Source organism: Pan paniscus, chromosome 6 (assembly GCF_029289425.2).
Source record: "Pan paniscus chromosome 6, NHGRI_mPanPan1-v2.0_pri, whole genome shotgun sequence".
Classification (NCBI taxonomy): Eukaryota; Metazoa; Chordata; class Mammalia; order Primates; family Hominidae; genus Pan; species Pan paniscus.
This window is the reverse complement of record NC_073255.2, coordinates 118,819,884-118,889,610: the sequence shown is the minus strand read 5'-3', so window position 1 is coordinate 118,889,610 and position 69,727 is coordinate 118,819,884. Positions and strand designations below refer to the sequence as shown.

General features: G+C 50.0%; 3 protein-coding genes and 1 long non-coding RNA gene across 4 annotated transcripts in view; 1 reads left to right on the top strand and 3 right to left on the bottom strand.

Moving 5' to 3' along the window:
* LOC103785161 (mucin-3B-like) overlaps positions 1–7,076 on the bottom strand; it is a 22,972-nt gene extending 15,896 nt beyond the window's left edge. Inside the window, exons 1-9 of the mRNA XM_063606256.1 lie at positions 6,947–7,076; positions 6,175–6,252; positions 4,365–4,817; positions 3,715–3,753; positions 2,877–3,020; positions 2,383–2,504; positions 1,581–1,792; positions 1,035–1,160; positions 1–38 (exon numbers count right to left, since the gene is read on the bottom strand). The exon at positions 1–38 is cut by the window's left edge and continues 67 nt beyond it. Coding sequence (XP_063462326.1) covers positions 1–38; positions 1,035–1,160; positions 1,581–1,792; positions 2,383–2,504; positions 2,877–3,020; positions 3,715–3,753; positions 4,365–4,817; positions 6,175–6,252; positions 6,947–7,076 — 1,342 coding nt within the window. The remainder of the gene's footprint in view (positions 39–1,034; positions 1,161–1,580; positions 1,793–2,382; positions 2,505–2,876; positions 3,021–3,714; positions 3,754–4,364; positions 4,818–6,174; positions 6,253–6,946) is intronic.
* A 9,986-nt stretch (positions 7,077–17,062) lies between these two features.
* MUC3A (mucin 3A, cell surface associated) lies at positions 17,063–39,169 on the bottom strand. Its single transcript, XM_055114732.1, is given in 15 exon segments — positions 17,063–17,284; positions 17,454–17,506; positions 17,662–17,753; positions 17,801–18,007; positions 18,552–18,714; positions 19,072–19,137; positions 19,575–19,723; positions 20,670–20,734; positions 21,152–21,267; positions 23,122–23,307; positions 23,414–25,477; positions 26,891–27,171; positions 27,313–27,988; positions 28,295–34,078; positions 36,234–39,169. Coding segments are annotated over 15 exon segments (10,005 nt in total). The 5' UTR covers positions 36,295–39,169; the 3' UTR covers positions 17,063–17,242.
* Positions 17,902–39,294, top strand: LOC134730810 (uncharacterized). The gene is made up of 3 exons (XR_010112777.1): positions 17,902–18,024; positions 21,935–22,052; positions 39,166–39,294. It is a non-coding gene; the product is annotated as an uncharacterized LOC134730810 (long non-coding RNA).
* Positions 39,295–57,263: 17,969 nt separating this feature from the next.
* Positions 57,264–57,958, bottom strand: LOC117981206 (small ribosomal subunit protein uS14-like). Its single transcript, XM_034965438.2, is given in 1 exon segment — positions 57,264–57,958. A coding segment is annotated over 1 exon segment (231 nt). The 5' UTR covers positions 57,634–57,958; the 3' UTR covers positions 57,264–57,402.
* Between the last annotated feature and the right edge of the window lie 11,769 nt (positions 57,959–69,727).

Sequence of the window (69,727 nt, the reverse complement as noted above, 5' to 3'; positions counted from 1 at the left end):
GATGGGAGGAGTAGAAGTCATGGCTGTTGTGAGAGATTCTGTGGAAATGTCAATTGTAGGAGTCAGTGTGGTGGTCTCAGGGAGTGTGGCTGTAGAGCTGGGGAAGGTGGTCTGCCCTGTGCCTGTAGTTGCTACAGATGTTGAAGGTGGTTCCCTAGTTGTGGATGTGGTGAATGAGGTGGTGATAGTGGGTGACAGTGTGGATTCAGCTGTTGTGTGGAGTGTACTGGTGGTGGCTGGAGGTGAGGAGATACTCTCTGTGTGAGTGGTCCCAGCACTGCTGGCAGAAATAGAAGAGAATGAATGTGTCATTAGAAAGCTTGTCAGGAGGGACCATGTTGGAGTGTTCTCAGTACTTGTGAAAGTTGGTCTCTCACTGGGAGTGGTGGCAGAGGTCATGCTGACAAAGGATGAGGTTTCTGTATTCTGGACAGTGGGAGATGAGGGAATGACAGTTGTTAGTCTTGCAGACATGCTGGAGACTGTGTACACTGAGGTGAGGTCCGTCATCATAGGTAATGAACCAGTGATGCCCACAGATGAGGGAGTGATGGTTGTTGGTTGTGAGGTAGGGATATCTGTACTGAGACTAGATGGGATCCTGGATGTAGAAGTCACCATGTTACCCAAGGTTGTGGGAACTGAGGTGATGGCAGTTGTGTATGTGCTGCCTGTGGAGTAGATGGTTGAAGAAGTGAAGCTGGTGGTACTATGTGAGGTGGTCTTGGTGGTGGTGGTTACCAAGATTGTGGTAGGAGTTTTGGCTGTTTCTGCAGTTGAGACCGAAGGAGAGATGAGTGGAAGAGAGGTGGCACTGGATGATGTCTCTGTCATAGTGATGGGATAGGTGATTTCGGTCATGGCGTTTGTACCAGGACCAGTCGGAGAATTAGGATAAGTGGTCTCAAATGTAGTCACAGACGAGACATTTGGAGTGGGGAGTGTGGTCACCAAGGTAGATGCAGGGATTGTGTTTGTAATGCCACTGGTGATTGCTTCTGTGCTTGGGACAGGTGTAGAAGACAGAGTCATACTGGTCAGTGAGGTAAAAGAATGAGTGGTTGTGTGAGGAGAGGTTGTAGTTGTCATAGAAGTCACTGTATTTGTGGAAGTGACTGATACAGTGTTGGGAGGAGAAGTCATGGCTGTTGTCAGAGATTCTGTAGAAATGTCAGTGGTAGGAGTCAGTGTGGTGCTCTCAGAGAATGTGGCTGTAGGGCTGGTGAAGGTGGTCTGACCTGTGCCTCTAGTTGCTACAGTGGATATAGGTAGTTCCATAGTTCTGGGAGTTGTGAATGAGGTGGTGGTAGTGGGCGCCAGGCTGTATTCAGCTGTTGTCTGGAGTGTACTGGTGCTGGCTGGAGGTGAGGAGATACTCTCTGTGTGAGTGGTCCTGTCATTCCTGGCAGACATGGAAGGGGAAAATGAATATGTTTCTGGGAAGGTCGTCAGGAGGGAACTTGTCAGAGTGCTGTGTGTACTTGCAAAATTTGGTCTCACACTGGGAGTGTTGGCAGAGGTCATGTTGACAAGGGATGAGGTTTCTGTATTCTGGATGCTGGGGGAAGATGGAATGACACTTGCGGACATTGCTGAGGAACTGGAAACAGTGAATGTTGAGGCAAGGTCTGTTGCTGTAGTCAGGAAAACAGTAGAGCCCACTGAAGGCTGGGTGATGGTTGTCAGTGTGGTGGTAGGGATGTCTGCAGTCAGAGAAGATGGGATCATGGTTGTGGAAGTCACTGTGGGACCTGAGGTAGTGGGAACTGAGGAGATGGCAGTTGTGGATGTGCTGATGGTGGAGTGGATGGTTAAAGTGAAGGTGGGAGTACTATGAGAGGTGGTCTCATTAGTGGTTGTTACCAAGTTTCTGGTAGAAGTCGTGGATGTTCCTTTGGTTATGAGAGAGGAAGTAGCGGCTGGGAGAGAAATCTCAGTAGACAATGTACCTGTTATACTTGTGGAGTAGGTGGTTTCAGTCGTGGAGTCTGTGACAGTGCTAGTGGGAGAAGTAGAATAGGTTGTCTCAGATGTAGGTGTGGACGTAGTGATGGTAGTTGGGAGTGTCGTCACCAAGGTAGATGGAGGTGTGGTGTTTGTGGTTTGACTGGTGATCACTTCTGTGCTCGGGACAGGTGTGGATGATAAGATGCTACTGGTGAGTGATGATAATGTATTAGTCGTTGTGGGCCGGGAGGCAGCAGTTGTCATAGAAGTCATTGTATTTCTGAGAGTGATTGAAGAAGTGATGGGGGTAGTAGAAATCATTGGTGTCATAAAAGATTCTGTGGACATGTCAGTTGTAGGAGTCAGTGTGGTGGTCTCAAGGAATGTGGCTGTAGAGCTGGTGAAGGTGCTCTGACCTGTGCCTGTAGTTGCTACAGCGGTTGAAGGTGGTTCCATGTTTGCGGATGTTGTGAATGAGTTGGTGGTAGTGGGTGCCAGGGTGGATTCAGCTGTGGTGTGGAGTGTACTGGTGATGGCTGGAGCTGAGGAGATGCTCTCTGTGTCAGTGGTCCAGTCACTGCTGGCAGACGTGGAAGGGGAAAATGAATATGTCACTGGACAGGTGGTCAGGATGTAACTTGTCGGGGTATTCTCTGTACTTGCGAGAGTCATTCTCTCAGTGGGACTGGTGGTAGTGGTTGTACTCACAAGTCTCGAGATTTCTTTATTCTGGATGCTGGGGGCAGATGGAATGACATTTGTGGACATTGATGAGGAACTGGAAACAGTGAATGTTGAGGTGAGGTCTGTAGCTGCAGTCAGGAAACCAGCAGAGCCCACAGAAGGCTGGGTGATATTTTTCAGTGTGGTGGTAGATATGTCTGTACTCAGAGAGGATGGGGTCATGGTTGTGAATGTCACCATGGTACCTGAGGAAGGGGGAAATGAGGAGATGGTAGTTGTGGATATGTTGATGGTGGAGTAGATGGCTGAAGAAGTGAAGCTGGGAGTACTGTGGGAGGTGGTCTCAGTGGTGGTGTTTCCCAAGTTTGTGGTAGGAGTCGTGGCTGTTTCTATGGTTGGGAGAGAGCAAGAGGTGAGTGGGAGAGTAGTGGCGGTGGACCATGTACCTGTCATACTTGTGGAATAGGTGATTTCAGTCATGGAGTCTGTGACAGTGCCAGTAAGAGAAATAGGGTAGGTGGTCTCAGATGTAGGTGTAGACCTGGTGATGGTAGTGGGGAGTGTGGTCACCAAGGTAGATGGTGGGGTGGTGGTTGTGGTATGACTGGTGATCACTTCTGTGTTCAGGGCAGGTGTGGAAGATAAAATGCTACTGGTGAGTGATAATAATGTATTAGTGGTTGTGGGCCCAGAGGCGATAGTTGTCATAGAAGTCACTGTAGTCTTGGGAGTGATTGTAGAAATGATGGGGGTAGTAGAAGTCATTGCTGTTGTGAGAGATTCTGTGGAGATGTCATTCATACGAGTCAGTGTGGTGGTCTCAGGAGATGTGGCTGTAGAGCTGGTGAAGGGGGTCTGAGAATATCGGGGGTTCTTTGCTTGAATCCTTTGGTCATGAACTTCGAGGAGTATAAGTTCTGGTTTTAAATCTGCTGTAGGGACTATATTTGTGGAAGTCACCATGGTACCTGAGGTAGGGGGAAGTGAGGAGATGGCAGTTGTGGATGTGCTGACGGTGGAGTAGATGGCTGAAGAAGAGAAGTTCAGACTACTCTGGGAGGTGGTCTCAGTGGTGGTGGTTACCAATTTTGTGGTAGGAGTCATAGGTGTTTCTGTGGTTCGCTGAGAGGAAGAAGTGGGTGGGAGAGTAGTGGTGGGGGACAATGTACCTGTCAAAACTGTGGAGTAGGTGATTTCAGTTGTGGAGTCTGTGACAGTGCTGGTGGGAGAAGTAGGGTAGGTGGTCTCAGATGTAGGTGTAGACCTGGTGATGGTAGTGGGGAGTGTGGTCACCAAGGTAGATAGAGGGTTGGTGTCTGTGGTATGACTGGTGGTCATTTCTGTGCTTGGGACAGGTGTAGAAGATAAAATGTTATTCATGAGTGATGACAACGTATTAGTGGCTGTGGGCCGGGAGGTGGTCGTTGTCATAGAAGTCACTGTATTTGTGGAAGTGATGGTAGAAGTGATGGGGGAAGTTGAAGTCACTGCTGTTTTGAGAGTAGTAAATACTGGGGTTGAGGACATGGTCGTATGGATGCTTCCAGTGGGCAGGGGAGTCCTTTCTGTGGTTCTAGTTGTAGACGAGATTGTAGTGTGGAAGGTTGTGTCTGTGGCTGACACAGAGGAGGAGGGTGTCACTGTCACTATGGGAGTTTCCCTTGCAGTGGTGGTAGAGGGAGAAGATGTCATGGCTGACGTTCCTTTCTCAGTAGTGGTCATAGGGTAAGTACTGGTGACGGTGGTCACTGGTTTCTGTGTCACGGGAGTCGAGGTGTAAGAACTGGTGAAGGCCACCTGCGTCGTGGTCACACAGATGGAGGTGGGGTGGGAGATGGTGATTATAAAGCTCGTTGGATACACGCACTCAGTGGTGGCCGAATAGACCAACACGGTGGGTGGAGTGGTTTCAACCTTGAAGGCAAACTTGGACGTCGGGGTGGTTGAGGTGTTGGAACTGACTGGAGAGCTGAGCAATGTTTCAGAGATCAGTGTGTCATGGGGGGAGGTAGTGAGCGTCATAGGTGCATTTTCCCTGTGGCCAGGAGCAGGAGAGGCGAGCTGGGGGACACCTTGTGGCCACTCAGCCAGGTATCTGGAGTGTGGAGAATTGCTGAGGGCAGTGCGGGTTGCTTCCGCCCTGGGGAAAGTCACATGAGAGGTGGATGTGGCCGTGGATAAAGTTCCTGCATTGGCGGCAGAGCAGAGGAATCCACTGGTAAATCCGTGGGTCATTTTGTCACAAGACTCAATTAAGCTACTCACTCACCCATTTTCCAGGCAGCATCACAGGGCAGGGCATGCTGCAGCTCACTCCTGCATCTGAGGCAGCTTGGAGCTGGGCGCTTTAGGGTACTGGAACCCACTGTCTGTCTGCTCCCAGGGGAGCAGTGGGGCATGGGAGCCCTCATCCCTCAGCCAGCCTTGGCCTTGTCATGGCGGGTCCCCCTGTCCTTGGATAGCTGAGCTCAGCAGCCCCTTCCCCTCCCTTCCCTCCTCTGGCCACACCCAGTCCCCTCCTCCCTCTGTCCCTTCCTCTCCTCCCCCTGCTGCTGCCTGGAGTCCTCCCCTCCCCACCCCCATTAACCTTCTGCTCCCACCTCTGCTTCTGCCCGAATTCTGCTGCTGTCTGGGCTGACTCCCACTTTCAAAGACAAAAAGAGAGAACCCAGCCATGTCCTGGCAGGGGGCGCATCACAAAAACCAGGAGACAGAGAAAGCTGCACAAAGAGGGCCAGGCATGGTGGCTCTCGCCTGTAATCCCAGCATTTTGGGAGCCCAAAGCAGGTGATCACTTGAGGTCAGGAGTTCGAGACCAGTCTGGCCAACATGGTGAAACCCCTGCTCTACTAAAAAAAAGGTAAAAAAAATTAACCAGGCATGGTGGCGTGTGCTTGTAGCTGAGGCAGGAGAATCGCTTGAACCCAGGAGGCAGAGGCTACAGGGAGCCAAGGTTGCACCACTGCACTCCAGCCTGGGCGACAGAGCAAGACTCCATCTCAAAACAAACAAACAACAAAAAACAAACAAACAAACAAACAAAACTGCACAGGGAACACCAAGGAGAAACAGAGGCTAAGCTCACACGCTAATGACTTCAAGGGGCATGGTGTGAGGACCACGCGGAGAGGCAGAGAGACAGGATCAAGAAGGAAACTTCCAGAAGGAGCTACCTCAGCCGTCAGGCATGATGAGTTCTGGAGACCTTAAGGCTTAGCAGTGAGTGTTCATCACACAAATAGACATATCTTTCTACACTATTCCCTTTTGGCCACGGGATTCATTAGTTTACAAGCATGAACCCCCGCATGTGGATTTCAACCCATTTCACAGATGGTGAGACTTAGGATCAGAGATCCAGCTGTCGGGGGGGTCACAGGCAAGGAAGACGGGCAGTCACACTAGACAGGAAGTGGGAAATACCGGACCTGCTGCCCCTCACCTCAGGCACAGCCCATCTTGTGGCTGAGAGCTGGGGTGTCACATCTCAGCCTAGCTCGTGGGTGTCAGGGAAGTGGGGTCAGAGATTATAAGAATCCCCACTTGACTCCAGGATGTGCCCCTGGAGGTGACTGAGAAGGGGACTCATGGGCCTCTGGGATCGGGGATCAGAAGCAGACACTGGAGAACAGGGACAAGGGAAGTATAGAGGAATTGTGGGGTGTTCCTGCAGGGTGGAAGAGAGAAGTCTGGACCCCATGCCGGGTAGTCTCAGATGCACCCCTGGAAGCAAAGTGGACTTCAGGAGCTCCCTGCCCCGGCCCTGGTACCAACAGCTGTGCCCAGACACATGGGCCCTGGCCAGGGTGAGAGAGTGACAGGCAGAGCTGGGGAGAAGTCGCTGGGGGACAAAAGTCAGAGAGGCTGAAACCAGATGACGGAAACCAGGGGCAGAGGTCAGAGGGCTGTCAGGGAGGGAGAGGCCAGTTTGGAGGGGACACTGGGGCTGGGAGCATGAGGCAGGTGACAAGAAGGAGCCAAGGCAGGAAGGGCACTGCTCTGGGAAGATGTAATTCCCACCCTCCACCCTCCAGCTGCAGATACACGTTGGGGCGCAGCCCCTGCAACCTGCTCAGTGCTTGGTGGAGAGTGGCAGTGGGGACCCAGCTCCCTTGCTCCTTCCCAACCTCGGTTTTCCCGCGCCAAACCCCTCCTCATCCCCCCGAGGCCATTTCTCCATTCTCCCTGCACCCAGAGCTGGGAGCAGCCCCTCCTCATCCCCTGGCCCCAGGCCTCAGAGCCACCTTCCCCTCCCCTCCCCTGGAACATCACATCAGGAGCTTCTCTCCAGCCCCCTCCCGCCTCTCCCTCTTACCTGTGGCCCCTGGGGAGGACTTGAGCATCCAGAGGATGCTGAGGAGCCCCAACAGCTGCATGGGCCCAGCGGGCAGGGGACTGGGGCAGAGCGGGCTCCAGGGCCAGGACAGCGGCAGGGACCTGGACATGCACGCAGTGAAAGTGCTGGTTATCTGTTCTACTGAGCACAGCCTCACCTTTGCACCGCCCCACCTCACCCCTTTTCCTCCCTTCTCCCTGCATCTGGACAGACGTCAGCGCTGTGGGAAGCAGGGAAACAAGGGAAAAGGACAAATCCAGGAGGTGTCAGGCAGGGAGTGCCACTGGTGGCCCAGCCCCACAGCCTGCCTGGCCCACATGGAGCTGCCTGGAAGCTGCCCTTCCTCCCACACCCCCATGGAGGGTACCCTTGACCAAGGGCTTGGACTCTGGAGTCTGGGCTGACTCCTGCAGCCTCTCCTTAGTTTCAATTCCTCCTGCTGGGTGCAACCTCACTCTCCTTCAAGCCTGCTCTTTCCCTCAGTCTGCCCCTACTCCAGCCTGCCCCTAACAGGACCCCACAGGCCAGACAAAACCGTGGGAGTAATTAACACAGAATTCCATCTGAAGTCATTTTATTATCTGAAGAGTTGGAACTAGATCCCAGAAAAAGAAACACAGACAACCAAAGGAAACACTCAAAAATACTAGTCTGGGCCAGGAGTGGAGGCTCACGCCTGTAATCTCAGCACTTTGGGAGGCTGAGGCAGGTGGATCACTTGAGGTCAGGAGTTCGAGACCAGCCTGGGCAACATGGCAAAACCCCATCTCTACTAGAAATACAAAAATTAGCCTGGCATGGTGGTGGGTGCCTGTCATCCCAGCTACTTGGGAGGCTGAGGCAGGACAATCGCTTGAACCCAGGAGGTGGAGGTTGCAGTGAGCCAAGATCACACCACTGCATTTCAGGCTGAGCAACAGAGCAAGACTCCATCTCAAAAAAAAAAAAAAAAAAAAAAAAAAATACAACCTAATTTGGACCTAGCACATTGTTTGACCTTCCTAGGTGGCAACAATTGGGAAGGTTGAGTCTATCCAGCTTGGGCAAAGGTGTGAAGAATAAATGTTCTTACCTAGCTGGTGGGTGTATAGGTGAGTTGGGTTGCTTTAAAAGGCTAATTTGAGGCTGGGCGCAGTGTCTCATGCCTGCAATCACTTTGGGAGGCCAAGGCGGGCAGACCACTTGAGGTTAGCAGTTTGAGACCAGCCTGGCCAAAATGGTGAAACACCGTCTCTACTAAAAATACAAAAATTAGCCAGGCTTGGTGGCACGCATCTGTAATCCCAGCTACTCGGGAGGCTAAAGCAGGAGAATTGATTTTTGAGACAGAGTCTCACTCTGTCATGCAGGCTGGAGTGCAGTGACACGATCTCGGCTCACTGCAACGTCTGTCCTAGTTCAAATGATTCTCCTGCCTCAGCCTCCCGAGTAGCTGGGATTACAGGTGTGTGCCGCCATGCTCGGCAATTTTTTTTTTTTTTTTTTTTTTTTTAGTAGAGACCAGGTTTTGCCATGTTGGCTAGGCTGGTCTTGAAATCCTGGCCTCAATGATCCACCTGCCTCGGCCTCCCAAAGTGCTGTGATAACAGGTGTGAGCCACCGCACCTGGCCCAGCATCTGCAACTTGATTTCCTTCCTACTCTCTGCTGGGTACCCTCTTCTGGGTTCTCCAGTGCACACTGAGAACTGGTGAGGTTTTGGAGAAGCAGACAGTAGAGTGAGGGAAGACTACCCTGAGAAGGCAGAAAACTCATTTCCACTGCTCTGCAGGGGAGCTAAGGTGCAGGAATGTCCTGAAAGATGAGGGGGCGTGTGCTGGATTAAGCGTGATGTTTGCTGGGGAGAGAGTGGTGATGCTGGTGCATCTGTAGGTGACAAGAGCAGTAAGACCAAGCTGCGATGTTTGTTTATTTATTTATTAATTTGAGACAGAGTCTTGCGCTGTCACCCAGGCTGGAGTGCCATGGTGTGATCACAGCTCACCGCAGCCTCTACCTCCCAGGTTGCAGCAATTTTCCTGCCTCAGCCTCCCAAATAGCTGGAATTACAGGTACACGCCACCATGCCCAGCTAATTTTTGTATTTTTAGTAGAGACGGGGTTTCACCATGTTGCCCAGGCTGGTCTCAAACTCCTGACCTCAGGTGATCCACCTCTCTTGGCCTTCCAAAGTGCTGGGATTACAGACATGAGCCAACGCATCCGGCCCCATAAGCTTGAGATGTTTAGACATCAGAGGAACCTACTCCAGGCTGAGTAGGCCTGGAAATGCCTCTGTAGGGCTGACCAGCATCAGAGAGGCCATTGAGAGGCATCCAAAGCCATCCTAGGAGGAGGACATGAAGGCCCAGCTGGGAACCCGACTCCCCTGGAAATGGAGGCTCTTGATGGCTTGCTGAATGGCACTGAGGTGGATGGTTCAGGAAGCTGTGTTGACTGGGAGGAGAGGAGCCTCTTTTTGCTGGATGACGAGGGTTTCCAGTTGAGCGTGTGGAGTTTGGGGTGATGATGAGGCTTCCGGGTGGAGCTGTCCTGGAGGCCTTGGGTCTCAGGGGAGGACTTCTGGGATGGGTCCACTGCCATTGCCCCAGCCCCTGCTGTGGGCCACGGTGTGAAAATGTGAGTGCTCACCATGCACTAAATCAGCCAGCACCTTGGTCTTGAACTTTGCAGCCTTCAGAGCTATGAAAAATAAATCTCTATTTTTTTTTTTTTTTTTAGATGGAAGTCTTGCTTTGTTGCCCAGGCTTGCCTCAAACTCCTGGGCTTAAGCTATCCTCCCACTTCAACCACCCCAAGTGCTGGGATTACAGGTATGACACACTGTGGCCGGCCAATTTCTATTATTTAATCCATTCAGTCTGTGGTATCTGCTATGGTAGCCCAAGCTGACTAAGACAGGCTGCCTTCAAGATTTTCTCTTCATCAGCTGGGTGCAGTGGTTCATGCCTGCAATCCCAGTACTTTGGGAGGCCCCAACCTGGGCAATGTAGTGAGACCCCATCTCTAGAAAAAAAAAACAATTAGGATGGGTGTGATGGCTCATGCCTGTAATCCCGGCACTTCGGGAGGCCAAGGCAGGAGGATCCCTTGAGCCCAGGAGTTCAAGACCAGCTCGGGCAACACAAGGAGACCTGGTCTCTTAAAAAAAAAATTAGCTGGTCAGAGTGGTGCATACTTATAGTCTTAGCTACTTGGGAGGCTGAGGGGAGGGGATCTCTTGAGTCTAGGAATTAGAGACTCAAGCAGAGAATCACAGCAGTGAGCTGTGATTGCACAATTGCACCCCAGCCTGGGTGACAGAGTGAGGCCCTGTCTCAAAATTTTTTTTTCTCCCTTTATCTTTGATTTTCAGCATTTTGACTCTGACTATAATGTCTGTAGTTTGTGGTCCTTGTTTTATTTTGGAGAAATTCTTAGTGATTATTGTCTTCAAATATTTCTCCTGCCCCGTTCTCTCTCTCTTCTCCTTCTGAGACTCCAATGAGACATATGTTAGGACACTCCATATAGAACTATAGCTCTTGGGTGCTCTGCTCTGCACAAATCCCCACCACTCCTTTCTGGGTTTCAGTTTGAGTAATTTTTATTGATGTATCTTCAGTTAATTGAGTGAAGATAAAAACTGACTTATCTTCATAATTCTTTCCTCTACTGTGTCTTATCTACTGAACATCCTGTTGAAAAGAAGTCTTGGCCAGGTGCAATGGCTTACACCTGTAATCCCAGCACTTTGGGATGCTGAGGTGGGAGGATAGCTTGAGCTCAGGAGTTTGAGGCCAGCCTGGGCAACATAGTGAGACCCCGTCTCTACAAAAAATATCAGAAAAAAATTAGCTGGATGTGGTGGTGTGTGCCTGTAGTCCCAGCTACTTGAGAGGCTGAGATAGGAGGAATGCTTGAGCCCAGGAGGTCAAGACTGCAGTGAGCTGTGATTGTGCCACTGCATTCCAGCCTGGGCAACAGAGAGAGACTTTGTCTCAAATAATAATAATAATTTTAAACAATTAGAAAAGAATCTTTCTCTCTGATATTATGGCTTGTATTTCTACCATCTTCGTTTGAAAGAGGCCTCTTGAGAGGCACTGAGAGCCACCCTGGAATAGGAGATGGACAGTTCAGGAGGCTGTATTGACCGGGAGGACAGGAGCCTCTCTTTGGTGGAAGACAAGGGTCTCCAGTTGGGCCTGTTGAGTGTGGGATGACCACGGGGTTTCTGGGAGGAGCTGTCCTGGAGTCCTGTGGCTCCCAGATGAGGGACACAGTCTAGAACTCTACCTTCTCCAAGTGCTGCAGAGGGCACAAAGGCCAGAAAATGCCAGCAAAATGCCAGGGACCCACATGGGGACTGGAACCGGCATCCTGTTTTGTGTACATGAAGTTGCACAGTGTTCCTAGTAAGGGTTGGGGAGGGGATGGGCTAGGGGACAGGAACCAAGTGTCTGCCCTGGAGGGGCAGGGCCAGGGGTCTGAAGGGGTCAGCGCTCTTTAGCTTAGAAAGGTGAAGCTGGGGGTGAAATGGTTAACATCTATAAAATTGGGAAGAGAGTGGTGGAGGTGAGAACAGATTTCTTCACAATAGACAAAGGGGCAACCTTTGAAACTCAAGTGATGTAAAAATTGAAGCAATTACAAGGAGTGCTATTTTATACAGAGTAATAAACTTATGCATTCAGCAAACACCAAAGGCTGGCTCTGCCTGGGCAGGTGCTCTGGATGAGGCAGGGTGAATAAACAGTTTATAGTAGAGTTAATGAGATGGGATTGGGGCAGAAATGGCCACAGCCCAATCTGCTGCTGGAGCTACGAGAGGGAGCCTAGGGCTGGAGGGGCACAGAGAGGGCCTCCGGGGCCCTTCCACCTGGGCTGATGAGGGTACGGGGAGAGGCAGCATTTGAGTTTGGTGGCAGTTGGGTAGTACAGGAAGGAAATATTATATTAACAGATGCTCAAAGGCCTTAGACAAATTCAGAACGGCATTGTCTGAACTTCCACAGAGCTAGGGAGAGAATTGGGATATTGGTAATCAGATTCCCTGGGGAAGATCAAATCTTGGGTGGCACTGGGATGAGCTGGGGTCACCCACAGCTTATTGGGGTGTGGGAAGCCCCAGAGACCCCCACACCCCAGTTGGAGAAGTCAACAAAGACCCGATAGTCTGGGTATCATATTAATATTAAAAATGGGCCAGGCATGGTGGCTCATTCATGCTTATAATCCCAGCACTTTGGGAGATCAAGGTGGGAGGGCCACTTGAGGGCAGGAGTTTGAGACTAGCCTGGGCAAAAATATTTTATTTTTTAATTAAAAAATTTTTAACAATTAGGACCGGGCATGGTGGCTCACGCCTGTAATCCCAGCCCTTTGGGAGGCCAAGGTGGGCAGAACACAAGATCAGGAGTTCAAGACCAGCCTGGCCTACATGGTGAAATCCCCTCTCTACTAAAATTACAAAAATTAGCTGGGCGTAGTGGCAGGTGCCTGTCATCCCCACTGCTTGGGAGGCTGAGGCAGGATTGCTTGACCCCGGGAGGTAGAGGTTGCAGTGAGCTGAGATCCCGCCACTGCACTCCAGCCTCCTGAGCAAAAGAGCAATACTCTGCCTCAAAAAAAAAAAAAAAAAAAAAAAAAAAAAAAAAAGCTACAGATGCCACTGGTAGTCACTGATCTGACATCTGAACTGCTCCCCAAGGACCCAGAATCCATTCCCAGAGCAGGGGATGGTTTTCAGAGAACTGGGGTCTGCTAGGGGAGGAGAGGCGCGGCTGCAGAAAACTGGGGTCCTCTAGAGGAGGAGAGGCGCGGGTGCAGAGCACTGGGGTCCTCTAGAGGGGAGGAGGGGCGTGGGGCACAAATCCCCTGTCAAGTGGTGGCCATGTTCATTATTTGCTGTGTTGCCCCAGACAAGTCACTCATCCTCTCTGAGCCTCCATATCCTCATCTGCCCTGACTTCCTTACACAGTCCGCCTGGTGACAATCATATGAGCTACCTGCTGGGAAATGGCTTTGTGAACAGCAGAGCCCTCTGCAAGAGGAAGGCAGGGGTCTCTGGATCTAATCAGACCTTCCAGAGCCCTCCGGAGTGGCCCTACTTGCCTGGCTTCACTCCTTCCTGCTCTCTGCACTGGCCATAGATAGATGCTTTTCTGACTGTTTTGCACACTAAGGGATTCACCTGTGTTATCTTTGACACACAATTATAAGCACCTGAGGGACGGGGGTTTTTGGTTGCTTGGGAGCCGTCTCTAACGCATGGCTGGGTACACAGAGGCAATGCCACCTGCTGACTCCTGGGGCCTTCATCATCCCTGTCATCACCTTCATCACCCTCTCCTTGAATAATCTGACTACAGAGATCTGCTGGGCCAGGCCTTGGGAGCAGGGATGGGGAGGACCCCTCCTAAGACCCATCCAGGCCCACAGCTTCCCACTCCTGTACGTGAACTTAAAGGGAATCTATGTGTTATTAATAAACTCTCATAATGTCCCCAAATCCACAGAGTTCATCACTCCAGCCCTTGAAACTCTCCCATCAGCTCCTCCCCACCTGTACCTCTCTCCCAACATGTCCAGATGGGGTAAAGGAGGTCTCATCTGTCAAGGCTTGGCTGGCAGAGGCAGCCTCGGAGGGCCTGAGTCCCTGGCTGTGAGGATGGTGGAACTTCCCTGGTGGGTTACCTCAAAGGTGTCCTGCAGGGCTCCAGGACCCCCGCCCCAGCTCCCCTGCCCCCTCACCACCCCTTCTGCCCACCCCCACAGCCTTCAACTCAAGGTCTCCCTCTCTCGCCTCTCCTCATCCCTGTCCACCCCTGCCAGAAAGGAATCAGAAAGTCTGTTCTGTATGAGGGAAATCAGCGGGTCAGAGGCATCTCTCAGACACAGCCACGACCAGGCTGAGCAAGGACCCCCGAGTTTCTGTCTCTTCCCACAGCCCCTCGGCCATTTTTTTTAAGAGGATGTTTTACTCTTGTCCTGAGACTGGAGTGCACTGGCGCCATCTTGCCTCACTGCAACCTCCCCCTCCCATGTTCTAGTGATTCTCCTGCCTCAGCTTCCCGAGTAGCTGGGATTACAGGGGCGCCACACCATGCCCAGCTAATTTTTGTATTTTTAGTAGAGACGGGGTTTCACCATGTTGGCCAGGCTGGTCTCGAACTCCCGACCTCAGGTGATCCACCCGCCTCGGCCTCCCAAAGTGCTGGGATTGCAGGCATGAGACACCGCGCCCAGCCCCATCAGCCATTTAACTGGTGGGGATTCCCCAGGTGCACCTGAGGCTCCCCCAAGTCAAGAGACGATACTGTCACACACCCCTCTGGACTCCCTCTCTCCGACCAGGGCTGGCACCATGTGCAGTGCCTCCATGAGGTTTGGAAAGACCCATCCCTCCAGCAGATAAAGCCCCCAGGATGAGGGCAGCCAGAGACCACTGTCTATGTGACAAAAGCCCCCTTGTCATCCCAGGGGGAGCCTGGAGAGCAGAAGCTGTGGATTTCAGCTGCCCCTCGGCCAGGGGCTGTGTGCAGACCATCCCCTGCACAACCGCAGGCACCCACAGGTCTCCACAGTGACCCCTTCGGCACCCCCAAGGCAAGATGAGGTCAGAGCATGGGTCTCCAGCCCTGTGGCAGCCCCTTGCCATGCAAAGGGGAGGCCACCTGCAGCCCTGCTGCCTGAGGCAGGGGCGTGTACTATGACCACCCGGGAGCACTGGACCCGGAGCATCAGCCCAGGAGCACTCACCCGGTGTCAGTGTAGCAGTAACGGACGCACAGAGCCGGAGAGCCAGCATCAGAATCCAGATCACCAGCATCTCCCGGGGAACGGGCCCCTGGCTACCCATCTTCCCTCATCAGGAGGGACCAAGAAATGAAGGCCTCCCAGGAAGGGATCAGCTATAAAAAGGACCCCAGAGAACTTTGCCTTGAAGAAGAGCAGTGCCTGTCCCGGGGTAGAGGTGAGGTGATGGCGTTGAGCAGGTAGCGCGTGGTGACCACGGGGAGTTAAACGAAGGGCAGCCTGTCCACCCTTCTTCCTTATAAGTCCTGGAGTAGTCACTGCCCTGAGCCGGGGTCCCTCTGTCAGCGGAAGTCAGAGGCACTTTGGGTGGGGCAGTGCAGGAGGGACGGAGGGAGGCTAGAGGTGTGAGCACACCACTGGTGACAAGAGGTGGGGGCCAAGAAGCACCGGGAAGCGGGTGACCACGGAGGGAGAAGTTCAGAACCGTGGAAGGGGCAGCTGGCAACAGGCCAGACCAAGTGAAGGACCCTCCACTCCCACCCCCGAGAAGCCCCTCTCTCTTCCAGCCATCCCTCCCCATCCCCTGCCTCAACATGGTCCTTGCCAAATGTCCAGGGCTTTCCCTGGGGTTCCCAGTTTCCAGCCCTTCTCCTGGGCAGAGGGCCCACTCACACCTGAGACTTTATGGTCCTTGTCCCCACCCCTGGCCAGACACAGAGGTGACAAAAGGCCATGGCCCATCCCTGCCCAGAGAAAGCATCAAAGGGGCCTCTCCCAAGCCAGCACCCAAAGACCCAAGGGGACACATTATTTCTGATCACTCTCGACTCCTCAGGCAGGCCTGACTGCCCACAACAGCAGGAACAGAAGGGCCTGGCGCCAGCATAGACAGGCTCTGCTGTGTGAGTTTGCTATCAGGGTTTGGGGGCCTTGTGGGGGATCAAGATCTTTGGGGAGGCTCAGCTTTACCCATCCTTGCAAAAGGTGGCTGGACCAGGCAGCCCTAGCCGCTGGGCCACCCAACTCACTGACCCAACACCAGGGGTCTAATTGCTCCCTAAGCCCCCAGTGTCAAGGTCAGGGCAGTGGTGGGGGTGGGGAGAGCACAGATGACAAAGCCCAAGGGGCCCCTGCCCAGAGTCACTCCCCAATAAAATGGGTCCCCCCAACCTCTGTGTTTTCTGTGAGGAACCTCATGGCCCCCAAGGGCTGCCCACAGACCCCCTCCTTCGTCCCCGGGAGACACAGGTGCTCCCAGGATTCTCCTACAGTGCCACCTCTGGAAATCCCTGTTCTCCAATCAAACGGAGACCACTGAGGGAGTGAAAAGGAGACAGACAGAGGGCTGCTGCTTTTTACAATAAACTCTATATTGTGCACATGAAGACCTGGAGATGTGCCGACTTCCTGTCCCCAAAGCCAATCTTCCCCGCCAAGGAGACTGAGGATTTCAAGGGCTCAGAGTTACCGCAGGAATCCAGGTGACACCAGGAAGAGAAGGGGGAGGAGGGGAATCAGAGGGGATGGGTTTAAAAGGCAGTGGTGAGGCAAGAAGGGAGGGGGATCGAAGGAAATGAGGAGGAGGGAGACTGAGCGGGCTGCCTTTCCTTGGGGACTGGGGAACTCATGCCCTGCCCCCACCCACAGGGCTCCAGGGGTGAGAGAAAGGGGTGGAGAATAAAGAATTGGGCAGCAGGGTGACGGGGGGAACAGCAGCTGGGGTATTTAGGTCAGGGGGAGTCGGGGGCAGAACCGATGATGGACGGGCTCAAAAGGGGAAAGGATACAAGGAATGAGAGCAAGAGAAACGGGGAACTGGGCAACAGGGTGACCGGGGGAACAGCACCTGGGGTATCCTAAGACACAGAGGCTATCTATACCTTGCTAGGGACCAGGATGTGAGGAGAGGAGGGAGGATTTAGGGCTGGGGGACTGGGGGGCAGGATGGATGAAGGAACGGGGTCAAAAGGGGAGGACGTCTAAGGAATGAGAGCAAGAGATGCAGCAGGGAGTTAGATCAGGAGAGGGCAGGAGATGGGATGGGGCTGCAGGCTGCCTCCAGGTTCAAAGTAAGAAACAGGCAGTAGGGAATTGAGAGAAAATAGGAACCAGGGCCAGAGACCAGGTGAAGGACGTGAGGATTGGAGGATCCGAGAGAGGCAATGGCAACACGAGGGCTGAGACGGGAGGGCAGAGTAGGATCGAGAATTGACCAAGTCTATGTGGTTTACACAACAACGGCGTGAGATATCATACAGGAATGCTGTACCCGTTTTGCAGGTGAGGAAACTGAGGCTCGTTACTGACTTGCCCAAGATTCCACAGTGGAAGAGCCTGGACGTGAACTGCGTCTCCAGGTGGGTTTCAGCCAAGTTGGAAGGAGAAGGATGGGATTTGGGGGAACAGTTTCATCTTGCCCAAGAACAGCAGGAGCCTGGGCTGCCCGCGTCCTGGGGCCACCTCTTGAAATGGACGCAGTGCAGACCCTTGTGTCCGGGGCAGGGCGGAGGGGGTGGTGAAGGGGCCCCGCAGGGCTCACACTGAGGAGGAGGTCATCTCGGGTCTCTTGATGTGCACCTGTCAGAGTCACAGTGAGGGACGGGAACGCGAAGCCACTGGTTTGGGCTGACAGGGAGGTCACTGCTGATCCGAGCCCAGCCCCCTCCCTGCCCTGGTGGGGGTCGGGGAGGGATTCTGGAATGGAGGCTGGGAGAGTTCCTTGGGGTCCCCCTCTTTAGCCCCTCACCTTCATAGTGGTGTCCACGTTCTCCAAGGCCACATGGAAATTTGTATACTTGTCTAGAGAGAGAGAGGAGCGTAGAAAGAGAAGGGGAGAGGGAGGGGACGGAAGGGAAAGGGGGACTGAGTAAATGCGAGGAAGGCAGGGAGGGCGTCTGTCCTCGCAGTGGTGCCCAGGAAAGCCTCTGCCTGCTTCCCCAGGAGGCAGGACTCACCTGTTCCGTCGTCCTCGAAACCCCAGTTTGAAAAAGTGCCCACGACTTCCTCATCGCAGGTATCGAACCATTTCCTGTCCTGGTCCCAGGACCTAGGTGGGGCCGCCGCGCGGTCAGACAGAGCCGGCCCGCCTGGGACCCCTTGGCTGCCCTCGCCCCCCGGCCCCGCCCCCGGCCCCGCCCCCCGCGCGCTCACCATCCGGAGCGCACCGCCCGGACGCCCAGCGCCAGCAGCAGCAGCACCAGCAGCGCGGCGCCGGCCGTCAGGCCCCCGACCAGCGCCCTCCAGTGGACGGCCACCTCACAGCGCGGGCCAGAGAACCAGTGCGTGTCGGTGGAGTAGCAGCTGCGGGAGATCGCAGGGTCAGACCCTCTTCACCTCCGGGCTCGGGGTCCACGCGTGCACCTGGGCCCCGCGGGGGCGGGTGAGGGGGCGGGGCTCCAGCCTAGGGCAGCGGGGGGTTCCACCCTAGGGCAGGCGGGGAGGTTCCACCCTAGACAAGGGGCTGGGAATCCACCCTAGAACGAGGGGCCGGGTCTCTACCCTAGGTAACGGGGTGGAATTCCACCTTAGATCAAGTGGGCAGGGCTCCACCCTAGAAGGAGGGGGCGGGGTTCAACCCTAGAACGAGGAGGCGGGGCCCCACCCTAGAATGAGTGGGCGGGGTTCTCTCCCAGAACTAGGGGACAGGACTCAACCCCATCAAGGGAGCAGAGCTCCAGGGCAGGGCTCCACTGTAGGGCAAGGGGGATGGGCTTGGAGCGGGACTCTGGGGACGAGGCTCCACTGTAGGCCCAGGGCGCGGAGCCGGGGCGGAGCATGGGGCGGGGCTTCATCCTAGAATGAGTGGGAGGGGCTCGGCTGATGCTGATGGTGAGCGGGGCCTTACCGGCACGCGGGACCGCTCGTCTCCAGAACGCACTGGCCCTGGTGACAGTCGATGGCGTTGTCCACGCCCGACGTGCATTTGGTGACACAGCGGAGCCGGGTGGCCTCCACCAAGGGGAAGTAGAACTCTTCATAGCCCGTGGGAGCGGCGCGGCGGCAGATGGCTGGGGGTTGGGGAGGGGGATGCACAGAGACAAGGACCTCATCCATTCTATTCAGGGGCCTGATAATGGTGCCTCTGAATATGCGCGAGGAGGATTCCATTTCCGAGGGGGGGGTGCTGTGGGGTAGACCCTGGGATTCGATGAGGGGAGGCCACCCCCAGCACCCTCACCCTCTCCTCGTGGCCCCTGCTGTCCTCAGGTGGAAGCCACTAACCAGTGCCAGGAAGGGCCGCCCTGGGCCACATGACTTGCCTCCCCCAAAGGTCTCTCCCTGCCCACAGGCTTCAATGGGCAAATGTCCCTGGTAGCCCGGATCATAGCCGCGGGAGACCACTCAGCCCTTTAGCCCACCCTCACCTTCCGGGGTCAGCTCTGTCTTGCTGTTGTTGTTCACCTTGACGGAGTCAGGCTTAAAACACAGGGCTGCGGAAACACAGGCACAGATGGAATAGGCGGGGCAGATCAAGGGGTTAAGGTCAAGGGGTTAGTGCCAGGAGGCAGGATAGGCACAGGGAGGGCAGTGAGGGCTCTCTCCGTCTGGGAGAGCCCTCTCCCAGAGGAGAGAGCCACAGGGGAAGACTCCTGTTGCCTGCCTCATCTCCCCTGAATAATCCGAGGTCTTCAGCCATCTGGGAAATGCTGAGCATGACAATCAGGGGGTCTCTTTCCCAGTACCGAGGTCACGGGGAGACCCTCCCTAGCCCCACCCTTGACACCGTTGTGTGTGGACTTATTCCCCTTCTCCCAACCTGCCAGAGGTACCACAGGGCTGGCACCTGAGCCCAGTGGCCCCCTGGCTGAGCTGGAGTGGGCTGGGGTGACACCTCAGGCCCTGGCCCCTCCCTCCAGCCCGGGCTCACTCTGGGAGTCCTGGCAGCTGTTCGCATCCTGGCTGGCGTTCTGCAGCCCCTCCTTCAGCGTGGTCTTCACCTGCTCGTACTGGCTCTCCAGCTGGGGGCTGAAGGGCATCTCCAGCAGGACCAGGTAGTCCACCACAATGCTGCCATTCCTGAGGGGTCCACGGCCTTAGAGAGTGCCCCAGCCAGGAACATATGGGTCCTTGGAGGGGCACCTCCAGAAGCAACCCAAAGTGCACCAGAAGGGGGAAGGGAGCAGAGGTCATGAGTTGGGATGCCACGTGCATCCTTTTCAGAAGGGGCTGCCAGCATTCCTGACTTGGTCTGCCTGGGAAGGCAGGACAAGGAATGACTGACATGATTGACTTCCTCTCTCTGTGTGTTTTATAGAGACAAAGTCTTGCTCTGTCACCCAGGCTGGAGTGCAGTGGTGTCATTAGAGCTCACTGCAGCCTCCAACTCCTGGGCTAAAGTGATCCTTTCTCCTCAGCCTCCCAAGTATGTGGGACTACAGGTGTGCACTACCACGCCTGGCTAATCATTTTATTATTATTATTATTATTACTATTTTTATTGTTGTAGGGATGGGTTCTCACTATGTTGCCCAGGCTAGTCTTGAACTGGTTTCAGGTGATCCACCCGCCTAGCCTTCCCAAAGTGCTAGGATTGCAAGTGTAAGCCACCACATCTGGCCTGACATTCTCTTCTTGTTGCATCAAGCCATCATCCACCGGGCACCCCTGGACGCGCCTTCTCTCCCTCTCTCTCTTTCTCTCTCTCTCTCTCTAATGCTGACCCACTCAGTAGAGGAGGGGCCAGCCAGAGGGGGACAAAGTCATCAATTCAGGCACCACCTTCCCACATGTCCCTGCAACTTCTCTCCTTCCAGTGTGCTGAAGAAGAGAGGTGCCACCCCTCCTCCAGATAAATGGCCCCAGAAAACGATCCGAAAAAATACCCAGGGAGTGATTCCTTATGTACCCCCTCCACCCCTCTCTTTATAAAATCCGATGATTACAAAAGAAAGGAATGGGTTTTTTGTGTGCACACATTTCCCCCACCCAACACTGCCTCCGCATCCCCAGATGGGTCTCCTACCTCAGGGACAGGATCTCCACACCCTTGAAGGTGAAGCCCTGCATGTCTGCAAAAATCTTCTGCATCTGAAACACCAAGGATCCCTGGGCTCACGTCCGAACCTGCAGATCTGAGGGGACCCAGACGCCCAACCCCAGCTCCAGGGAAGACCCTTCAATTCCCCTCCCCGGCCGGGTGCCGTGGCTCACGCCTGTAATCCCAACACTTTGGGAGGACGAGGCAGGTGGATCACAAAGTCAGTAGTTCGAGACCAGTCTGGCCAACATAGTGAAAACCCGTCTCTACTAAAAATACAAAACATTAGCCAGGTGTCATGGTGTGCACCTGTAATCCCAGCTACTTGGGAGGCTGAGGCAAGAGAATCATGTGAACCCGGGAGGCGGAGGTTGCAGTGACCCAAGATCGCACCATTGCACTCCAGCCAGGGTGAGAGTGCGAGACTCCACCTCAAAAAAAAAAAATCCCCTCTCTTTGCCCTTTACCTGATTCCAGAAGGTCTTGTTGAAATCCCTGTAGGCCTGGGAAGTGTTGTCATTGAGGTCTGGCGAGAACTGCTGATCCACAGACACTTCCATGCCCACCTCGGTCTCCACTACATCTGCACAGAGCATGCATGTCCCCAGTCACTTCTCTGTCTGCTTTTGTCTGAAGCCACCAACACCACCACCCCAACCCACAGGCTCCTCCTGCTGCTCCCCTCCAAGATCCCTGAGGACTAATGCCCAGAGGCAGGAACAGATGTAGGAATTCCAGGATGCATTATGCCTCAGGAGGCTGAGGCAGGAGAATCAATTGAACTCAGGAGGCGGAGGTTGTAGTGAGCCGAGATTGCATCACTGCACTCCAGCCTGGGCCACAGAGCGAGACTCTCTCTCAAGAAAATGAAAAAGAAAGATGGGGGGGGGAGAGAGAGAGAGAGAGAGAAAGCATTGTGTGAAGATGAGGGAAAGAAGAAAAGAAAGAGAAAGAAAGAAAAAGAGAGAAAGAAAAAAAGAAAAGAGAAAGAGACAAAAGAAAAGAAAGAAGAGAGAAAGAGGAAGGAAGGAATTGTGTGGAGATGAGTGAAAGCAGGCAGGAAGATAGCGGTCAGCCTGTGGTCCCTCCTGGCTGCCCCCATAGTGGGAAGATGTCCATGTCCTAATCCCCAGAACTGTGACTATGCTATACTACTGGGCAAGGGAGGATCAAGGGTGCAGATTGAATTAGATTGCTAATCAGCCTAACTTTTTTTTATTGTTGAGATAGGGTCTCATTCTGTCATCCAGGCTGAAGTGCAATAGGGTGATCATAGCTCACTGCAGCCTTGAACTCCCAGGCTCAAGTGATCCTCCCACCTCAGCCTTCCAAATAACTGGGACCACAGGCATGAGCCACCATGCCCAGGTAAGTTTTTAAAATTTTTTGTGCAGATGAGGGTCTCGCTGTGTTGCCCAGGCTGGTCCTGAACTCCTCGCCTCAAGCAATACTCCCTCCTCGGCCTTCCAAAGTGCAGGAATTATAAGACAATCAGCTGATTTTTTTTTTCTTTCTTCTGAGACAGTCTCGCTCTCCCTCTGTCATCTACGCTAGTGTGCAGTGGCTAAATCTCGCCTTACTGCAGTATCCACCTCCTGGATTCAAGCAATTTTCCTGCCTCAGCCTCCTGAATAGTGAGGATTATAGGCATCTGCCACCATGCCCAACTAATAGTAGAGACAGTTTCACCATGTTGGCCAGGCTAGTCTCCAACTACTGACCTCAGGTGATCCTACCCCCTCAGCCTCCCAAACTGCTGGGATTACAGGTGTGAGCCACCCCGCCCAGCGTAATCAGCTGATCTTGAGAAAATTAACATAGACTATTTGGGGAGGAGGCAAAGTCATCACAAGGGTCCTTAACAGTGGGAGAAGCAATCAAGGAGGCCAGAGTTCATCAGAGGGAGATGAGGCTATGGGAGAAAGACACAGAGAGATGCAGACTTGCTGGCTTGGAAGATGGAGCCAGGGGCCCTGGCACACGCAATGTGGGAGGCTCCAGAAGCTGCAAAGGGCAAAAAAATGGATTCTTCCCTGGAGCCGCTGAAAGACAACACAGCCCTGGTGACGCCTTGATTTCAGCCCAGTGACACCCACATCAGACTTCTAATCTACAGAATTCTAACATGATAATGTCGTGTTGTTCCAGCAGCCAGGTTTGTGTTTGTTGGCCCGGCAGCAGTTGGAAACTGATACAGCTCCAAGCAGCCCAAGTCAGGAGATGGGCCCAGGAGGGAGGGTGGTCCCAGCCACCTCCTAAGGGTGAGGACGGAGAGGAGCATGACACAGGGCAGCGGAGGGCATGGGAGAGATGGCAGGGAGGGAAGGACCGGGCAAAAAGGCATGGGTGCCTCCAGGCCCCACAGAGGGATAAGTCTGGGGAGAGTCAGTGACACCCTGTGGGAGGAAGTGCAGAAGGCATAGCTCTGGCAACTCACCTAGATCCACCTGTTCCACAGCAAACTCACAACTGGAACCATAGAAGGTGCTGGGGCACTGGCATTTGAGGCCATCCCACTGACCCCCGTTCTGGCATCTGGTCTGGAGCTGACAGCGGTCCCCAGAAAACCCTGGAAGGCAAGCACACTGGCCCGGTTTCCAGGTGCCACCATTGTCACAGGTGCCTGGAAAACACAGGAAGAAAGGGAAGCTCAGGATAAAGCCTGACCTCAGTGACACAGGAATTTTGCAGGGGAGGAAGGAGGGGAACAGAGAGGCAGAAGGTCCAACCTGCAGTGGTGGTCAACGTGGACTGTGTGGTCATCTGAGAAGTGATGCGAGTTGTCCTGCGTGATGTAAGGGTGGTAGGAGTCTGGGTAGTGGCCACTGGTGTCTCTGAAGTTCTAGTGGTGGGTGGGGAGGGGTGTGTTGACTTGCTTGAAGTCCTCAGGATGGTCGGGAGGCTACTGCTTGGTTTCATGGTGAGCGGGATGGTAGAGACGCCAGGAAGAGGTGGGGGGATCACAGAGCTGTTGCTCAGCCAGGTCTCACTGGTGGGCAGTCGAGTACTTGTGAAAACTGTGTTTGTGGGTACAGTCCCAGTGCCAGTGGAACTGGAAGCATTGGGTGTGATGCTGGACTCACTTTCTGGCGTCATGGAAGAAGTGTCCATATATGTAGTAAGAGTAGTTTGGATACTGATGGAGGTAGGACAGGTGACCATTTCGGTAGTAAAGGGAAAGACTGTTAATGGGGTGGTGGGAGGAGAAGTAGCTTCAGTGCTGGGATCCATTTCAACACATGGATCAGTGGGAGAGGCAGGGACTATGGTAATTGTTATAGTTCCTGGACAGGGTGTGGTGGAGGGAAGGGAAATATAAGAAAAGGGGGTTATTTCAGTGAGAGCTGTGGTCAGAGAGGAGCTGGTTGGAGAAGTGCTGGTAGTTGCAGAGGAAGAGAGACTAGGAAACGCTGTGATAGAAGTGGAGCCCACATTTTCTGTACTGAAAATGTATGGTGAAGAAGGAACAGAATGAATGGTAGTAGCGAACACTGGAGTTATGCTGGCAGAAGACGGAGAAGAGGACATGATAATAGTCGGTGTTGAGGACCAGATGATGGTACTAAAAGAAGTCAAGATTGCATTTGTAGACGTACTTCCCTTAGTGAAAGATTCTGAAGTGAACTCACTTGTAGATGTGAGTGAAGTTTGCAAAGAGGGGATTGAAGGAGTTGTTTGAAGGGTGGAGGAATGTGTGCTAGGAATAGGAACCTGTGATGTTGACACGATCGTGCTCAAGGCTGTTGATGGAGTAAGAGTATGAAGAGTGGACGTGGAGGAATCCGTACTTCCAAAGGTGACAGTAGTAGGTGCAGGAGATGTTTGGGTCCCAGTGGCTGATGTCAGTACAGGAGGGGTCTGTGTTGGGGTTTCAGGTGTAACAACAATACTTGTGCTAAAGGAACTGATTGGGGTGTTCTCAGTAATTCTGAGGGTCATTCTCACAGTGGACATGGTGGGAGAGGTGGTGACCACAAGGGATGAGGTTTCTGTACTTTGGATGGAGGGAGAAGATGAAATGATGTGTGTTCGAGTTGGTAAGGTACTGATATCAGTGGGTATAGAGGGAAAGTCTGTGGTTGTAGTCAATGAAGTGCTGGTGCCCACAGACGAAGGGGTGAGAGTTCGTAGGCTTGTGGTCGGGATGTCTGTACTCAGAGAAGATGAGGTTACAGGTGTGGGAGTCACCGCAGTCTCTGAGGTAGTAAAATGTGAGGTGATGGCAGTTGTGGATGTGCTGACTGTGGAGTAGATGGTTGAAGAACTGAGGCTGGGAGTACTCTGTGAGGTGGTCTCAGTGGTGGTGATTGAAGAAGTGAAGCCGGGAGTACTGTGTGAGGTAGTCTCAGTGGTGGTGATTGAAGAAGTGAGGCCAGGAGTAATGTGTGAGGTGGTCTCGGTGGTGGTGACCCACGAAGTGAGCCCAGGAGTACTGTGTAAGGGGGTCTCAGTGGTGGTGATCGAAGAACTGAAGCTGGGAGTACTGTGTGAGGTGGTCTCGGTGGTGGTGATCAAAGAAGTGAAGCTGGGAGTACTGTGAGAGTTGCTCTCGGTGGTGGTGATCGAAGAAGTGAAGCTGGGACTATTGTGTGAGGTGGTCTCGGTGGTGGTGATCGAAGAAGTGAAGCTGGGAGCACTGTGTGAGGTGGTCTCGGTGGTGGTGATCGAAGAAGTGAAGCTGAGAGTACTGTGTGAGGTGGTCTCCATGGTGGTGATTGAAGAAGTGAAGCTGGGAGTACTGTGTGATGGGGTCTCAGTGGTGGTGATTGAGGTAGTGTAGCTGGGAGTACTGTGTGAGGGGGTCTCGGTGGTGGTGATTGAGGTAGTGTAGCTGGGAGTACTGTGTGAGGTGGTCTCGGTGATGGTGATCAAAGAAGTGAAGCTGGGAGTACTGTGGGATGTGGTCTCGGTGGTGGTGATCAAAGAAGTGAAGCTGGGAGTACTGCTTGAGGGGGTCTCGGTGGTGGTAATCGAAGAGGTGAAGCTGGGAGTACTGTGTGACAGGGTCTGAGAGGTGGTTATCAAAGAAGTGAAGCTGGGAGTACTGTGTGAGGTGGTCTCCGTGGTGGTGATCAAAGAAGTGAAGCTGGGAGTACTGTGGGATGTGGTCTTGGTGGTGACGATCGACTCGGTGGTGGTGATCGAAGAAGTGAAGCTGGGAATACTGCTTGAGGGGGTCTCGGTGGTGGTGATCAAAGAAGTGAAGCTGGGAGTACTGTGTGAGGGGGTCTCAGAGGTGGTTATCAAAGAAGTGAAGCTGGGAGTACTGTGTGAGGTGGTTTCGGTGGCGATGATTGAAGAAGTGAAGCTGGGGGTACTATGAGAGGTGGTCTCAGTGGTCCTGATTGAAGAAGTGAAGCTGGGAGTACTATGAGAGGTGGTCTCAGTGGTCCTGATTGAAGAAGTGAAGCTGGGAGTACTGTGGGATGTGGTCTCGGTGGTGGTGATTGAAGAAGTGAAGCTGGGAGTACTGTGTGATGGGATCTCAGTGGTGGTGATTGAGGTAGTGTAGCTGGGAGTACTGTGTGAGGGGGTCTTGGTGCTGGTGATTGAGGTAGTGTAGCTGAGAGTACTGTGTGAGGTGGTCTCAGTGATGGTGATCGAAGAAGTGAAGCTGGGAGTACTGTGGGATGTGGTCTCGGTGGTGGTGATTGAAGAAGTGAAGCTGGGAGTACTGTGTGATGGGATCTCAGTGGTGGTGATTGAGGTAGTGTAGCTGGGAGTACTGTGTGAGGGGGTCTTGGTGCTGGTGATTGAGGTAGTGTAGCTGAGAGTACTGTGTGAGGTGGTCTCAGTGATGGTGATCGAAGAAGTGAAGCTGGGAGTACTGTGGGATGTGGTCTCAGTGGTGACGATCGAGTCGGTGGTGGTGATCGAAGAAGTGAAGCTGGGAGTACTGTGTGAGGGGGTCTCAGAGGTGGTTATCAAAGAAATGAAGCTGGGAGTACTGTGTGAGGTGGTCTCTGTGGTGGTGATCAAAGAAGTGAAGCTGGGAGTACTGTGGGATGTGGTCTCGGTGGTGGTGATCGAAGAAGTGAAGCTGGGAGTATTGTGTGAGGTGGTCTCGGTGGTGGTGATCGAAGCAGTGAAGCTGGGAGTACTGTGTGAAGTGCTCTCGGTTGTGGGGATCAAAGAAGTGTAGCTGGGAGTACTGTGTGAGGTGGTTTCAGTGGCAATGATTGAAGAAGTGAAGCTGGGAGTACTATGAGAGGTGGTCTCAGTGGTCCTGATTGAAGAAGTGAAGCTAGGAGTACTGTGGGATGTGGTCTTGGTGGTGGTGATTGAAGAAGTGAAGCTGGGAGTACTGTGTGATGGGATCTCAGTGGTGGTGATTGAGGCAGTGTAGCTGGGAGTACTGTGTGAGGGGGTCTCAGTGCTGGTGATTGAGGTAGTGTAGCTGGGAGTACTGTGTGAGGTGGTCTCCGTGATGGTGATCGAAGAAGTAAAGCTGGGAGTACTGTGGGATGTGGTCTCAGTGGTGCTGATTGAAGAAGTGAAGCTGGGAGTACTGTGGGATGTGGTCTCGGTGGTGACGATCGAGTCAGTGGTGGTGATCGAAGAAGTGAAGCTGGGAGTACTGCTTGAGGGGGTCTCGGTGGTGGTGATCGAAGAAGTGAAGCTGGGAGTACTGTGTGAGGGGGTCTCAGAGGTGGTTATCAAAGAAGTGAAGCTGGGAGTACTGTGTGAGGTGGTCTCCGTGGTGGTGATCAAAGAAGTGAAGCTGGGAGTACTGTGGGATGTGGTCTCGGTGGTGGTGATTGAAGAAGTGAAGCTGGGAGTACTGTGTGTGGCGTTCTCAGTGGTGGTGATCGAAGAAGTGGAGCTGGGACTACTGTGTGAGGGCGTCTCAGAGGTGGTGATTGAGGAAGTGAAGCTGGGAGTACTGTGTGAGGGGGTCTCGGTGGTGGTGATTGAGGTAGTGTAGCTGAGAGTACTGTGTGAGGTGGTCTCGGTGATGGTGATCAACGAAGTGAAGCTGGGAGTACTGTGGGATGTGGTCTCGGTGGTGATCAAAGAAGTGAAGCTGGGAGTACTGTGGGATGTGGTCTTGGTGGTTGTGATCGAAGAAGTCAAGCTGGGAGTATTGTGGGATGTGGTCTCAGTGGTGGTGATGGAAGAAGTGAAGCTGGGAGTACTGTGTGAGGTGGTGGTGGTTGTGGTGATCAAAGAAGTGTAGCTGGGAGTACTGTGTGAGGTGGTCTTGGTGGTGGTGATTGAAGAAGTGAGGCTGGGAGTATTGTGGGATGTGGTCTCGGTGGTGGTGATTGAAGAAGTGAAGCTGGGAGAGCTGTGTGAGGTGGTCTCGCTGGTGGTGATCGACGAAGTGAAGCTGGGAGTACTGTGTGAGGTGGTCTCGGTGGTGGTGAGCAAAGAAGTGTAGCTGGGTGTACTGTGTGGGGTGGTCTCTGTTGTGGTGATTGACGAAGTGAAGCTGGGAGTACTCTGTGAGGGGGTCTCGTTGGTAGTGATTGAAGAAGTGAAGCTGGGAGTACTGTGTGAAGTGGTCTCAGTGGTCGTGATTGAAGAAGTGAAGCTGGGAGTACTGTGTGAGGGGGTCTCAGTGGTCGTGATTGAAGAAGTGAAGCTGGGAGTACTGTGTGAGGTGGTCTTGGTATTGGTGATTGAAGAAGTGAATCTGGGAGTACTGTGTGAGGGGGTCTCGGTAGTGGTGATTGAAGAAGTGAATCTGGGAGTACTGTGTGAGGGGGTCTCGGTGGTTGCGATTGAAGAAGTGAGGCTCGGAGTACTGTGTGAGGCGATCTTGGTGGTCGTGGTTACCAAGTTTGTTGTTGGAACTGTGGCTGTTACTGTGGTGGGGAGAGAGGAAGAGGTGGGTCGAAGAGAGGTCACAGTGGACAATGTACCTGTCATATTGGTGGAATAGGTGGTTCTGGTCGTGGAATCTGTGAGAGCACTAGTAAGAGAAGTAGGGTAGGTGGTCTCAGATGTAGGTGTAGAACTGGTGCCGGAATTGGAGAATGTGGTCACCAAGGTAGATAGAGGGGTGGTGTTTGTGGTACCACTGGTGATCGCTTCTGTACTTGGGACAGGCGTAGAAGATGAAACGCTACTGGTAAATGATGGTAATGTATTAGTGGCTGTGGGCCCTAGAGGGGTGGTAGTTGTCATCGAAGTCACCGTATATGTGGAGGTGATTGAAGAAGTGATGGGGGGAGTAGAACTCATGGCTGTTTTGAAAGATCCTGTGGAAATGTCAGGGGTAGGAGTCAGTGTGGTGGTCTTAGGGGATGTGGCTGTTGAACTGGTGAATGTAGTCTGACCTGTGCCTGTAGTTGCTACAGTGTATGAAGGTGTTTCCATCTTTGTAAATGTTGTGAATGACATGGTGGTTGTAGGTGACGGGGTGGATTCAGCTGTTGTGTGGAGTGTACTGGTGATGGCTGGGGGTGAGGAGATACTGTGGGTGTGAGTGGTCCCTACACTGCTGGCAGACATGGAAGAGGAAAATGAATGTGTCACTGGAAAGCTTGTCAGGAGGGACCTTGCTGGAGTGTTCTCAGTACTTGTGAAAGTTGGTCCTCCACTGGGAGTGGTAGCAGACATCATGCTAACAAAGATTGAGGTTTCTGTATTCTGGACAGTGGGAGATGAAGGAATGACACTTGTTGGCCTTGCAGACATGCTGGAGACTGTGTACACTGAGGTGAGGTCTGTCATCATAGGTAATGAACCACTGATGCCCACAGATGAGGGAGTAATAGTTGTTGGTTGTGAGGTAGGGATACCTGTACTCACAGTAGATGGGATCATGGATGTAGAAGTCACCATGGTACCCAAGGTAGTGGGAACTGAGGTGATGGCAGTGGTGGGTGTGCTGGCTGTGGAGTAGATGGTTGAAGAAGTGAAGCTGGTGGTACTATGTGAGGTGGTCTTGGTGGTGGTGGTTACCAAGTTTGTGGTAGGAGTTTTGGCTGTTTCTGCGGTTGAGACCAAGGAAGAGGTGGGTGGAAGAGAGGTGGCAGTAGATGATGTCTCTGTCATAGTGGTGGGATAGGTGATTTCAGTTGTGGACTCTGTGACAGTGCTTGTGGGAGAACTAGGGTAGGCGGTCTCAGATGTAAGTGTAGACCTGGTGATGGTAATGGGGAGTGTAGTCACCAACGTGGATACAGGATTGGTGTTTGTGGTATGACTGGTGGTCACCTCTGTGCTTGGGACAGGTGTAGAAGATAAAATGCTACTGGTGAGTGGTGATAACGTATTAGTGGCTGTGGGCCAAGAGGTCGTAGTTCTCATAGAAGTCATTGTATTGGTGGGAGTGATTGAAGAAGTGATGGGGGGAGTAGAAGTCATGGCTGTTGTGAGAGATTCTGTAGAAAAGTCAGTTGTAGGAGTCAGTGTGGTGGTCTCAAGGAATGTGGCTGTAGAGCTGGGGAAGGTGGTCTGACCTGTGCCTGTAGTCGCTACAGTGGTTGAAGGTGGTTCCATCGTTGTGGATGTGGTGAATGAGGTGGTGGTAGTGGGTGCCAGGGTGGATTCAGTTGTTGTGTGGATTGTATTGGTGCTGGCTGGAAGTGAGGAAATAGTCTCTGTGTGAGTGGTCCCTGCACTGCTGGCAGACATGGAAGATGAAAATGAATATGTACTTGGGAAGGTCGTCAGGAGGGAACTTGTTGGAGTGCTGTCAGTACTTGTGATAGTTGGTCTCAAACTGGGAGTGGTGGCAGAGGTCATGCTGACAAGGGATGAGGTTTCTGTATTCTGGATGCTGGGGGAAGATGGAATGACACTTGTGGACATTGCTGAGGAACTGGAAACAGTGAATGTTGATGTGAGGTCTGTTGCTGTAGTCAGGAAACCGGTAGAGCCCACAGAAGGGTAGGTGATAGTTGTTGGTGTTGTGGAAGGGATGTCTGTACTCAGAGAAGATGGGGTCATGGTTGTGGAAGTTACCATGGTACCTGAGGTAGGGGAAGCTGAGGAGATGGCAGTTGTGGATGTGCTGACTGTGGAGTAGATGGTTGAAGAAGTGAAGCTGGGGGTACTATGAGAGGTGGTATTAGGGGTGGTGGTTATCAAGGTTGTGGTAGGAATCATCGTGGCTGTTTCTGTGGTTGGGAGAGAGGAAGAGGTGGGTGGGAGAGTAGTGGCGGTGGACAATGTACCTGTTATACTTGTGGAATAGGTGATTTCGGTCGTGGAGTCTGAGACAGTGCTGGTGGGAGAAGTAGGGTAGGTGGTCTCAGATGTAGGTGTAGATCTGGTGATGGTAGTGAGGAGTGTAGTCACCAAGGTGGATAGAGGGGTGGTGTTTGTGGTATGACTGGTGATCATTTCTGTGCTTGGGACAGGTGTAGAAGATAAAATGCTACTGGTGAGTGGTGATAATGTATTAGTGGCTGTGGGCCAATAGGTCGTAGTTCTCATAGAAGTCATTGTATTTGTGGGAGTGATTGAAGAACTGATGGAGGGAGGAGAAGTCATGGCTGTTGTGAGAGATACTGTAGAAATGTCAGTTGTAGGAGTCAGTGTAGTGGTCTCAGGGAATGTGGCTGTAGAGCTGGGAAAGGTGGTCTGACCTCTGCCTGTAGTTGATACAGTGGATGAAGGTGGTTCCATCACTGTGGATGTGGTGAATGAGGTGGTGGTAGTGAGTGATGAGGTGGATTCAACTGTTGTGTGGAGTGTACTGGTGGTGCCTCGAGGTGAGGAGATACTCTCTGTGTGAGTGGTCCCAGCACTACTTTCAGACATAGAAGAAGAGAATGAATGTGTCATTGGAAAGCTTGTCAGGAGGGACCTTGTTGGAGTGTTCTCAGTACTTGTGAAAGTTGGTCCTCCACTGGGAGTGGTAGCAGACGTCATGCTAACAGAGATTGAGGTTTCTGTATTCTGGACAGTGGGAGATGAGGGAATGACAGTTGTTGGCCTTGCAGACATGCTGGAGACTGTGTACACTGAGGTGAGGTCTGTCATCATAGGTAATGAACCACTGATGCCCACGGATGAGGGAGTGATGGTTGTTGGTTGTGAGGTAGGGATACCTGTACTCACAGTAGATGGGATCATGGATGTAGAAGTTACCATGGTACCCAACGTAGTGGGAACTGAGGTGATGGCAGTTGTGTATGTGCTGGCTGTGGAGTAGACGGTTGAAGAAGTGAAGCTGGTGGTACTATGTGAGGTGGTCTTGGTGGTGGTGGTTACCAAGTTTGTGGTAGGAGTTTTGGCTGTTTTTGCAGTTGAGACCAAGGGAGAGGTGGGTGGAAGAGAGGTAGCAGTGGATGATGTCTCTGTCACAGCGGTGGGATAGGTGATTTCCATCGTGGAGTTTGTACCAGGACCAGTCGGAGAATTAGGATAGGTGGTCTCAGATGTAGTCATAGATGAAGCATTTGGAGTGGGGAGTGTGGTCACCAAGATAGATGGAGGGATTGTGTTTATGGTGCCACTGGTGACTACTTCTGTGCTTGGGACAGGTGTAGAAGACAGAGTCATACTGGTCAGTGATGTAAAAGAATTGGTGGTTGTGGGAGGAGAGGTCGTAGTTGTCATAGAAGTCACTGTATTTGTGGAAGTGACTGATGAAGTGATGGGAGGAGAAGTCATGGCTGTTGTGAGAGATTCTGTGGACATGTCAGTTGTAGGAGTCGGTGTGGTGGTCTCAGGAAATGTGGCTGTAGAGCTGGTGAAGGTGGTCTGACCTGTTCCTGTAGTTGCTGCAGTGGTTGAAGGTGGTTCCATAGTTGTGGAAGCTGTGAATGAGGTGGTGGTAGTGGGTGCCAGGGTGGATTCAGCTGTTGTGTGGAGTGTACTGGTGCCGGCTGGAGGTGAGGAGATACTCTCTGTGTGAGTGGTCCCAGCACTGCTGGCAGACATGGAAGATGAAAATGAAAATGTTGCTGGGAAGGTCGTCAGGAGGGAACTTGTAGGAGTGCTGAGTGTACTTACAAAAGTTGGTCTCACACTGGGAGTAGTGGCAGAGGTCATGCTGACAAGGGATGAGGTTTCTGTATTCTGAATGCTGGGGGAAGATGGAATGACACTCGTGGACATTGCTGAGGAACTGGAAACCGTGAATGTTGATGTGAGGTCTGTTGCTGTAGTCAGGAAACCGGTAGAGCCCACAGAATGGTGGGTGATAGTTGTTGGTGTTGTGAAAGGGATGTCTGTACTCAGAGAAGATGGGGTCATGGTTGTGGAAGTCACTATAGTACCTGAGGTAGGGGGAAGTGAGGAGATGGCAGTTGTGGATGTGCTGACTGTGGAGTAGATGGTTGATGAAGAGAAGCTGGGAGTACTGTGGGAGGAGATCTCAGTGGTGGTGGTTACCAAGTTTGTCATAGGAGTCGTGGCTGTTTCTGTGGTTGGGAGAGAGGAAGAGGTGGGTGGGAGAGAAGTCTCTGTGGACAATGTACCTGTCATACTTGTGGAGTAGGCGATTTTGGTAGTGGAGTCTGTGACAGTGCTGGTGGGAGAAGTAGGGTAGGTGGTCTCAGATGTAGGTGTAGACCTGCTGATGGTAGTGGGGAGTGTGGTCACCAAGGTGGATAGGGGGGTGGTGTTTGTGATACCACTGGTGATTGTTTCTGTGCTCAGGACAAGTGTGGAAGATAAAATGGTCCTAGTGGGTGATGACAATGTATTAGTGGCTGTGGGCTGGGAGGCGGTCGTTGTCATAGAAGTCACTGTATTTGTGGAAGTGATTGAAGAAGTGATGGGGGAAGTGGAAGTCACTGCTGTTTTGAGAGTAGTAAATACTGGGGTTGGGGACGTGGTTGTATGGATGCTTCCAGTGGGCAGGGGAGTCCTTTCTGTGGTTCTAGTTGTAGACGAGATTGTAGTGTGGAAGGTTGTGTCTGTGGCTGACACAGAGGAGGGTGTCACTGTCACTATGGGAGTTTCCCTTGCAGTGGTGGTAGAGGGAGAAGATGTCATGGCTGACGTTCCTTTCTCAGTAGTGGTCATAGGGTAAGTGCTGGTGACGGTGGTCACTGGCTTCTGTGTCACGGGAGTCGAGGTGTAAGAGCTGGTGAAGGCCACTTGCGTCGTGGTCACACAGATGGAGGTGGGGTGGGAGATGGTGATTATAAAGCTCGTTGGATACACGCACTCAGTGGTGGCCGAATAGACCAACACGGTGGGTGGAGTGGTTTCAACCTTGAAGGCAAACTTGGACGTCGGGGTGGTTGAGGTGTTGGAACTGACTGGAGAGTTGAGCAATGTTTCAGAGATGAGTGTGTCATGGGGGGAGGTAGTGAGTGTCATAGGTGCATTTTCCCTGTGGCCAGGAGCAGGAGAGGCGAGCTGGGGGACACCAAGTGGCCACCCAGCCAGGTCTCTGGAGTGTGGAGAATTGCTGAGCACAGCGCTGGCTGCTTCTGCCCTGGGGAAAGGCACTTGAGAGATGGATGTGGCCGTGAATAAAGTTCCTGCATTGGCGGCAGAGCAGAGGAATCCACTGGTAAATCCGTGGGTCATTTTGTTACATCACTCATGTAAGCTACTCACTCACCCATTTTCCAGGCAGCATCACAGAGGGCAAGGCATACTGCAGCTGACTCCTGCATCAGAGGCAGCTTGGAGCTGGGTGCTTTGTGGTGCTGGAGACCACTGCCTGTCTGCTCCTAGGGGAGCAGTGGGGCATGGGAGCCCTCATTCCTCACCGGGCCTTGGCCTTGTCATGGCAGGTCCTCCTGTCCTGATATAGCCGAGCTGGGCAGAGCCTCCCTCCCCTCCCTTCCCTCCTCTGGTCACACCCAGGCTCCTCCTCCCTCTGCCCCTTCCTCTCCTCCCCCTGCTACTGCCTGGAGTGCTCCCATCCCCCCATTAACCTTCTGCTCCCACCACTGCTTCTCCCGGCACCCTGCTGCTGTCTGGGCTGACTCCGCTTTCAAAGAGAAAAAGAGAGAACCCAGCCATGTCCTGGCAGGGGGCGCATCACAAAAACCAGGAGACAGGGAAAGCTGAACAAAGAGGGCCAGGCACGGTGGCTCATGCCTGTAATCCCAGCACTTTGAAAGGCCAAGGCAGGAGATCACTTGAGGTCAGGAGTTCGAGACCAGTCTGACCAACATGGTGAAACCCTTTCTCTACTAAAACAAAATACAAAAATTAGCCAGGCGTAGTGGCGTGTACCTGTAGCTGAGGCAGGAGAATCGCTTGAACCCAGGAAGCAGAGGCTGCAGTGAGCTGAGGTGGTGCCACTGCACTCCAGCCTGGGTGACAGAGCAAGACTCCATCAAAAACAAAAACAAAAACAAAAACAAAAAACTGCCCAGAGAACACCAAAGAGAAACAGGCTAAGCTCACACACTAATGACTTCAAAGGGCATGGAGTGAGGACTAGGTGAAGAGGCAGACAGACAGCATAGAAAAAGAAACTTCCAGAAGGAGCTACCTCAGCAGTCAGGCGTGATGAGTTCTGGAGACCTTAAGGCTTAGCAGTGAGTGTTCATCACACAAATAGACATATTTTTCTATACTATTCCCTTTTGGCCGTGGGATTCATTAGTTTACAAGCATGAACCCCAGCATGTGGATTTCAACCCATTTCACAATTGGTCAGAGTTAGGATCAGAGATCCGGCTGTCGGGGGTGTCGGGGACGAGGAAGACAGGCAGCCACAGCAGATGGGAAGTGGGAAGTACCCGACCTGCTACCCCTCACCTCGGGCACAGCCCATCTTGTGGCTGAGAGCTGGGGTGTCACGTCTCAACCTAGCTTGTGGGTGCCAGGGAAGTGGGGTCAGGGATTATGAGAATCCCCAGGCTACAGCCCTTGGCTACAGGATGTGGCCCTGGAGGTGACTGAGAAGGGGACTCATGGGCCTGTAGGCTGGGTGGCCTGGGATCGGGGATCAGAAGCAGACACTGAAGTACAGAGAAAAGAGAAGTATAGAGGAATTGCGGGGTGTTCCTGCAGGGCAGAAGAGAGAAGCCTGGGACCCCACGCCGGGTAGTCTCAGACGCACCCTTGGAAGCGAAGTGGACATCAGGAGCTCCCTGCCCCGGCCCTGGTACCAACAGCTGTACCCAGACACATGGGCCCTGGCCGGGGTAAGAGAGTGACGGCAGAGCTGGGGAGGAGCCGCGGGGGGACAAAAGGCAGAGAGGCTGAAACCAGAGGACCGAGACCAGGGGTAGAAGTTAGAGGGCTGTCAGGGAGGGAGAGGCCAGTGTGAAGGGGACACTCAAGCTGGGGGCGTGAGGCAGGTGACAGAAGGAGTCAAGACAGGAAGGGCACTGCTCTGGGAAGACGTAAATCCCACCCTCTACCCTCCAGCTGCAGATACAGATTGGGGCTCAGCCGCTGCAACCTGCTCAGTGCTTGGTGGAGAGTGGCAGAGACCCAACTCCCTCACTCTTTCCCAACCTCGGTTTTCCCTGCACCTGGAGCTCTGGAAGAAACCTCTCCTCATCGCCCCCTCCCCCAATCAGGCCGTGCCTCGGTTCTCCCTGCACCCAGAGCCCCAAGCGGTGCCTTCTTATCCCCCCTCCCCAGGCCTTACAGCCACTTTTCCCTCCCCTTTCCTGGAACATCACATCAGGAGCTTTTCTCCAACCCCCTCCCGCCTCTCCCCCTTACCTGTGGCCCACGGGGAGGCCTTGAGCATCCAGAGGAGGCCGAGGAGCCCCAACAGCTGCATGGGCCCAGCGGGCAGGGGGCTGGGGCAGAACAGGCTTCAGGACCAGGACAGCGGCAGGGACGTGGCCCTGGGGCGTGCACGTAATGAAAGTGCTGGTTATCGGTTGTGCTGAGCGTCAGGGCTGAGCACAGCCTCACCTTTGCACCGCCCCACCTCTCCCCTCTTCCTCCCTTCTCCCTGCACCCGGACAGACAGACGTCAGCGCTGTGGGAAGCGGGACACGGGGAAAAAGATAGGACAAGTCCAGGAAGTGTCAGGCAGGAAGAGCTGCTATTGGCTCAGCCCCACAGCCTGCCTGGCCCACATGGAACTGCCTGGAAGCTGCCCTTCCTCCCCGACACCCGTGGAGGGTACCCTTGACCGAGGGCTTGGACTCTGGAGTCTGGTCCTACTCCTGCAGCCTCTCCTGAGTTTCAATTCCTCCTGCTGGGGAGACAGTGGCACCTCGCTCTCCTTCAAGCCCCTTCTGTCCCTCAGTCTGCCCATGCTCCATCCTGTCCCCCGCAGGACCCCATAGGCCAGAAAAAAACCGTGGGAGTAATTAACACAGAATTCCATCTGAAGTCATTTTATTATCTGAAGAGTTGGGGCTAGGTCCCAGAAAAGGAAACATGGATGACCAAAGGAAACACTCAAAAATACTAGTCTGGGCCCGGCGCGGTGGCTCACGCCTGTATTCCCAGCACTTTGCGAGGCTGAGGGGTGTGGATCACTTGAGGTCACGAGTTCGAGACCAGCCTGGGCAAAATGGCAAAACCCCATCTCTACTAATAGGCTGAGGCAGAAAAATCGCTTGAACCCAGAAGGTGGAGGTTGCAGTGAGCCAAGAGCACACCACTACACTCCAGCCTGAGCAACAGAGCGAGACTCCATCTCAAAAAAAAAAAAAAAAAAACACTGGTTTGGACCCAGCACATTGTTTGACCTATCCAGTTTGGGCAAAGGTGTGAAGAATAAACATTCTTACCCAGCTGGTGGGTGTGTAGGTGGGTTGGGTTGTTTTAAAAGAGTAATTTGAGGATCACTTGAGGTCAGGGGTTCGAGAGTAGACTGGCCAACATAGTGAAACCCCGTCTCTACTAAAAATACAAAAATTAGCCTGGCGTGGGGTGGGCACCTGTAATCCCACCTACTTGGGAGGCTGAGGCAGGAGAATTGCTTGAACCCCGGAGGCAGAGGTTGCAATGAGCTGAGATCGTGCCTCTGCACTCCAGCCTGGGCAACAGAGCGACACTTCATTTCAAAAACAAGATAAAGTAAAACAAATGTTCTTATCCAGCTGGTGGGTGTGTAGGTGGGTTGGGTTGCTTTAAAGGGGTAATTTGGTGGCATCTATTAAAATTTTAAATGAGTGCCTTAGGACCCAGCAATTTCACCCTCCATCTCTGTGTCCAAGAAACCCTTCAAGGAAGCATTCATGAGGATGTTTATTGACTCTCGATTATGGCAATTTTGATGGAAATTGGAAACAGCCCAAACGATTATTTCAACCCAGAAAGAAGATGGAATAGTCACCCTACAGAACACTGTGCTCAGGCCAGATTCAGTGGCTTACGCCTGTAATTCCAGCACTTTGGGAGGCCGGGGCAGGAGGATCTCTTGAGCCCAAATGTTCCAGGCCAGCCTGGGCAACATGCCAAGACCCCATCTCTACCAAAAAAAAAAAAAATACACAAAAAATTAGCCAGGCATAGTGGTGTGCCCCTGTGGTCTCAGCTACTTGGTAGGCCAAGATGGGAGGATCACCTGAGCCCAGGAAGTCAAGGCTCCAAAGAGTCATGATCGAGCCACTGCACTCCAGCCTAGGTGACAAAGCGAAAACCTGTCTCAAAAAAAAAAAAATTATGAATATAAAATTAGGTCAGGGCCAGGCACAGTGGCTCACATCTGTCATCCCAGCACTTTGGGAGGCCGAGGTGGGCGGATCACTTGATGTCAGGAGTTTGAGACAAGCCTGACCAACATGGCGAAACCCCATCTCTACTAAAAATACAAAGATTAGCCAGGCATGATAGTGCACTCCTGTAATCCCAGCTACTCAGGAGGCTGAGGCAGGAGAATTGCTTGAACCCAGGGGGTGAGGGTTGTACTAAGCCAAGATCCCGCCACTGCACTCTGGCCTAGGTGACAGAGTGAGACTCCGTCTCAAAAAAAAATTATAAAATAAAATTAGGTCAGACCAGGCACAGTAGCTCACACCTGTAATCCCAACACTTTGGGAGATCAAGAAGGGATAATCACTTGAGGCTAGGAGCTCAAGACCACCCTGGGCAATATAGCGAGACCCATCTCTACAAAAAAAAAAAAAAAAGATAAAAAGTAAAATAGATCTAAATAGGTCTGACCATCCCTAAGGGAAGAAGCTTTGCGGAGAGAAACTGCAGCTCTTCCTCTTCCCAGCAGGCCCAAGGCACAGGATTGCAAAGGCAGCCAGCGAACTCTCTGAGGCCAGGCCCGCTGGGAGATCTTCGTGAGGGGCTGTGCCTCTCATGTCTCCTGGGGGACCTTGTCCTTATCAAGAGTCACTGAAGGGACCCTAAATAAGAGGCGCTGTGCATACCCACCAAGTGACACTGCCTGCGCATCGGTTGTGCAAATGGCTGCACCAAAATCCAGGGGACACATTGTATAGCCCTGGCCTCAGTGTGTGTGGTCAAGTTGAGGAAGTGAGCAAAGAAATGAAAAGCTAAAGAGTCCAAATGAGGTGGAGCTCAGAGCCCGACAATGACACCACTGGGGGTAACTCAGGGGAGGGGCCAACAGGGAGCAGGGCTACTCTTGGGGTCTTCCACTTCAATTTCTTAATACATTTGATCAAGTTGCCCAGCATGAAGATACTCCTTTGCAAAAAGTTTTGTTGTTGTTTTTCAGAGCAGTCTCTGTGGAAACTGCTGAGCCACATGGTCAAGCACCACAGCCAGCCAAGACGCTGCAAACCAAGCTGGAGGTTTCGGAGGTTTCCAGTCTTTTTTTTTTTTTTTAAGTATCAAACACCATAAAATTCCCATCACTGTTCTGGAGACACAGACATAAATGGAAAATGGATTCCTGTTGTAAGTAAAGATCACCAGGCTCCTGGGGAGATGGATCCCAGATCTACCCCCATCCACCACCCCTTCTGTCCACCACCTCTCTAATACCCACACCCCCTTCTGCTCCAGCCACCAGACCCCCAACCTCAGCCTCTGCTCCACTCCAGGCCCTTGCCTGAGCCATTCCTACACCTGCAGTGCCCTCCTGCTCCTCCGCTTTCTCTCACCTGTGAAAATCCCACCTTTCCTTTACAGTTCTACACCTTCCTCACCTCCTCCAGGAAGTCATGTGCAATCAGGAAGTGACCTTTTCCAGTCCTGGAATTTTTTTTGTTTTTTGTTTTTTTTGAGGTGGAGTCTCGCTCCGTCGTCCAGGCTGAAGTGCAATGGAGCGATCCCGGCTCACTGCAACCTCTGCCTATGGGTTCAGGAGAGTCTCCTGCCTCAACCTCCCAAGTAGCAGGGGTTACAGGCATATGTGCCACCATACCTGGCTAATTTTTTTGTGTATTTTTAGTAAAGATGGGGTTTCACCATATTGGCCAGGCTGGTCTCAAACTCCTGCCCTCCAGTAATCCTCCCACCTTGGCCTCCCAAAGTGCTGTGATTACAGGTGTGAGCCACCACATCTGGCCCACTCCTGAAATTAATGGTGCTCATTACTGAAATCTCTCCCATGATGCAAACTTACTATCTCCTAGCTGGGAGCACAGTCATTTGAACGTCTGCCCAGAAGGGAGAGGGAAAGGTGACATCTTTGCATTCTGAATGGGGACAAGTGGCCACTTTCCCTGCAGAGCCTGGGTAGGAGCCCCGCCCCACTCAGGGAGGTGATGGATGAGCTAAGACTGCAGGAATCCTCTGTCTGCGGTTTGAGAATGCCCCATGCCCACATTGGGGTCCAGCTTTCGTGGGGAAGCTGGAGAAGATGGAAGAGAAAAGAGTGTTCTATTGGGGTTGGGAGACATGGCTGTAATGTCAGATGCTGCTGACTGTAGGCTGCCCACACACAACTGAGACTGGGAGCTGGCTCCAGAAATTAATAAGGTTCCAGCCAGAGCTCAAGACAGGCAAGAGGATTGCTGGGGAGAAGGAAGGAGCAGAGCTGTGGGAAGACTATGCTGACGATGGCAGTGTCGGCCCAATCGTCAGTGACACTCGCCATCGGGCCCCTTCCTAGTGACACTGAATTGGAATGCACAGGAAGTCAGTGGGGGGCACTGGTCTCCCTCCAAGGTCACTTTTGTCACAGGTACCTGGGGGAAGACGTGAATCCAGAAACGTACAGGCCGGGACCAGCCCCCAAATATCAAGGATTAAGGAGGGACATGTTGAAACTAGGGCTATGGGCTGGACACAGTAGCTCACGCCTGTAATTCCAGTACTTTGGGAGGTCTAGCTGGACAGATCACCTGAGGTCAGGAGTGTGAGACCAGCCTGGCCAACATAGAGAAACCCCGTCTCTACTAAAAATACAAAAATTAGCTGAACAGGGTGACGCACCTGTGTAGTCCCAGTTACTAGGGAGGCTCTGGCACAAGAATCGCTTGAACCCAGGAGGTGGAGGCTGCAGTGAGCCAAGATCATGCCACTGCACTCCAGCCTGGGCAACAGAATGAGACTGTCTCAAAAAAAAAAAAAAAAAAAAAAGGAAACTAGGGCTGGGGAATAGGTCAGTCTTTCTCCCAGGAGGAGTGAGTGAGGAAGGAGGAGGTTGGGAAGGTTGGCCACTGTGTGATTATGTGAATTGCAGCTACAGTTGTCCCGATAATATCAGCTGATGGGAGTCCAGGGACCCACAAGAGTTGTCTCTGAAGTCATGGTGGCTAGGGTAGGGGGAATCAGCTTGCTTGATGGGTAGATGACAAGCTGATACTTGGCTTTAAGAGTAAAGTTCCTCGGCTGGGAGAAGTGGCTTACGCCTATAATCCCAGCACTTTGGGAGGCCGAGGTGGGTAGATCACCTGAGGTCAGGAGTTCGAGACCAGCCTGACCAACATGGTGAACCCTATCTCTACTAAAATATAAAAATTAGCCAGGCGTGGTGGCAGGTGCCTGTAATCTCAGCTACTCAGGAGGCTGAGGCAGGAGAATCACTTGAACCCAGGAGGTAGAGGTTGCATTGAGCCAAGATCATGCCACTGTGCTCCAACCTGTACAAGACGGAGCAAAACTCCATCTCAAAAAAAAAAAAAGCAAAAAAGGATAAAGTCTCTCAAAGCCAGCGAGTTTGGTGTAGCAGTCAGAAAGTGTCAGGTTATGCTGCAGTAACAAACAGTCCTAAAGGCTATATGGCTTACAACAGCAAAGGTGTATTTCTTGCTCATGCCGCTTGCCCATTTCAATGTCTGTGCTCTCATCCATGCCATGTTCACTCTGGGACCTGGGCTGGCCAAACCACCCCCGTCTGGGACATTGCCAGTCTCATGGTGGTAGAAGGTGACAGATGGCAAAACCACCAGCTGGCTCTTGAAGCTTCTTTCCAGAGACGATGTGCGTCCCTTCCACCCAAATTTTATTGGCCAAAGCAAGTCACAAGGTCACCCTGGATATAAAATACCATCAGAGAGAGGCACTGCCAGTCAGACATCAAGCGCGATATCAGTGAGACAGGGAGGTATGATCTACCCAAGGGAGAGAAAGCAAATATTTTCAACAATAACACAATCTACCACAGCTGGGATCCCAGCAGGGGTATGGTTTATGCAAATCAAGATCCCATCAAGCAGGATCAGACCCCTGGTGGGGCCTTGTGTGCCACACAAAGAGATCTCGCCACTGCACTCCAGCCCAGGTGGGCGACAGAGTGAGACTGTGCCTCAAAAAATAAAAATAAATAAAATTTAAAAACCACCTAAAAATTCCAAAGGAAAATTTAGGAGACTATATGTATAATTTGGGAGCTGAGGAGACTATTTTAATCAAAACAAGAAAGCCGAAAGCTGTAAAAATAAAATTACACATATCCTACTACATTAAAAAGTAACATTTTGTGGGGGAAAGTTATCAAAACAATACAAAGTAGTGGCAGAATTGTTTGCAATCTGAATGACAGACAAAGGGTTAATATATGTAATATACAAGCAGCATTTACAAATGTATATTTTAAAAACACACTGTTCAACCTGATATTCATGGACATTGTATATTAAATGCCTCTTAAGATACTTTCAGGATCACAGTATAATTTTGTTGGGTTTTGGAGTCCTATAGTATGTTTATGATACTGGAATCATAGGCAAAATGTCTTTCAATAAATTTTTTCAAACTTCTGTTTTCGGCCAAGCATGGTGGCTCACATCTGTAATCCCAGCACTTTGGGAGGCCGAGATGGGTGGATCACTTGAAGTCAGGAGTTCAAGACCAGCCTGGTCAATATGGTGAAACCCCCGTCTCTACTAAAAATACAAGAATTAGCCAGGTATGGGGGTGCACGCCTGTAATCCCAGCTACTTGGTAGGCTAAGGCAGGATAATCCCTTGAACCCTGGAGGCAGAAGCTGCAGTGAGCCCAGATCGTGCCACTGCACTCCAGCCTGGGCAACAGAGTGAGACTCCATCCCAAAAAAAGAAAAAATCTCATGTTTTCGTGTGAAGTTTGTTCCACGTGAAGTTTATTTTTCTTCAATCAGTTTCTCTCTTTCCTTCTCTTTCTGTTCTTCCTTGCTTGTTTCATGTGAGCATCATTATTCCTAAGATAAAATCAAATGCTTAATTTACACTTGCACAAAATCTCCAGAAACCTAAGGTCACACAGGGACATTTCAGAAAGCAGCCAGTACTATTTTTCACGTTCTTTTTGGCAGTTTCATTTATGGCCGCTGCTTTAATGAAGTTTCAAAGAATTCATCACACCCTTTATGATTGAATGCAAACACCCAAGCTTGAGAAGAGAAGGAAGAGAGGGAGAGAGCAAGAGCCTGCCAGTTTCTGTTTGCAATATGCTATCGTTTCTGATTCTAAGGAGGAAAAATAACCTCATAAATTTAAATATGGAACATATCCTCTTAGAAAGAATGCTCACATTAAGAGTAATAAATGTCAACATTTATGGATTTATGGGGTTTTAAAAAAAACTCAAAGCTTGTGCAAACATTTCTCATATGGTCATTGTTTTCCGAGGATTGCGTAAACGGAAGCCCAGGTCAGCTTGAGGATTTTTCTGGAGGTTCAGCGAAGTCATATCAAATCAGGGAAATGGGATCTTGCCTTTCTCTGATTCATTTAATTTCTTCTGTCTCCTCTTGTCTTCTTCCTAGAGTCTGGTGCATCTGAAAGTTCTGTGAACACTAGCCTGCCACATTCAGTGGATCTGGAGGCAACTATCGCCCTCCTATAAATACCAAGGGTGCCACTGGCCTGCTCCTTACACCAGACAGTAAACAGTCACCAAGAGCTTGATTGAAGCTTTGGGACAAAACAATGAAACCAAAGATGGATTTGCTGAGTAGCGGAGACCGTAAACTGCTACTCTCAGTTTATTTATTTATTTATTTTTATTTTATTTTTTTTTTTTTTTTGAGATGGAGTCTCACTCTGCCGCCCAGGCTGGAGTGCAGTGGTGTAATCTCAGCTCACTGCAGCCTCCGCTTCCCAGGTTCCATCAATTCTCCTGCCTCAGCCTCCTGAGTAGCTGAGATTACAGGCCCATGCCACCACCACCAGCTAATTTTTGTATTTTAAACCATGTTGGCCTGGCTGGTCTTGAACTGCTGACCTCAGGTGACCCAACTGCCTCAGCCTCCCAAAGTGCTGGGATTACAGGAGTGAGCCACTGCACCCAGCCGTCTCTGTGTTTTAAAAAATAAAATAATAATAAATACATTATTTTTAGGCCAGGTGCAGTGACTCATGCCTGTAATCCCAGCACTTTAGGAGGCCGAGGTGAGTGGATCACTTGAAGTCAGGAGTTCAAGACCAGCCTGGCCAACATGGCGAAACGTGGTCTCTACTAAAAATACAAAAAAAAAATTAGCTAGGTGTAGTGGCTCACACCTGTAATCCCAGCTACTTGGGAGGCTGAGGCAGAAGAATTGCTTGAACCCAGGAGGCAGAGGTTGCAGTGAGCTGAGATTGTGCCATTGCACTTCAGCCTGGGCAATGGAGGAAGACTCTATCTCAAAAAATAAATAAATAAAATAAAAAATAAATATATTATTGTTAAAACTGGTTTTCCACCATTGGTGATCTTAAAGTGTGTGCTTAAAACTTTTATTTTAATGATATTATTCTTGAATTGCAAGCCCAGATAGCTATAGCATGATTGGTCTTAGTGAATTTATTGAGGTGTACATTTTATTTAAAAGTATGTGGTGGCTCACGCCTGTCATCCCAGCACTTTGGGAAGCTGAAGAGGGTGGATCACAAGGTCAGGAGATCGAGACCATCCTGGCTAACGTGGTGAAACCCCATCTCTACTAAAAATACAAAAAATTAGCCAGACGTGATGGCAGGCGCCTGTAGTCCCAGCTACTCAGGAGACTGAGGCAGGAGAATGGCATGAGCCCGGGAGGCAGAGCTGGCAGTGAGCCGAGATTGCACCACTGCACTCTAGCCTGGGTGACAGAGCAAGACTCCATCTCAAAAAAAGAAAATAAATAAAAAGACAAGAAAATGTGGCACATATATACCATGGAATACTATGCAGCCATAAAAAAGGATGAGTTCATGTCCTTTGCAGGGACATGGATGAAGCTGGAAACCATCATTCTTAGCAAACTATCGCAAGGACAGAAAGCCAAACACTGCATGTTCCCACTCATAGGTGGGAATTGAACAATGAGAACACTTGGTCACAGGGCAGGAACATCGCACACTGGGCTTTGTTGGGGGGTGGCGGGCTGGGGGAGGGATGGCATTAGGAGAAATACCTAATGTAAATGACGAGTTGATGGGTGCAGCAAACCAGCATGGCACATGTTTACCTATGTAACAAACCTTCATGTTGTGCACATGTATCCTAGAATTTAAAGTATAATAAAAAAAAATCATACCACAGTCTTTCCTATAGAAAGATCTAAGCTTGCTAATATGACTGAATTGCTTTACTATTGAATTCCAGCAAACACTTAAGGAAGAAATCATACCAACTGTACACAAACTCTTTCAGAAAATGGAACACTTCCCAACTTTGTTTATGAGCCCAGCATTATTCTGATACCAAACCAAGACAAATACATTACAAGAAAACTAGACCAATATCCCTAATGAATATAGACAAAAAAATCCTCAAGGAAATATTATGAAATAAAACATAGCAATACATAAAAATAATGCATCATGACCAAGTGGGGTTAATCCCAGGGATACAAAGCTGGTTAAACATTTGAAAATGAATCAATGTAATTTCTTATGTCAACAGTCTAAAGATGAGAAACCACATGATCATTTCCATAGATGCAGGAAAAGCATTTGACAAAATCTGACGTCCATTACTGATAAAAGCTCTCCAAAAACTAGTAAATAGAAGGAACTTCCTCAACCTATTAAAGGACAGCTACAAAAAAGAAAAAAAAAATCAGCAAAGTAGCTTAGTCTGTTCAGGCTGCTGCAACAAAATACTGTAAACTGGGTAGTTTATAAACAACAGACATTTATTCTCATAGTTCTAGAGGCTGGGAAGCCCAAGATCAAGGCAGATTTTGTGTCTAGTGAGATCCTGCTTTCTGGCTTATAGACAGTTCCTTCTTTCTGTGTCTTCACATGGTAGAAGGGCAAGGGTCTTTCTAGGTCTCCTTTTTTTTTTTTTTTTTTTTTTTTTCCTGAGACAGAGTCTCACTGTGTCACCCAGGCAGGCTTGGGGCTCTCTGCGACCTCTTCCTCCCAGGATCAATGATTCTCCTGCCTCAGCCTCCCAAGTAGCTGGGACTACAGTCATGTGCCACCATGCCCTGCTAGTTTTTGTACTTTTAGTAGAGATGTATTTCACCATGTTGGCCAGGCTGGTCTCGAACTCCTGACCTCAAGTGATCCACCTGCCTCAGCCTCCCGAAGTGCTGGGATTATGGGTATGACCTTACCTGGCCTCTGGGTCTCTTTCATAAGGGCACTAATCCCATTCATGAGGGCTCCACCACCATGGCCTAATCACCTCCTGATATGGTTTGGGTCTGTGTCCCCACCCAAATCTCATGTTAAAATGTAATCCCCAGTGCTGGAGGTGGGGCCTGGTGAGAGGTGATTGGATCATGGAGGTGAATCCTTCATAAATGGTTTAACACCATCCCCTTGGTGCTATTCTTGTGGTAGAGTTTTCATGAGCTCTGGTTGTTTAAAAGTGTGTGGCACCTCCCCACTCTCTTCCTCCTGCTCTGGCTGTGTGAAGACACCTGCTCAGGCTTTGCCTTCTGCCATGAGTAAAAGCTCCCTGAGGCCTCCCCAGCCATGCTTCCTGCATGGCCTGCAGAACCCTAAGCCAATTAAACATATATATGACCCAGTCTCAGTTCCTTCTTTTTTTTTTTTCTTTTTTTTTTTTTTTTTTTTGAGACGGAGTCTTGCTCTGTCATCCAGGCTGGAGTGCAGTGGTGCGATCTTGGCTCACTGCAACCTCCACCTCCCGGGTTCAAGTGATTCTCCTGCCTCAGCCTCCCGAGTAGCTGGGATTACAGGTGTGTGCCACCACTGCCAGCTAATTTTTGCATTTTTTAGTAGAGAGGGGTTTCACCATGTTTGCCAGGCTGGTCTCGAACTTCTGGCCTCAAGTGATTCACCCACCTCGGACTCCCGAAGTGTCAGTTATTTCTTTATAACAATGTGAGAACAGACTAAAACACCTCCCAAAGGCCCCACCTCCTGATATCATCACCTTGGGGGTTAAGATGGCAACATATATGGATTTTGGGGAGCCACAAACATTCAGACCATGGCACTAAGTACATCTATAAAGCTAAGGTCATTAATAGGTTTTTTTTATATGTTTGTTTGTTTATTTTGAAACGGAGTCTCGCTCTGTCACCAGCCTGCAGTGCAGTAGCACAATCTCAGCTCACTGCAACCTCTGCCTCCCAGATTCAAGTGATTCTCCTTCCTCAGCCTCCCAAGTAGCTGGGATTACAGGTACATGCCACCACACCCAGCTAATTTTGGTATTTTTAGTAGAGATGGGGTTTCACCATGTTGTCCAGGATGGTCTCGATCTCCTGACCTGGTGATCTGCCCACCTCGGCCTCCGAAAGTGCTGGGATTACAGGTGTGAGCCACCACACCCGGCCAGTCATTAATAGGTTTTGGAGGGCGATTCTTTGTTATGTCAAGACGAATCTTTCAGCTGGGCACGGTGGCTCACACCTGTAATCCTAACACTTTGGGAGACGGGAGGATCACTTGAGCCCAGGAGTTCAAGACCAGCCTGGGCAACATAGTGAGACACTGTTTTAAAAAAAAAAAATCACTGTGATTAAATGCAGCAGTGCAGAATTGCTTTTGGTTTACTATTTTGACAAGAGCCATCCACTGGTCTCATCCTAACATTTCTTATTCTATAGGTTAGGAAGTCAGTGTGAGAATTCTGCAGGGTGGTGAGGATATTAATCTCAATTTTACACTTAGATATTAGGAAAGTGACCATAGGAAGTTTGTGGGCACAGGGGCCTATAATGAGGCAAAGTCAGGGTATAACTACATTTATCAGGGCTTTTGTTAAAAAGTCAAGAAAGGTCGGGCATGGTGGCTGACACCCGTAATCCCAGCACTTTGGGAGGCTGACGCTGGCAGATCACTCGAGGTCAGGAGTTTGAGACCAGCCTGGCCCCTGTCTCTACTAAAAACACAAAAAAATTAGTCGGGCATGGTGGCACACACCTGTAATCCTGGCTACCCGGAAGGCTGAGTCAGGAGAATCACTTGAACCTGGGAAGCAGAGGTTGCAGTGAGCTGAGATGGCCCCACTGCACTCCAGCCTGGGTGACAGAGTGCGACTCCACCTCAAAAAAAAAAAAAAAAAAGTCAAAAAAAAAGACCAGGTATAGTGGCTCATGCCTGAAATCTCAGCACTTTGGGAGGCAGAGGCTAGAGGATCCCTTGAGGTCAGAAGTTGGAGACCGGCCTGGGCAACATAGTGAGACCTCATCTCTACAAAAAAAAAAAAAATTTAAATTATCTGTGTGTGTTGGTGTAGTGTGTGCCTATAGTCACAGCTACTAAGGAAGCTGAGGCAGGAGGATTGCTTGAGCCCAGGAGTCTGAGACTGCAGTGAGCCATGATCATGCCACTCCACTCCAGCCTGGGTGGCAGAGCAAGACTTTCCTCATATATTTAAAAAAAAAAAAACAGATGGCAGCAAGGCTGTGGAGAAAAGGGAACACTCATTCACTGTTGGTCAGAATGTAAATTGTTCAGCCATTACGAAGAGCAGTTCGGATATTTCTCAAAGAACTATGAGTCGAAGTACCAACCAACCCAGCAACCCCACTACTGGGTAACTATCCCCCCAAAAAATAAATTGTCCTACCAAAAGGACACCTGCACCCATGGCACAACAGTATTCACAATAGAAAAGACATGGAATCAACCTAGATACCCATCTATGGTGAAAAATACAGTATACATACACCATGGATTACTACACAGCCATAAAAAAGAACAAAATCATGTCCATTGCAGCAACAGGGACACAGCTGGAAACCACTAGTCTGAGCTAACTAACGCAGAAACAAAAAACCAAATAACGCTTATTCTCACTTATAAGTGGGAGCTAAATATTGGGTGCACATGGACATAAAGATAAAAACAATAGACACAGGGACTATTAGAGGTAGAAGAGAAGGAGCAGGGCAAGGGCTGAAAAAATGATCTACTGGATACTATGCTCACTACCTTGGTGACATATTCATTCATACCCCAAAACTCAGCATCACATCGTATACCTTTGTAACAAACCTGCACTTGCATCCCCTTTTTCTAAAATATTAATAGAAGTTGGCTGGCCAGGCGTGGTGGCTCACGCCTGTAATCCCAGCACTTTGGGAGGCCAAGGTGGGCGGAGGTCAGGAGTTCGAGACCAGCCTGGCCATTGTGGTGAAACCCTGTCTCTACTAAAAATACAAAAATTAGCCTCGTGTGGTGGCAGGCGCCTGTAATCCCAGCTGCTCGGGAGGCTGAGGCAGGAGAATCACTTGAACCCGGGAGGTGGAGGTTGCAGTAAGCCCGGATCGTGCCACTGCACTTTAGCCTGGGTGACAGAGTGAGACCCTGTCTTGAAAGAAAGAAAAAAAGAGAGAAAGAAAGAGAGAAAGAGAGAGAGAAAGAAAGAGAGAAAGAACAGAAAAAAAGAAAGAAAGAAAGAAAGAAGAAAGAGAAAAAGAAAATTAGTTCTTCGGTTGCATTATCCATATTTTAAGAGTACAATGCCACATATGGCTGCTGTCTGCCATATTGGATCATTAGAGATAGAACATTGTCTTCATCGGAAAAGGGTCTATGGCCAGAGCTGGGTTATAGCATGTCACACACATTCTAAACACCTTCTTTGGCTCTCTGGTAAACAACCTCTGAAGTTTACAAGCACCTCTCGGCCTGTTACAGTAACAGCTTACAAACAAATTAAAAATTGTGAAGCCCAGGTTGTCCAGACCAGCAGTCCCCAAACTTTTTGGCACCAGGGACTGGTTTCATGGAAGACAATTGTTCCATGGACCAGGAGGGTCGAGGGGGACGGGTTTGGGATGGTTCAAGCACATTACATTCATTGTGCACTTTATTTCTATTATTATTATTATTGTTATTTGAGATGGAGTGTCACTCTGTCACCCAGGCTAGAGTGCAGTGGCACGATCTCGGCTCACTGCAACCTCCATCTCCCGGGTTCAAGAGATTCTCCTGCCTCAACCTCCCAAGTAGCTGGAATTGTAGGTGCCCACCACCACCCCCAGCTAATTTTTGTAATTTTTGTAGAGACAGTGTTTCACCATGTTGGCCAGGGCAGTCTTGAACTCCTGACCTCAGGTGATCTGCCCACCTCCACCTCCCAAAGTGCTGGGATTACAGTCGTGAGCCACCACACCCAGCCTATTTCTATTATTATGTCGTAATATATAATGAAATAATTATGCAACTTACCATAATGTAGAATCAGTGGGAGCCCTGAGTTTGCTTTCCTGTAATTAGATGGTCACAACAGGGGAGTGATGAGAGACAGTGACAGATCATCAGGCATTAGATTTTTCATAAGGAGCACACAACCTAGGTCACTCATGCACAGTTCACAATAGAGTTGGCACTCCTATGAGAATCTAATGCCACAGATGATCTGACAGGAGGCGGAGCTCAGGCAGTAATAATAGTGTTGAGGAGCCACTGTAAATATAGATGAAGCTTCGCTCGCTCACCCATCGTTCACCTCCTGCTCTGAAACCTGGTTTCTAACAGACCACAGACCCGGTCTCCTGAATATTCTTCCATTCTGAGAGAACAAGTAGCTTCTCAATCAGCAACCCAAAGCGATCACTTCACCAATGCTGACAGCCTAGACTCAAGGGAAACATGCTAGACACCCCCATATTTCTCATGTAAAATTCTATTATTGTCAAGTTTTAAACAACCTATTTCTTTTTTTTTTCTTTTTTCTGAGATGGAGTTTCGCTATGTCTCCCAAGCCGGCATGCAGTGGCGTGACCTTGGCTCACTGCAACATCCACCTCCTAGGTTCAAGCAATTTCCCTGCCTCAGCCTCCCGAGTAGCTGGGAATACACGCATGCACCACCATGCCCAGCTAATTTTTATGTTTTCAGTAGAGACAGGGTTTTGCCATGTTGGCCAGGCTGGTCTCAAACTGCTGACCTCAAGTGATCCACCTGCCTCAGCCTCCCAAAGTGCTGGGATTACAGGGGTGTGCCACCACACCTAGCAACCCATTTCTTTGGACTCCAAATTTGCTGATTTAATTTCTAGAAACTGAAAAATCCAGCGTGAGGTCACGGGACTGCATGTGTTTCCATGGGCATTCTGGTGCAAAAAATAGAATAGTAAAATAAAATAAAATAAATGATCAAACAAGAAAAACCTCAGATTGTGAAAATGCAGAGAGAGAGAGGAGTACAGTATTCTAAACTAAAGCATCATTTGGGAGAAACTTTCTAGATAATGTTGAAGATTGGACAATTCCTAGGTGCCATCCTGTTTGAATCTAATCATCATGAAATTGCCTTTGGAGATTGTCTATAAAAAGAAACCCTGTTTGTTTTTTTTTTTGTTTTTGTGAGACAGGGTCTCACTCTGTCACCCAGGCTGGAGTGCAGTGGCTTCATCTTGGCTCACTGCAACCTCAGTCTCCCAGGTTCAAGCCATTCTCCTGCCTCAGCCTCCTGAGTAGCTGGGATCAGAGGCCCATGCCACCATGCCGAGCTAATTTTGTATTTTTAGTAGAGGTGGGGTTTCACCATGTTGGTCAGGCTGGTCTAGAACTCCCGAGGTTTCCCCATGTTGGCCAGGTTAGTCTTATTCTCCTGACCTCAAATGATCCACCCGCCTCAGCCTCCCAAAGTGCTGGGATTACAGGAGTAAGCCCCCCAGCCAGGAAACCCTGTTTTGACAGCAAGGTTAATGGAGTTCTGTGGACTGGCTCCTGATGGGCAGGCCGAATAGCAGCAGGGCTGTGAATACCTCGGCAGTGGCTTTCATGGGTGAGTGGGACCATCTGATGGGCTGGGCAGGGCTCCCTGGATGGGTGGGGTTCCTTGGATGGCTGTGGCTTGCTGGCAGGTGGGGCTTCTTGGGTGGGCAGGGCTTCTTGAGTGGGTGTGGTTTCCTGGATGGGGCGTGGCTTCACGGGTGGGTGCAGTCTTACCACAGGGCCGGACCCCTAGGTAGGGGGAGGTAGAAATCCTCCTAGCCAGGTAGCTGGTACAGAAGCAGATGGTTGGCGGGGAAAGGAGTGGGGAAGGGACAGTTAATCTGGTAACTAAGAGCCTCTGGCCACAGTAACTCCAGAGTTGGACCACAGACACTATATTTGCTGCAAGGAGGCAGGATGGTACCAGAAGACATTGGAATTGGGAGGACCAACCCCCAGGACCCTAACCCACTGTGCCCAGGTGGGAAACTGGTAACCTGGCCAAGGAGAGTGGTTTGGAGACCCCACTGAAACTGCCTTTGCAAAAATTATGACAGAGGCCGGGCACAGTGGCTCACACCTGTAATCCCAGCACTTTGGGAGGCCAAGGTAGGTGGAGTGCTTGAGGTCAGGAGTTCGAGACCAGCCTGGCCAACATGGCAAAACCCGTCTCTACTAAAACTTAGCCAGACACGGTGGCAGGCGCCTGTAATCCCAGCTACTCAGGAGGCTGAGACAGGAGAATCACTCGAATCTGGGAGGTAGAGGTTGCAGTGAGCCGAGATCACCCCACTGTACTCCAGCCTGGGTGACAGAGTAGGACTCTGTCTTTAAAAAAAAAAAAAAGAAATTATGACAGTGAGTAAGACCTGACATAGGAAAATGATGGCAGTAAAATAATGTAATCTAGCTGACTTCATCTTGCTTCTAGCCTCTAAACTGTCCTTGTTCATTCCTGGGCATAGGCTAGGTTAACTTGGGGAGGAATTTAATTTATGGTTTAAACTTAAAGCAAGGATGATAATAGCCCTTCCCAAAACTACCACCTGTTTGTTCTGGGACCAAACTGCCTTTGTAAAACTAATGACAACTCACAAGATTAGGATTATGGGGGTGTCTGAACTCTGCTAAAATGAAGCTAAAAGTTCAGCCATTGAGCTGGGTATGGTGGCTCATGCCTGTAATCCCAGCACTTTGGAAGGCCGCGGGGGGAGGGGGGGTGCGGATCATGAGGTCAGGAGTTCGTGACCAGCCTGGCCAACGTGGTGAAACCCCGTCTCTACTAAAAATACAAAAAAATTAGCCGGGTAGATGGTGAGCCTCTACCTCCCAGATTCAAGTGATTCTCCTGCCTCAGTCTCCCAAGTAGCTGGGACTACAGGCATGCACCACCAACCCCGGCTAATTTTTTTGTATTTTAGTAGAGACGGGGTTTCACCACGTTGGCCAGGCTGGTCTCAAACTCCTGAACTCATGATCTGCCCGCCTCGGCCTCCCAAAGTGCTGGGATTACAGGTGTGAATCACTGCACCCGGCCTCTTGAAAGTATTTTTACTAGGTATAGAATTCTAAGTTGACAGTTTTTTTTTTTTTTTTCAGCACATGAATAAGATTCCATTGTCTTCTGGCTTCAAGGTTGCTATACAGAAGACTGAGCTTAATCTGTCAGGCCTTTAATTTTTTTTCTCTTGCTGCTTTAAGACTTTCTGTTTCGTTAATATTCTGAAGCTTCACCAGGATGTTTCTGGGCGTGGATTTCTTTGTATTTATCATGCTTGGGATTCCTCGGCTTCTCAAAGCTGATAAGGTCTCTTCTCAGTTTGGGAAACTTGCCAGCCATTCTCTCTTCACATATTTTCTCTTCCCCCGTTAACTCTTTTCTCCAGGAACTGCAATTAAATAGAGGCTAACCCTTCCCTTTCTATTCTTCATGTGTTTTTAACTACTCTTCCGTATTTTCTGTCTCATAGCTGCTCATGAAGCATGTGGTGAGTTTCTTCTGTTCTCTCAGTTTACAGATTCTCTCTTCAGCTCTGTCTAATCTGCCACTAAAACCTCCTAATAAGTTTTTTGTCTTTTTGTTTTGTTTTGTTTTGTTTTTTTGAGATGGAGTCTCTCTCTGTCACCCAGGCTGGAGTGCAGTGGCACGATCTCGGCTCACTGCAACCTCCGCCTCCCGGGTTCACACCATTCTCCTGCCTCAGCCTCCTGAGTAGCTCGGACTACAGGCGCCTACCACTGCCACCACACCCAGCTAATTTTCCTTCGTACTTTCTTAGCAGAGATGGGGTTTCACTGTGTCAACCAGGATGGTCTCGATCTCCTGACCTCATGCTAATAAGTTTTTCAATAAACAAATCTACATTTTAATAAGTTATTGGATACACACATGTATTTATTACTGAAAATGGAAATAACATATCAAAATATCCTCCTTTCGCTATTCAAGTTTGTTGGGTTCTTTTGTTTGTTTTTTGAGACTGAGTGTCATTCTTTTGCCCAGGCTGGAGTGCAGTGGTGCCATCTCAGCTAACTGCAACCTCCACCTCCCAGGTTTAAGCGATTGTCCTGCCTCAGCCTCCCGAGTAGCTGGGATTACAGGCATGCACCACCATGCCTGGCCAATTTTTGTATTTTTAGTAGAGACTAAAAATAGTTTCACCATGTTGGCCAGGCTGGTCTCAAACTCCTGACCTCAAGTGATCCGCCCGTCTTGGCCTCCAAAAGTGCTAAGATTGCAAGCATGAGCCACTGCACCCAGCCTCACTATTCAAGTTTTTTTAAAGGTAAAGACACATCTAGCTACATGTACCCTTCTCTAATGTTATGCTTTATCCAAACTACCCAATGTAAATTCATTTTATATATTCCTTCCACATAAATTTCTTTACTTCAAGTGTTTGATGTTAGGTCTGCTCTCATCTCATTGACTTCAGGATTCTAAACCATACATGTAATCCATGAGAACTTGTACTACCTGGAGCCAAATCAAAAACTAGAACTGAGATACCAAAGCATCAAATTACAAAGAGGGACAAAGGGAAAAAAAAAAATTTAGGTAGTCAAAATCATATTTTGAGTTATTAAAAATTATTGGATTTTTGCTGGGCACAATGGCTCACGCCTGTAATCCCAGCACTTTGGGAGGTCGAGGTGGGCAGATCCTGAGGTCGGGAGTTTGAGACTAGCCTGGCTAACATGGTGAAACTCCATCTCTACTAAAAATACAAAATTAGCCAGGCGTGGTGGCATGTGCGTAATCCCAGCTGGTCAGGAGGCTGAGGCAGAAGAATCACTTGAACCTGGAAGGCAGAGGTTGCAGTGAGCCGGGATTGTACCACTGCACTCCAGCCTGCGTGGCAGAGTGAGACTCATCTCCAAACAATAACAATAAAAATAAAAATTATTGGATTTATGCTTTCACTTAGAGTAAAAAAGCCACAAGAGGCTGGGCATGGTGACTCATACCTGTAATCCCAGCATTTTGAGAAGCCAAGGCAGGAGGCTCGTTTGAGGCCAGGAGCTCAAGACCAGCCTGGGCAGCCTAGCAAGGCCCCCATCTCTACAAAAAGTGCAATAAAATTAATACATAAAATAAATCCACAAAAGACTATCACTCCTACCATAAAAAGAAGAAAAAGCTGGGTAATCTATAGGTTTTGGCATTTCTTGAGCCCATCAGAAATTTAGGCTTCAAGGCAACCAGGTGAACTGAGGTCCAAAGAGTGACCGCACCCTCTCAGGAGAGACAGGACACATGAAAAGTTCCACCTTTGTCAGAGCACAGGAGGAAGAAGTGGCCACCAAAAAAGCAGGTGATAGGAAAACAACATTTTAATGAATTCTCAGAGGCCAGGAGTGGGCCAGCATGACAACTTAGAATCCCCCTGGGTGCATCAGGATCTAGCAGACCCCAAGTTCACTCGCAATCTGTTTTCCACCTCTTGGTGCTCATGAGAAAGATTGGAGGTACAATGAGACAGGAAAGAGGCTCCCTCAGTGGTTCTCAGGCATGAACCTCCTCCTACCTCCCAGAACCTTGTCTCACAAGAAGCAGAAGGACTTAAGCCTCAGGGGAAGGGGCAGGAATCTTTCCCATCCCCAGGGGACAGGCAAAAGTTCACTCCTGGTGGAAGTAAGGGTACAAGTAAGGCCATCTATTTCTGGGGGAGGGATAGGACCAGACCCTCATTACATGGTGAGGGAGGGTTGAAGCAAAATCTGCCCCCTTGGGAGGGGCAGGAAATCTCCTGGCTAAATCACAAGCTTTGCACCTGTAAACCAAAAAGAAAATTCTAAGCCCCCCAACCTACTGAGCGGACTCCTTCTCGCCAAGGGCATTCCAAAGTAAACCTGCAAAACTAGTTCAGGCCATGATGGGAAGGAGTGTTGGACATGCCTCATTCTGTCCTCATCTCTTTGGAATTCAGGCACAACTGACCAGCATTAACATCAACACAGAGATCTTAAGGCTGACAAAACAGACTCTTTGTAGCAATAAGATACCAAATTCCAACCTGACTGAAGTACAGCATCACATGACAGATAGCAGGTCCTGAAAGAAACAGAAGTATTTTACCCCAAAATAAATTTTTCTTTGACATATTTTGAAACAGCCCTGCAAATCTGTCTCTTGTAGGGAAAATCTACACTGTGTAGAGAGTCCCCTTCCCTTTCCAGGTCTTCTCCTGATTCAGGAGAGATATAACTAAGAATCTGGCACCTTTTTAAGTCTGATGAGAAACACTTACCATCTATTCTCTCTGAAGCCTGCTACCTGGAGGCTTCATCTGCATAACAAGAACCTTGGTCTTGGCTCATGCCTGTAATCCCAGCACTTTGGGAGGCCGAGGTGGGCAGATCGCGAGGTCACGAGATCCAGACCATCCTGGCTAACATGGAAAAACCCTGTCTCTACTAAAAATACAAAAAATTAGCCAGGTGTGGTGGTGTGCACCTGTAGTCCCAGCTACTCGGGAGGCTGAAGCAGGAGAATCGCTTGAACCCAGGAGGTGGAGGTTGCGGTGAACCAAGATTGCACCACTGTACTCCAGCCTGGGCAACAGAGCGAGACTCTGTCAAAAAAAACAGGTGGTCTCCACAACCCCTTATCTTTTTAAAAAATGTTTATTTTATGTGCAAAGAGCTATCATGGTTTTTTGGGGGTTTTGTTTGTTTGTTTGTTTGTTTTTGATGGAGTCTTGCTCTGTTGCCAGGCTGGAGTGCAGTGGCACTATCTCAGCTCACTGCAAACTCCACCTCCCGGGTTCAAGCGATTCTCGTGCCTCAGCCTCCTGAGTAGCTGGGATTACAGGCATATGCCACCACGCCCAGCTAATTTTTGTATTTTTAGTAGAGACGAGGTTTCACCATGTTGGCCAGGATGGTCTCGATCTGCTGACCTTGTGATCTGCCCGCCTTGGCCTCCCAAAGTGCTGGGATTTCAGGCGTGAGCCACCATGCCCGGCCACTATAATGGTTTTTCACTGGGTACATGCGTTGGATAAACCTTTCAAGGAAGATCAGTTAGTGCAACTTAATGAAACCGATATCTTTCCTGTACTGACGGAAACACTGGCAGCACATATTGAGGGCATATTTCCAGATCAGACCATGCCGGTTTGGGCTGATGTGACAAGAATGAAAACCCTGGCCGAATATTCACTGGTGGCTCTAGTACAGCTGCTGGTGACCCATCTTGCTCTCAGAAGTGCAACGAGGTAAAAGGCCACAACCTCTTATTTTTAAACCAGACATGCCTTTCTGTTGATTCCAGGTCTTTAGATCATAACTTTACTCTTTCAACCAATTTCCAATCAGAAAATCTTGGAATTTACCTACGATCTGGAAGTCCCCCTGCCCCACACTCCAAATTGTTCCATGATTCCTGAGTGAACAAATGTACACTTTACACGTATTGATTGACGTATGCCTGTAACTTCCATCCCTCTAAAACGTATAAAATTGGCTGCAGGGGCGCACACCTGTAATTCCAGCAATTTGGGAGGCTGAGGTGGGCGGATCACTTGAGGTCAGTTTCACTTGAGTCCGTGTGAAGAGACCACCAGGTTTTGTGTGAGCAATAACGCTTTTAATCACCTGGGTGCAGGCGGGCTGAGTCCGAAAAGAGAGTCAGTGAAGGGAGAGAGGGGTGGTCAGTGAAGAGAGAGTCAGTGAAGGGAGAGAGGGGTTTTATAAGATTTGGGTAGGTAAAGGAAAATTACAGTCAAAGGGGGGCTGTTCTCTGGTGGGCAGGGGTGGGGGTCACAAGGTGCTCAGTGGGGGAGCTTTTGAGCCAGGATGAGCCAGGAAAAGGAATTTCAGAAGGTAATGTTATTAGTTAAGGCAGGAACAGGCCATTTTCACTTCTTTTGCCATTCTTCAGTTACCTCAGGCCATCTGGATTTATACGTGCAGGTCACAGGGGATATGATGGCTTAGCTTGGGCTCAGAGGCCTGACTTTCCTGTCTTCTTATATTAATAAGAAAAATAAAATGAAATGGGGTAAAGTGTTGGGGCGGCGAAAATTTTGGGGGGTGGTATGGAGAGATAATGGGTGATGTTTCTCAGGGCTGCTTCGAGCGGGATTAGGGGTGGCGTGGGAACCTAGAGTGGGAGAGATTAAGCTGAAGGAAGATTTTGTGGTAAGGGGTGATATCGTGGGGTTGCTAGAAGAAACATTTGTCGTTTAGAATTACTGGTGATGGCCTGGATATGGTTTTGTATGAATTGAAAAACTAAATGGAATAAGAGAAGGAGAAAAACAGGTATCAAAGGACTAAGAATTGGGAGGACCTAGGACATCTAATTAGAGTGCCTAAGGAGGTTCAGCATAGCCTTGCCAGCAAAGATTATTTATTTACTTTAAGAGTTAAGAGAGGCGGTTTGGGGATAGCACCAGGAGATACCAGCTGTGATGGCTTGGAGAAACAGTGTAAACTGGCAGTGTAAACAAGAGCAGGGCATTTATGAGTAGTTGAGAACAGTGAATAGGAGTATCACTAGACAGAAGATAGTAGGAATGACAAGTTTTTGGGGGCACAGTCTAAGTTGGTCTGGTGTCTGGAATAAGACTTGGGCCTAATAAAAAGGAGTGTCTATACAGGAGCTTAACTGGGCTGTACCTTGTAGCATTGTGAGGACAGGCCTGAATTCTGAGAAGGGCAAGTGGTAAAAGTATTGTCCAGTCCTTTTTAAGTTGGTGGCTGAGCTTGGTAAGGTGTGTTTTTAAAAGACCATTAGTTCACTGAATACTAAGAGCCTGAGAAACTGCTTGGGTGATTTGACTAATAAAGGCCAGTCCGTTATAGGACTATATAGAGGTGGGAAGGCCAAACCGAGGAATTTTGTCTGAGAAAAGGGAAGAAATGACCGTGGTGGCCTTCTTAGACCCTGTGGGAAAGGCCTTTACCTATCCAGTGAAAGTGTCTACCTAGACCAAGAGGTATTTTAGTTTCCTGACTCGGGGCATGTTGAATAAAGCCAATTTGCCAGTCCTGGGTGGGGGCAAATCCCTGAGCTTGATGTGTAGGGAAGGGAGGGGGCCTGAATAATCCCTGAGAAGTAGTAGAATAGCAGATGGAACACCGAGAAGTTATTTCCTTGAGGATAGATTTCCACGATGGAAAGGAAATGAGAGGTTCTAAGAGGTGGGATAGTGGCTTGTTCTATAGCATAGCCTGCCTTTGCTGGTGTGTGGTGATTAGGCCTGGTGGAACTGCCATCAATAAACCAAATGTGATCAGGGTGAGGAACAGGAAAGAAGGAAATATGGGGAAATGGGTTGAATGTCAGGTGGATCAGAGAGATACAGTCATGGGGTTCAGGTGTGGTATCAGGAATAAGGTGGGAGGCCAGATTGAAGTCCGGGCCAGGAACAATGGTAATTGTGGGAGACTCAACAAAGAGTACAGCTGAAGGAGCCAGGGAGCAAAAAGTATATGTGTCAGGTGTGAGGAAGAAAATAGATTTTGGAAGTTATGAGAACTGTAGAGAGTGAGTTGAGCATAGTTTGTGATTTTAAGGGCCTCTAAAAGTATTAGGGTGGCGGCGGCCGCCGCACGCAGACTTGAGGGCTAGGCAAAACAGTAAGGTCAAGTTGTTTGGATAAAAAGGCTACAGGGCGCGGTGTGGGTTCTCGTGTAAGAATTCCAACTGCACAGCCCTGCACTTCGGCTGTGGGTAATGAAAAGGGTTGGGATGAGTCAGGGAGAGCTAGGGTGGGGGCAGTCTCTAAAGCTGTCTTCAAGGAATGGAAAGAGGAGTGGGGAAAGGATTTAGGATCTATGGGGTCAGCTAGGTTTCCTTTTGTGAGTTTATATAATGGTTTTGTTAGGCTGGCAAAATCAGGTACCTAAAGTCAAAAGTATCTAACCATGACTAGGAAGGAAAGGGGTTGTTGTTTTGTAGAAGGTGCTGGGGTTTGAGAGATCAGTTGGAAACGATCAGCAGGGAGAGCATGTGTGTTTTTATGAGAATTATGCTGAGATAGGTAACAGATGAAGAAGAAATTTGGGTTCAACTGAAGGAATGGGGGCTGTCTGTGAAGCCTTGAGGCAGTACAGCCCAGGTAATTTGCTGAGCCTGATGGGTGTCAGAGTCAGTCCAAGTGAAAGCGAAGAGAGGCTGGGATGAAGGGTGCAAAGGAATAGTAAAGAAAGCATGTTTGAGATCCAGAACAGAATAATGGGTTGTGGAGGGAGGTATTGAGGATAGGAGAGTATATGGGTTTGGCACCGTGGGGTGGATAGGCAAAACAATTTAGTTGACAAGGCGCAGATCCCGAACTAACCTGTAAGCTTTGTCTGGTTTTAGGACAGGTAAAATGGGGGAATTGTAAGGGAAGTTTATAGGCTTTAAAAGGCCATGCTGTAGCAGGCGAGTGATAACAGACTTTAATCCTTTTAAAGCGTGCTGTGGGATGGGATATAGGCATTGAGCAAGGTAAGGGTGATTAGGTTTTAATGGGATGGCAAGGGGTGCATGATCGGTCACCAAGGAGGGAGTAGAGGTATCTTATACTTGTGGGTTAAGGTGGGGGGATATGAGAGGAGGATGCGAAGGAGGCTTTGAACTGGGGAAAAGGGCAGCAATGAGGTGTGGCTGTAGTCCAGGAACAGTCAGGGAAGCAGATAATTTAGTTAAAATGTCTCAGCCTAATAAGGGAACTGGGCAGGTGGGGATAACTAAAAAAGAGTGCATAAAAGAATGTTGTGTAAGTTGGCACCAGAGTTGGGGAGTTTTAAGAGGTTTAGAAGCCTGGCTGTCAATACTCACAACAGTTATGGAGGCAAGGGAAACAGGCCCTTGAAAAGAAGGTGATGTGTACTGGGTAGCCTCCGTATTGATTAAGGGGACGGACTTACCCTCCACTGTGAGACTTACCTAGAGCATCTGTGATGGTCCTGTAGGTTTCCAAGGCGATCGGGCAGTGTCAGTCTTCAGCCACTAAGCTGAGAAGATCTGGGAAGGAGTCAGAGAGCCTTGGGCCAGAGTTCCAGGGGCTCTGGAAGTGGCTGCCAGGTGAGTTGAACAGTCCAATTTTCAGTGGGGTTCCACACAGATGGGACATGGCTTAGGAGGAATCCTGGACTGTGGGCATTCCTTGGCCCAGTGGCCAGATTTCTGGCACTTGTAGCAAGCTCCTGGAGGAGGAGGTTCTGGAGGAATCCCTGGCAGCTGCGGTTCAGGCATTTGGAGTTCTCGTGTGCTGGAGATGTGGCTGGGGTTTGTCTCACAATGGAGGCAAGGAATTGCAACTCAGAAATACATTGCTACTTGGCTGCCTCTACTCTATTATTGTACACCTTGAAGGTGAGGTTAATTAAGTCCTGTTGTGGGATTTGAGGGCCGGAATTTAATTTTTGGAGTTTTATTTAATGTCAGGAGTGGATTGGATAATAAAATGTATATTGAGAATAAGACGACCTTTTGACCTTTTAGTGTCTTGGGCTATAAAGTGTCTCAGGGTTGCTGCCAAACGAGCCATGAACTGGGCTGGGTTTTTCATATTTGATGAAAGAGCCTAAATGCTAAGTGATTTGGGAGAGTTCAGATAAAGAAAAAGGAGCATTAACCTTGACTATGCCTTTAGCTCCAGCCACCTTTTTAAGAGGAAATTGCTGGGCAGGTGGGGGAGGGCTAGTCGTGGAATAAAACTGTAAGCCGGACTGGGTGTGAGGAGGGGAGGTGATAAAAGGATTATAGGGTGGGGGAGCAGAGGCTGAGGAAGAATTAGGACCTGGCTCAGCCTGGCAAGGAGCAGCCTGGGGAGGAGGGGAGAAGTCAGATGGGTCTGTAGAAAAGGAAGATTATAAAGACTCAGCAACGCTTGGGGTTGGGACTGAGAGGACAGGCAGGAGGGAAAGAAGGAGGATTTGGGACAAGTCACATTGGGAACAGAGAGTAGGAAGGGAACAATGTGTAAAAGAATGCCTGGATGTCAGGCACCTCAGACCATTTGCCTATTTTATGACAAGAATTATCTAGATCTTGTAGGATGGGAAAATCAAAAGTGCTGTTTTCTGGCTATTTGGAACCACTGTCGAGTTTGTATTGGGGTCAAGCGGCATTGTAGAAGAAGATAAGGCATTTAGGTTTAGGTCAGGTGTGAGTTGAAGAGGTTTTAAGTTCTTGAGAACACAGGCTAAGGGAGAAGAAGGAGGAATGGAGGGTGGAAGGCTGCCCATAGTGAAGGAGGCAAGCCCAGAGAAAAGAGAGAGTAGAGACATAGAGGGAAGGGGTCGGGGGTGCTTGCCCCCTAGGAAAGTGGAGAAGGGGTAGAGACATGGAGAGAAGGGGTCAGGGGGTTCTTGCCCCCCAGAAAAGTGGAGAAGAGGTGGAGACACGGAGAGAAGGGGTTGGGGGATTCTTGCCCCCTAGAAAAGCAGAAAAGGGGTAGAGACACAGAAAGAAGTGGTCAGGGGGTTCTTGCCCCCCAGAAAAGCGGTACTTGCCGCTAAGGGTGAAGGACCAAGGCAGGCATCCCCACATGGTCAGACACCTCTGAAACATGGGTGAATAACCAGGCAGGCATCCCCGTGTGATTAAACACCAAGGGAGACTCTCTTCCTGAGTCTGTGACCAGTGCCGGAGTTTTGGGTTCATGGATAAAATGCATCTCCTTTGTGTCTACTGGAAAAGGAAAGGAACTGAAATTAAGAGAAGGGAGAGACTGAAGTGTGGCACCAAGATTGAAAGGAGAAAGAGGTTGAGGGATACTAAGAGAGGTTGGAGAAGAGAGTGAAAAAAGGCCACTTACCCGATTTAAAATTGGTGAGATGTTCCTTGGGTGGTCAGTCTGAGGACCCAAGGTCATAGGTGGATCTTTCTCATGGAGCAAAGAGCAAGAGGACAGGGGATTGATCTCCCAAGGGAGGTCCCCCGATCTGAGTCACGGTACCAAATTTCACTCACATCCGTGTGAAGAGACCACCAAACAGGCTTTGTGTGAGCAATAAAGCTTTTTAATCACCTGGGTACAGGCAGGCTGAGTCCGAAAAGAGAGTCAACGAAGGGAGATAGGGGTGGGGCCATTTTTTAAAATTTGGGTAGGTAAAGGAAAATTACAGTCAAAGGGGGGTTCTCTGGCGGACAGGGGTGGGGATCACAAAGTGCTCAGTCGGGGAGCTTTTGAGCCAGGATGAGCCAGGAAAAGGAATTTCAGAAGGTAATGTCATCAGTTAAGGCAGGAACAGGCCATTTTCACTTCTTTTGTCATTCTTCAGTTACTTCAGGCCATCTGGATGTATACGTGCAGGTCACAGGGGATATGATGGCTTAGCTTGGGCTCAGAGGCCTGACAGTCAGGAGTTTGAAACCAGCCTGGCCAACATGGTGCAACCTCATCTCTACTAAGAATACAAAAATTAACGGGTATAGTGGTGGGCACCTGTAATCCCAGCTACTCAGGAGGCTGAGGCAGGAGATCACTTGAGCCCAGGAGGCAGAGGTTACAGTGAGCTGAGATTGTGCCACTGCACTCCAGCCTGGGCAACAGAGAAAGACTCCCTCTCGAAAAAAAAATTGGCCAGGGGTGCTGGCTCATGCCTGTAATCCCAGCGCTTTGGGAGGCCAAGGCAGGAGGATTACTTGAAGCCAGGAGTTCGAGACCAGCCTAGCCAACATAGTGAAATTTCATCTCCAATAAAAATACAAAAATTAGCCAGACATGGTAATGCACACCTGTAATCCCAGCTACTTGGGTGGCTGAGGCACAAAAATTGCTTGAGCCTGAGAGGCAGAGGTTGCAGTGAGTGCCACTGCACCCCAGCCTGGGCAACAGAGTGAGACTCTGCCTAAAATAAAATAAAATAAAATGAATAAAAGCTGTAAACCAACCACCTTGGGCACCTGTTCTTAGGACTTTTAGGGGCTATGTCATGGGCCTTGGTCACTCATATTTGGCTCAGCATAAATCTCTTTAAGTATTTTAGAGTTTAACTCTTTTTGTCAACACATCAGTTGACAGTGATCAGTAGTCTACCTGAAACTGCCTTTGTGAAAATTATATCACTGAGAAAAATTATAATAGTAAGCAGAGTTAACACCCTCCACCTGCACCACCTTGCCTTTCCCTTGATTATTTGGGGGCTATTGGGCCAAGCTAACTTTGGAAGACATTTTAGGTTATCATTTAAATGATAACAGGCCTTGCCCTGAAACTCTTCTCCTCCCCAAAGCCTTTTGTAAAGCCAATGGGAGACCATCAGGCTTGGAGGAGAGGAGCTTGAGTCCTAAGATTGGCCTTTTGAGATGTCTGTTCAGGATTTTTGCATGTCAGACGTCCGTGGCTCCACCTGAACCCACCTGAATCCCCCACCAAACCCACCCCTGTGGCCCTGCCCAGAAGCAATTCTGCCTGCAGGAGGCAGAATTTCATCTCCACACTAACCAATCAGCAGCAAGCACCTATTACCTGGCCACCCTCATCCCTTTGTGGAGTCCTAATTAGGGAAAGGGAACCAGGCTGGTGGAACCAAGAGAAAGCAAAAAGAGAAAGCAGATAAGCAACAAGTCTGTCTTTCTTCATGATCCAGGGCACACAGCCCTCCTGCACAAGAAACTTACAACCTTTCCTGCACCCAGCTATCACCAGACACCTGCAAGTTAGCTCACTGCAACTTTGATGTTATCAGTACTACATAAAGCCCTCTTCAACAGAGAGTATAAACACTACCCTATAAAATCTCCAGCGAGTCTTTGTTTTTTGCAGTCAGTTTCTCTTCTGCTGGTAGCCCATTATCTCTCTGGCAGTGTATTTTCCTACTTTGTCTAATAAATTTGGCTTCCTTTACTTACAACTGTCTTCACAAATTCTTTTACCCCACACCACCAGCTGTCGTTTTCCCATGACACCCCTAACATACAAGCTTTGGACAAGATGATTTGAATGCTAACTCCGTCTCCCATGTGGCATGGCCAGCCTTGTGTCTATTAAACTCTTTCTCTACTACAATGCCATGGTGTTTCTTTATGCAGCAGGCAAGAAGAACCTCTCAGGTGGTTACACAACCTCCTGCTCTCCTTTCCAAGCTAGCTGCTGCTGAAGAAGAACTAGAGGCAAAGCTGAGTGCCCTGGTGGAGGGGAGGACAGCTGCTTGCACTCAGAAGCCTGCACAGATACAGAGAGGTCAGCCACCATGGGAGTAGGGATGAGAAATTCTGTCCTGCCAAAACCCCCCCAACCCAAAGACATAAGGAAAAGTTTGGCTGCCACGAGGAAGGACAGATATACTGAGAAATTCCATCCCCAAGACCCAGGAGCAAAAAGCTTGCCTGAGACAGAGACTAGCCCTGAAGAAATGGAATACCATGCCTCTGTCAGAGGCAGGTGAACCAGAGCAACTCCATCTTGAATAGGAACTGGGTAAAATGAGGCTGAGACCTACTGGGCGCATTCTCAGATGGTTAAGGTATTCTAAGTCACAGGATGAAATAGAAGGTCGGCACAAGATACAGGTCATAAAGACCTTGCTGATGAAACAGGTTTTGTAGCAGGACAAGCCGCAGACAAAACCCCTCAGACACTGAGTTAAAGAAGAAAGAGCTTTATTCAGCCAGGAGCTTCGGCAAGACTCACGTCTCCAACAACCGAGCTCTCTGAGTCAGCAACTCCTGTCCCTTTTAAGAGCTCACAATTCTAAGCGGGTCTGCGTGAGAGGGTCATGATTGATTGAGCAAGCAGAGGGTACGTGACTGGGGGCTGCAAGCACCGGTAATTAGAATGGAACAGAACAGGACAGGGATTTTCACAGTGCTTTTCTATACAATATCTGTAATCTATAGATAACATAACCGATTAGGTCAGGGGTCAATCTTTAACAACCAGGCCCAGTGTGTGGCACTGGGCTGTCTTTTAGAAATGAAATGTGGATTTCATTTCTGCCTTTTAGTTTTTACTTCTTCTTTCTTTGGAGGCAGAAATTGGGCATAAGACAATATGAGGGGTGGTCTCCTCCCTTAGTTTCAATAAAGAAGCCGGCCAAAACCCACCAAAACCAAGATGGTGAAGAGAGTGACCTCTGGTCGTCTTCACTGCTACACTCCCACCAGCACCATGACAGTTTACAAATGCCATGGCAACGTCAGGAAATTATGCTATATGGTCTAAAAAGAGGAGGCACGAATAATCCACCCGTTGTTTAGCATGTCATCAAGAAACAACCATAAAAATGGTCAACCAGCCACCCTCAGGGCTGCTTTGTCTATGGAGTAGCCATTATTTTATTTCTTTATTTTCCTAATAAACTTGCTTTCACTTTACGGACTCACCCTGAATTCTTACGCAAAATCCAAGAACCCTCTCTTGAAGGGTCTGGATCGGGACTCCTTTCCTGTAACACCTCTACCATGAGCCTCACACCAAGTAACCCACAAGAACAGTCCCAAGCTGTTGGCAGGGTGAGGAAAGCAAGAACATGGGAAGAGATCTTGCTTTGAAAGCCCCCAACTAAATGGGGGTTTCAGTAGCAGAGCAGCTAGTAACCCTGCTTTAATGGGAAATGAAGGACGTGGTGTTTGCAGTGTCCCTTTCATGGGTTGCTTCTTTTGTTAGCAGCAGCGAATCCACACGGGTCTGCAGCAATTCAATTCTTGCCTCCTCGAAGGAAATAATTCCTCTGAGGGGCATAAGGCAGAGTGAGAGACTGAGGCAAGTTTTTGAGCAGGAGTCAGAGTTTATTAAAAAGTTTTAGAACAGGAACGAGGCCGGACACGGGACAGCTCATGCCTATAATCCCAGCACTTTGGGAGGCTGAGATGGGCGGATTGCTTGAGGCCAGGAGTTCAAGACCAGCCTGGCCAACATGGCGAAACCCCGTCTCTACTAAAAATACAAAAATTTGCCAGGCGTGGTGTCGGGCGCCTGTAATCTTAGCTACTGGGGAGGCTAAGGCAGGAGAATCACTTGAACCCAGGAGGCAGAGGTTGCAGTGAGCTGAGATCACACCACTGCACTCCAGCCTGGATGACAGGCTTATTTTGAGACTCTGTCTCAAAAAAAAATTAATTAATTAATTAATATAAATTTTTAAAAAAAGTTTTAGAGGAAAGAAAGGAAGTAAAGTACACTTGGAAGAGGGCCAAGCAGGCAACTTGAGAGATTCAAGTGCACTGTTGAGCCCCTGACTTGGGGTTTTATACATTGGCATGGTTCCAGGGGTTGCGTCTCTTCTCCCTTGATTTTCCCTTGGGGTGGGAACAGTGTATTTACTGAAGTTGTGCACATGCTCATTTGAGGCGTTCTTCCCCTACCAGCTGAGGGTTCCTGGGAAGACATAGATCTGTTGGCCAAGTGCAGTGGCTCACGCCTGTAATCCCAACACTTTGGGAGGCCAAGGCAGGAGGATTGCTTGAGGTCAGGAGTTCAAGACCAGCCTGGCTAACATGGTGAAACCCCCGTCTACTAAAAATATAAAAACTAGCTGGGGCCGGGCGCGGTGGCTCGCACCTGTAATCCCAACACTTGGGAGGCTGAGGCGGGCAGATCACGAGGTCAAGAGATCAAGACCATCCTGGCCAACATGGTGAAACTCCGTCTCTACTAAAAATAAAAATAAAAAAATTAGCTGGGCGTGGTGGTGTGTACCTGTAATCCCAGCTACTTGGGAGGCTGAGGCAGGAGAATCCCTTGAACCTGGGAGTTGGAGACTGCAGTGAGCCAAGATCACTCCACTGCACTCCAGCCTGGGCGACAGAGCAAGACTCCATCAAAAACAAAACAAAAAAGAAATACCACTTAAACTCTGCCATGTTGCCTCTTAGTGCACATGCTTGAGCCCACTCACCCAACTCCTGAGATCTTATCAGGAAGCTGCTTATCACCAGCCTCAGGTGTTTTCTGTCTATTGGGAAACTGCCTTTCCCTGGCGCCAGCTACAACCAATTATTATTTCAGAAAGACAGTTTAACAACCACTTGACCACCACCTATTTGTCACTTGACATTACTGGGGAAGGGAATGGGGCATCCTCTCCTACCCTCCTCATGTCTGCCTAGATACCTACTCTAACATAACCAGCCACGGCAGGCCCAAGCTACTGGGGAGCAGGGCGAGCAAGAACATGGAAAGACACCCTGCTTTGAGAGCTACATGAGGGTCTCAGTAGCAGAGCGGCTAGCAAACCTGCTTTAAGGAGAAATGAAGGGAAGCTGGGTGTAGTGTTCACAGCGGGCTTTTCACAGGATACTTATTTACCTAATGGATGGCCTAATGCTTAGGGATCCCTAAAGGTCCCTCACTTGGGAAACTTGCTTATACTGGCAGACACCTCGTGGCTTTTGTGTGACCCACCACGTCCAGTTTATGCCTGCTGGATGGTCTCTCTGGCTCTGGGAGCCCAATCTTATGTTCCCCCAGGCGCCCCAGGGAAAACCCAGCCTCAGATTTCCCCTAGTTCTTCAGATGGAAGTCGAAAATTCAGGAAAGCACTTTTACCGGAAACAGGTCCTGATTCAGTCCGCAAGAGAGGGTTCTTGGATTTTGTGCAAGAAAGAATTTGGAAGGGCCAGGCGCAGTGGCTCACGTCTGTAATCCCAGCACATTGGGAGGCTGAGGCGGGCGGATCACAAGACCAGGAGATCGAGACCATCCTGGCTAACACGGTGAAACCCCGTCTCTACTAAATACAAAAAATTAGCCGGGCGTGGTGACAGGCATGCCTGTAGACCCAGCTACTCGGGAGGCTGAGGCAGGAGAATGGCATGAACCCAGGAGGCGGAGCTTGCAGTGAGCTGAGATCATGCCACTGCACTCCAGCCTGGGTGACAGAGCGAGACTCCGTCAAAAAATAAAAAAAATAAAAAATAAAAAAATTGGACTGAGTCCACAGAGTGAAGTGAAAGCAAGTTTATTACAGAAGTGAAAAAACATGAGAATGGCTGCTTCATAGACAGAGCAGCCCCGATGGCTGCTGGTTGGCCATTTTTGTTTCGTTTTGTTTTTCATTTTTTGTTCTTCTTTTTTTATTAGTTTGTTTGTTTTGTTGGTTGGCTATTTTCTAATGGTTATTTATTGATCGTATGCTAAAGAAGGGGTGGATTATTCATGAGTTTTCCAGAAGAGGGGTAGGAATTTCCCAGAACTGAGAATTCCTCCCCCTTTTAGACCATATAGGGTAACTTCTGGGCATTGCTATGGCATTTGCAAACAGTCACAGCACTGGTGGGAGTGCCATTTAGCAAGCTAATGTATTATAATTAGCATATTATGAGCAGTGAGGACAGCCAGAGGTCACTCTTGTTGCCATCTTGGTTTTGGCGAGTTTTGGCCGGCTTTTGTTGAGACGGAGTTGCTCTTTCGCCCAGGCTGGAGTGCAATGGCACAATCTCGGCTCACTGCAGCCTCCACCT